Source organism: Parasteatoda tepidariorum, chromosome 6 (assembly GCF_982258835.1).
Source record: "Parasteatoda tepidariorum strain Cologne lab strain chromosome 6, Ptep-v5.0, whole genome shotgun sequence".
Lineage (NCBI taxonomy): Eukaryota > Metazoa > Arthropoda > Arachnida > Araneae > Theridiidae > Parasteatoda > Parasteatoda tepidariorum.
In genome coordinates this window covers 22,947,203-23,019,291 of record NC_141760.1, presented here as the reverse complement: position 1 = coordinate 23,019,291, position 72,089 = coordinate 22,947,203, and the positions used below count along the sequence as shown (strand labels likewise).

Sequence of the window (72,089 nt, the reverse complement as noted above, 5' to 3'; positions counted from 1 at the left end):
TTGTAATTGCAAATATTTTTGCGTCACAGGAAATTTTTAATGTTTGTAAACAATTTAAATATCTACACAGAACAAATCATTTCTGGCACAATAAGGGTTTCATTTAAATTCGATAAACAATTAATTTAAATATCACCTTTCCTAGTATTAATTAATTTAAGTATTACCCTTTTTTACTGATTCTTTATAATCCAAATTTCACATTTTTGAACATGAAATTTAAGATTTGTATATTTATGCTTTTTAAAAAAATAACCCCAAAAAATCAAAATTGAAATTCATATCACAAGACAATGTTTTACTATTATATTTTACTATTTGGTTCTATTTCACTATGTTTTAATATTATATTTTATTGTATTACATTATTATTATTGATTATAAATTAAGACATAAGGCAAAGAAAAATGGTTTAACAACTTTTATCAACAAAATCAAGTTTTTATCGACTTGAAATTTTAAAATTTTGATAAATGTTTTCAATAATGCTTCCTACTCTTGAAGTAAAAAGAAAACCACCGCGATTTTTAACCTTGAGCATCTTACTCCATTCCCTCTTTTAAAATCAATATTTCAAACAAGAAAACTTAAATGAAATCGTATACGCTGAAAAAAAAATTTCTTACCATGTAACAATAAGCTCTTCATAATGTTTGAGTTTACCGTGACCATCACAGGTGCTGCATGTTACTTTTCCACTTCCACTGCACCAAATGCAACTGTAAAGGGAAATTACAACCATTTTCAATTTTATAAGTTTTACAAATTTCGATTAGTTTTACTAAAATATTTCTAACCAAAAGGCAAAATATATCATATAGTTTAGCGGAATAACCCAAACTGTAATAGAAATTGACATTCTCTGGTGAATGTAAACATTTAGATAATCCAATAAATTACTTAAATAAATTTATTTCTCATTTGCAACTCTTCCATTAAAGCTTGCGAAATATCGTCTTTTAAAGGTGTAAATAAGAAGTAAGGATATTATTAGATTAAAAACTTCATTCGCTTCAAAAATATACAAATAGGAAATAACAGTAGACATGTTTCAAATGTTCAAAAACATACTCCCGTATTGAAGACACGCCAGACGTAAATGAAAAAAAACAAAAATGATTGTCCCTCTCGGTAACGGTGGTTTTGCTTGTTCTGCTTTCATCTTTTTTCTCTCTCGGCAACTGTGGTTCTTCTAATTTTATTTCTCACCTTTATTTGTCCATTTTTCGTTGGCAATTTTACATTTTATATTTCAAATCACTTTCGTTTCTTCTCATTTACGTCTGGCAAGTCATAAAAATTTATCCTGTTTTTGAGCATTTGTTAACACCTCAACTTTTATTTCCTACTTGTTGATAAATGAAGCTAGTAATATCTGACAGCTTCAGTTGCTTATGATTGTCTATCTTAAAATGGTGGTAACTACTCTACTTTGCATCAAGAGTTATATAATGGAACAATCTTGAAGTTTAACGATACCATAAACTGCCCTTGATATTTGATTACACCAAGAATTTTATCTGGGGTGTTAATTTATCTAAATTTTTTACCGCCACTTTTGTTGTTAAGACATATTAAAAAATTTTACAGCTTAAATTTGCTGCTGATAGAGTATATTAGATACTTATTGTAAAGTATATAAGATACTTATTATATTAGATTGAAATATGTTTTCAGTTATGCAAAATAGATATTTGTATTTTAATTTTAATATCTCTGAGAACCATATTAAATGATTTCATAATGAATAAATTCTATCCTCTTTTCTGCGTGTGTTTCATTTATAAGCAAATATTTATTATGTAAAATTATAAGCAAATTAGATTATGTATGAAACCTGAATTACTGATTCGTATTTTATATTGTCTGTAAGAGTAAGTTTATTGATTTTTATGAGTATTTTACAGTAATTATAAATATTAGAGTTACAGAATTGAAAATAAATGGCAGCGATTACTTTGCACCAAAAAGTGTAAAAGAACTTTCTAGATAGTTCTTTGCACTAAGAACCTGCCCTTGATTTTGGTGCAGTTGGACACTACTTTGGTATAAAGTAATTGCCACCCTTTGTGTTCGGAAACACGAAATTTGTTCCTAATCTTTTACAAGAATTTTTTCAGCATGACTAACATAAATAATAAGTTCACATTTTTCATTAGTATGAAAAATATTTCCTAAAAATTTTTTCTTTTACAAATATTTAAATAAATATCCTTACGAGCTACTTCCTGAACCACCACAGCTTGAGCATGAATTGTCCTCACTATCTCGCCCACTGCCACTACAAGAGCTGCACGAACTCTAAAAATAGAACAATAGTTTAAAAATCGAACATTTTAAGCACAGCCATTGCGATAAATGAAACGTGTTACGTAGTTCCACGTTAAGTCAATTATTTCCATTTATAAAATTTCGTAAAATTTTTCTAACGAAGTTTTCGTGAAAAGAATTGACGTATCGTAAAATTGATAAAAGACGTTTTTTTTTTTTTTTTTTTTTGGATAAATACTTTTCTGTAAAAATATATAATTGTTAAAACATGTTTTTTTTTCACGTAATTGCTAAAATAAGTTTTTCACGACTTGATTTAATACATTTTTTACGTAGATCTATGACATATTACGATTATGCAGAAGTTCAAGATATTATGTAGTTTTTTAAACTCGTTTTTTAAGTTATCTAACAAGAGACGTTTTCAAAATAAGAACTTTTCTATAAAATTATATAATTCTTAAAACATGTTTTTTCACGTAATTGCTAAAATAAGTTCTTCACGATTTCATGAACTTGATTTAATATATTTTTTTGCGTAAATCTATGACATATTGCGATTATGCAGAAGTTTAACTCGTTTTATAAGTTATTTAACAAGACACGTTTTTAAAATAAAAACTTTTCTGTAAAAATATATAATTCCTGAAACATTTTTTTCACGTAATTGTTAAAATATGTTTTTCACGACATCATAAATTGAAATTAAAAGATTTTTTATATTGAAATATGACATAAAATGATAATGCAGACGTTCAAGGTATTATGTATTTTTTAAAACTCGTTTCTTAAGTAAAGAATTAACTCATGTATCATAAAATTCGAAAAGAAATTTTTTACACTACGAAACTGTCAAAATTCGTTACGAATAAATACTGATTTGTTCTTCTTGTTTTTTCGTTCGAATACATCGCTTTTATTTCCTAAAAATAAATAATTTACTCATAATTGATTTCTTTTTTTCTCAAAAGAATCTATAAAACTGAGCATATGTTTCTTTACAATTTACAAAAGAAATCGCTAAGAGTGGTTTTAGTTTATAAAAATGTTGCTCTGATATTCATCCACAATAATTTATTTAAGTTCTACTTGCCTTAACCTCAAATAAAGTTTTTTGAAGTTTCTAATTTTTTTCCTAATAATTACTAAACTCAGCGCCTCGACAGCCCATAGAGGGCCAAGGCCTATTGTTCCCATCTCAGTTTTCCTGACCTTAGGCTCTGGGGTGCAGAAGCGGATGCTCCGGTCAGGTGGTCAGCCGAACGCGGAACCCCCTTTAGTTTCTAAGCATGCTTGGTACTCATTTATCGACCCACTGAAGATATGAAAGGCTGAGTCAACCGCGCTCGACCCGAGGATCGAACCAGAGACCTCGGTGGCACGTTTCCTAATAATTAGTTCTCCAAATATTCAAGTAATTGTTTCGCTGAAACGTCAAAAAATATCTACCGGAGGGCATTTCTTTCCCATCATTAAACTGAGACTGAACGCAACTATGTTCCTAACATTAACTCTCTTTAGAATCTCACTGTTTTAAGTTGTTGTGTTGTTGTTGTTTCTAATGTCACTAGCTAATAACCGCAAGCTTGATTTTTGATACCACACCAATTTGAGACAGATTGTGCTTCTCTTGTTCTTCAGAGGCTCCAACTAAGGCCAAGAATATGGCATAAGCTGGACATGCGTCGCAGCTCGTTCATACATTCATTCATTCATCCATAGATCGTAATTTCGACCTGAGCCAGAAAACGATCAATCTCCAATTAAGTACTCCTAGAGGTATGATTATTTTTTTTAAATAGAACATAGAGGACTTTGTGACACGATAGATTTAACTTGCACCAGTAACCATTTACTATACCAAAAAACTTAGATGCCTGATTTATTTTTATAAGAGAAATTACTTCTTTATCACTCTAAAATGATATATGTTTGATCGAAAAAGAAAACTCTGCAATTGAAAATAAATAAATCAAATAGCGCTTTATCAAATACTTCGAGAATAATAGGAAAAAAAAGAAACCACCCCCAAATAAAAAAAAATAAAAACTTCACGCAACAATTTTTTAATTGTTTGCTACCTATTTAAATGTAATCGAAAAATATCGTATCTAAACTGTTCGGGGGACTCTTTACCGTCCGTAATTTCATCTCCGTATTATTTCATCTCCGTATGTGGGTTAGTTTTGTATAAACTCTTCCACTACTCTACCTTGGAGTGTCTTGTCTTCTGCGTTGGGTGCACAATTTCAAATCGACGAAGTTAAATAATAAAAATAAAAGAAGTACATCCGCTATGTGGTTTAACGCCCCAAAACTGAAAATTGACAACAAAAAAAAGAGCATATTTTACCGATCCAGACCCTCCACAGGAAGAACAAGTGACTTCACCCCTTCCACTGCAATTCCAACAAGTTTTAACATAAGCTGTATGAGGAATTTCAACATATCTCCTTCCGTCTTCGAACTTCGTGGGAGTGCTGACCCTTATGTTCCAAATAGCTGGTGGCGGGCCATTCTCTGGACCATCAATATCTTGCCCTAAAAAATAAATATCTATTAGTGAGTGATTTTAAATAAGCATGAATAAAATAAATAGGAAACTAATTTTCTTGCTTGAGATTTTCAGGCAATACAATACGGACGTTCGTTATAAACAACTTAAAGAATAATTTGCATTCTTAAAAGTATTATAATTTTATTTTCTGGAACAACCTTTTAATTCAAACTTCGAAAAAAGCGCGGTCTAGGATTATCAGAATGTATTAAAATTTAATTAAATTTCTTTAACGTGTGAGAAATACCAAAACCAATTATTTTTACTATGGTGACCACTAGAATCTGCTCAGGGGATAGAGAGTTCGACAATGAGGTGAACCAGATTCGATGGCCAACGAAAACTAGTCGATAGAAATTCCGCACCCGGCTTGCACCGACTGCAGTGCTGATGTAAAATATCCTCAGTGGTAGATAGATCATGGGTTTGAGTCCCCTAACAATGGGATAGTTTCGTGGTTTTCTTCTCCATGTAACGCAGATTGCTTGTTAGTTCCTGACAAGCCGTCCTCCACAAAGACAATTTTTTCACTATACTTGATCCAAGAGTTCCCTTGTCTTCTAGAATGGGTTCAAAATTACAAGGCTACGTAGTTGTAAACTCAAAAAATTGGGTCGGCTGTTCAACGACGGTCATAAAATAAAATAAAAAATATATTAACCACTAAGCTACCAGAAAATATTATTTCATTTCCACTCTATTATCAAACTACTTCATTATACTATTTTTTATTGTATGATAATAAGTTTAAAAACAACACGCCTGTAAGACAATAAATTTGGTAAATTACTGTTCATTACTATGTGCTGGTAAGCGAAAGAATACTAGAGAACTGGTTACACTGAAAACAATTCCGGATCAAATTGCAGTATAAAGTACCGACACTTTGGGAGCATCAACCATAAAATCCATTTTACCGACGAATATATATTTACCGTAAAGTATACCGTAAGTTTTACAGTAACCTTTATTTAATTGGAGTGATTAAGTTATTTTACGGTAATTATCACTGAAAAAATTACGTTTTGTTCAATAATCTGCTCCGGCAAGAATAGAGTTTATTGTAAAACGTATCGCCAGCCTGAGTGCTAGTACTTTTTACAAATTGTATACAAAATTTTTTACAATGTAGGGGAGAGTGGAGTCAATTGTAACAGGGTACGATTGTAACAGAGCAAAAATTTTGTGTTCGGGCTCTAGATTTGGTTCCTAGGTGGCGCACAAGGTGTATTTAATAAATCCACATGTGCACCCTTGCTGGCAACCATTTTTATGTTGTTTTGAAAGAGTTACATCACAAAAGATATTTTCAAGCTATGTAAGTACTTTTTTTGGTATTAGAATATTATATTGTAACAAAGTAATTTTGTTTAAACAAATAAAACTTATTAACCGAATATGTAAGTGGACACCTTAATTACCATTTCAAAAAAAAAAGATTAGTTTTGTTAATTAACTAGCATTGTTTTTAACAAATGAAGCTGAAATGGCGTCTGGGGGACGATTGTAACAATAAGTAAAGGGACGATTGCAACAGCTGAAAATAAATAATCTTATGTTTACAAACCATTACTTAACTTTTTAAGAGCCACCAATAGTTTCCTATATCATTTATATTATGTTGCATGTGCATTATTTTATTTGTCACCTTTCACAGCATAAATGGAAATGTTTAACCCCTTAAAGTTAAAAGTTTAACCCTTTAGGTCTCTGCTCATTATTATTTTTACTCCTAAAATATCACTACTATTTTGATCAATAAAAAAATATATCCCAACTATGATAATATGTATAATTAACTATGTTTTAGTTGAATTTATGAACAATTCAATTAATCGTGCACTTGTTACAATTGACCCCGTAAGTGGGGACAATTGTAACAAGTGCACGACTGTCAAAAATTGTTAATAACTAATATAATAACATTTAAAATAAGGTATTTCTAGTAGAGGATAGTCTACTTTACTCGTCTGCCAATTAATACTAATAATATTTGGATTTTTTGTTAGTTAAAAATAGTTCAGAAGAAAATTTTACAATTGACCCCACTCTCCCCTACTACATAACTGGTTAACGAGCGAAGCGAACATCGATTGTAAGACGATCCATAATTAATTGCAAATGCTGTTCAGGAATCGACAGGCGATAACGAGAAGGGGGTGTTAACGCCCTAATAATTAAAAATGCTTAATTTATTTATTCTACTTTTTGTTTCTTTTCGAAACCTCGAAACTTAACTTCAAGTATGTATTTTATGACGAATTAACTAGTATTTTAGACGTAAACAAACTTGTCAAATCTAATTTAATGCCTTACGATAAATAGAGTTATATTTCAATTGAATATAGGGAATGCCATATCAAATGTTTTACATCAAACGAATTTAAGTTTTAGTCAAATTCAGTAGTTTTGTTTAAGTTCAATCTTATTTCAAAGAAATAATTTGTGATTTTTGACTATGTACATAATGTATGTATGGATTGTGACTTTGTGAGCAATTTATAACTAATGAATCATGTTTTAAAATATCACATTAAGGTAAAAGTTAAGTTTTTGGGAGAATGAATTTTTTTTTTCAAAAATGAAATAGAATGATTCATTTTACTTACCGTGATATGGTGTTTCTCTGCTAGCCGACTGCCTTTTCTCTGTAAATGATTCTAATTTATACTGGAAAAAAATAAATACAAACTTGTAGAATAAAAAATTTTTTCAATAAAAATAAATTGCAGGTGGTTCAGGATATTCATTCATGGCCCACCTGCAATTCATTTTTTTGAACGCAATTCATTTTGCACCACCTGCAATTGCGTTCAGTATCACAAAGTTATTTACCTTGTAAATAACTTTGTGATACTGAATAGCTTTTAAATATTGAGCAATGTTTAAAAATGTGTTCTTTGGCACAAAAGTCGAGAATTTTTTACAATAAGATGATTTTATGTTATTTAACTGAATTCTGCTACACGTTTCAAATGTAAAAACTCAAATATTTTAAAATAAACTGTTGTTAGAGTCCATGGCCTTCATTAACTATATATTTAAAAGACTGCAGGAATCAAATGTCGCTATGTGGTGTCAAATACAAGATTTAAGTAAAATGCCGTTATGTGCCATTAAATGCAACATTCAAAAATAAATCGAGTTAATTTTTTAAATCATGAATTGCAGGTGGTACATGAAATAATAAATCTTTCTTACGTGTAAAGAACAGGAGCTTGTGATGTTTTGAAAAATCATGTCTCTTATTGCTCGTGTTCCATAACAACAAGTATCATCCACATATTCATAACATGCATTTCTTATTCCCTCATTAGATAGACCGTGAAATCTAAATAAAAAAAATATTTAGCTAAACATCAATGTTTAAAAAACTCTTAATTCTTTAAATTATTGGTATTTATATGTTAAGACTTGCATTATAAATTTACATAAATAATTGGTATTTACACATAGATATTCATTAATAATTTCAATTAAATACGAAACAAAAAGTTTGAAGTTGGCATAAATTAACTTTGGTTTTCAAACTTCTTAAAGTTAAGAAATGAACTTTAAACGAAGCAAATTAAAACCCATCATATTATCAGTTTTTTTTATTTCATTTATTTAAAGAAAAAGTTTATTTTAAAACAGAGAGAAATATATGCGTAAAGTGTTACTTGCAGAACATTCAGTAATAAAATTATTATTCTAAAATATTCAATTTCACTGAAGTTTTAAGTAGCAATTCATCTGTATATTTTAAGAAGAGTAGCTAACATAACATTTAAAAATTGTTTTATAACATAAAATTATAGAATTAAACAAACTTATAAATTATTAAAAAATAACATATTTTTACTTCATTCGAACATTTTTTGAATTGAGCAGCTTTTTACTGATTTTTTGAATTATTTTTAGAATTCAATGTAGTTATTAAGAAAAATTACCGATAAAAATGTATATATATGGGTCATTCTCACGAAAACTGTCATTTTTCAGTTCATAAAATCCCGAAAAAGTAAAGTGAATAAAAAGCTCTGAAACTTTTTATATTAATAGAAATATGTAATGGCATTATAAAGAAAGTATATATACTATAAAATATACTTAATATTTAAATTAATTAATTTTTTAAATAATTAATTTATAATTAATTAATTTATAATAGTTAATAATTAATTAATTAATTTAATAAATAAATTAATTAATTTAATAAATTAATTTATTAATTTTTTAATTTATTTTTCAAATTAATTAATAAGTAAATTAATTATTTTCACTATTTAAAAAGTGAGGGAATGACATTAATAGTGAGGGAATGATATTTTATTTTAATACATGTTTTTATCTAAGTTACATCTACCTAAAGTTTGAAAATGATAACATACTAAGTATATCTAATATTTATTGTAACTTACTCTTATATATTTAATAGTTTTTACAGGTTTGGGAAGTAAAATTGGCTGGCACGATTGAACAAAAAAAAATTTAATAATATACTCATCTTGAATCATTCCCTCACTTCAGCGTCATTCCCTCACTTCATACACTAGTGAGGGAATGACGAATTCAATAAAATTTAAAAATAACAGTTAGGCCTAATTAATTTCTGAAGTCAATCCCATACAATTATATTCATACAAGAAAGCAACATATAATTATCCACTTTCTCGATGAAGTTGTATTTTATTTTACTCTAAAAAATGACATGACGGAATGACAAATGTAAAAAATTTTACCTGGTTTGATTCATTCAAATTTATTCCACAGCAAGGCTTCTTTAAGTTGAAGATGGAAACATACTGCAATTTTGTTCTATGATCTCAGTTGTTAACTTCTGAAGTTTTTATTAAAATATTTTTATTCTAAGAAGATTGCAGGTGATAAGAACATTGTTGTGAGGGAATGACGCGAAGCACTGGGGACAAAGTTTAAAATAGTGCTGTGTTAATATTTTTATCAGAAATTAAATTTAAAATTGATTTTCTGAATTCTATATTTTAGTATTCTGAAATAAAAAACACGAATTTGTAAAAAAAATTTTTTTATTTCAGTAACAATTTTTTTCTTTTTTTAAATCAGCAGTGGGGACAAGTGAGGGAATGACATATTGGTATATTTTAATTACCTAAAATAAATAAAAAATAAAAATTGATAGTTTTATTTTTATTCTTTTGTTAGCTTGCATTCTGAAGGACACTTTCCCTGAATTTTTTTTTTTCGTAAGCTGTAAAACAAACATAAAATATACTGGGGACATGAAAATGACTGTTTTTGTGAGAATGACCCATATAAATAGTTAAAATACATCAATGAAATTTGCAAAAAAGGTAATAAATAGTAAATATTTAAATTTAATTATAAATATTTCAAAGAGCTGCTTTATATTTTATTTATTTAATTTTCTGAATGCATAACTATATTTACAAATATTTTAAAATATTCACTCACTCTGGAAGCACCATCTGGGGTTCTTCCATGTATGTCATAGATGGAGCTGTAGGAGGTAGTGTATTATCTGGAAATATATTCATTTATTTGTAAGATTCATTATGTGAGAAAATACTTATTATAAAATTTTTTCATTCTATATTAATCTATAAATATACTTCACAAAATAATTTAATAATGTCAAACTAACCATGATCTCTCTCAAAACCTTTATTGATGTACGGCATACACTTTGATGGTCCAGCTGAAAAATATATTTTAATAGTAATAAAAAGTAATGCTTAATATGTAATTTTTAAATTTTTTTAATCGTATTTATTTTTCCTCAACTTATAAAATCCTTTTATGCAATCTGCAGTCACGAAACAAACTTGAGTTACAATACCCTTAAGTTTGTTTGATTATAATAGACCATAATAATTACACCATCAGTTTTCACGTTAATTATGAAATAAAAACAAGTTGATTCAAGTTTTTTTAGCATAGGTAACAGTTTTCCACCCTCCACTTTTACTTTCAGTAATAAAGCCCGGATTTTAATGACATTTGCATTTTTTTGCATTTTTTGCATTTTTGGACATTTTTTGTCTTTTAGAGCATTTTTTTTAGATTTATAAGGCATTTTTCTTGAAATTTTGGGGCGTATTTTGCATTTTAATGCTTTTTTTAAAGTTTTCTGTTAATTTTTTGCAATTTTTATTATTTTTTATCAATTTTCATTATTGCACTGGCTTCCAAACACTAAAGAAAATCTATAGGATATTAACAGGTGAAGCAACATCTTTTCAAATTGAAGAAGAATTGTCAGTAAGTAAGACCGTCTTTTTCAAGTACGCACCTATAACATCAGTAGACGTTGAAAGAAGCTTTTGCAGGAATGAAAATTTACTTTCAGACAAGAGACGCTCGTTTACATTTCAAATTATCAAAAAACATTTAATAATCCAATGTAATTTTGATATTTAGTAATATTATGAGATGGAAAATGTTATATCCATTAAAGTTTCTATACAAAATAAAAATATTTTGGTGTCAATATATTTTCCTTTTTTTTGTTATTTTAGGATATAAAACATATTTTTCAAACTTTAATGAGCGTAGAACAATTATTGCATTGCTTTATATCTTTTAAATGACTCATAATAATTTTAAAGAGCAAAGCATTTTTGCGCAATTTTTGCATTTTTAAGGGCATTTTTTGCACTTTTTAAGGGCATTAGTTGAGATTTTTTAGGTCATCAAAATCCGGGCTCTATTCAGTAACTATCTTTTAGAAAATGTCTCATTAAGAAAAATTATTTTTATCAGTATTATATTATTGAATATTATATTTCTTAACTTTCTGGCAATATTTTAAATAATAGTCATTTTACTTAAAACTAAAAAGATGGACAGAAATCTTCCAAAGTTTGAAAATGTTTTTTTTATTCTTGCCATAACTTGATGTTGCTTCTTCAAGGGAGCTTGAAAAAACGATTCCACTGAGCTAAGAGCTAAGCCCTTTATATACTTGCTTTTCTATGGAAAAACTATTTAATTTGAATTGAGTAAACTTCAAAAACAGACATTAAACAATTTTAAATAATCTTCAATTTCTAACAAAGCTTAATTTTTTTATTTATTAAAAAGTTGGAAAAAAGTTTCTGATGAGATTGGAACAGAACAAATTTATATATGACTTTTCTTAGTAGAAAGTTAGTTGTTGAACTGAAATTGCATTAATCAGTCTTGTTATGTGAGAATATATCTCCAATTTGATTAAAAAGAGTCCTTTATTTTTACTAAAAGATTCTATTTGCAATATATGGATCTTGCGGGTTTCTTGAGGAGCAGTGAAAGTTTTTCTATTGTCATGAAAGAAGTATAAATTTTCTGTCTATGCTTTGATTTAAAAAAACCATCTTTACACTGACAACTTGTACTATCACTTGATGTCTAACCTTCAATAAAAACAAATTCAACTGTCCTTATTTTACATTCTGAGTAGCATTTTAGTATCATCATTCAAATTGTAACTCTTATAAGAAATTAATTTTTTATACAGGATATAAATTAATTTATAAAACATTTTGAGGTGTTCTAAACATAAAAAGAGTACTAATGTTTATTAAAACGGAGCTTTTAAAAAAATTGCTTCATCATTTTGCTTAAAACAAAATAATATATATATTTCTTACGTGTGCTAACTAAACTGCATAAGAACAAAAAAGCTTAAATGTTAAATGAAATACTTTAACGATGTAAACAATACCTGCTAAAGCATCTTCATAACATGGAGGCTGATTTACAGACATTGTATAACGTTTTTATAGTTGCAAGAATAACACCTATAGAAATTAAATTATTGAAATTAGTATAAGTATTTTTAAATTTATATTTATAAATGAAATATATATTTTGAAACGGATTTTAAGAAAATAAATAATTGCCTTTATTTACTTTGTTTTAAAATTCGTACCTTGATCATTAGGTTATATTTATTTTCTTCATATTTAATTCTACTAATTTTTATTTCAGTTTAATTAATTCCCGCATTAAGTCATTTTCCATTGCAATTTTCTTACTTTCTTTTCTGTACTTTTTTTCTATATATAATGTATAAGTCTGATTTAAGTCTTATAACTAATTGTTTATATTAAAAGCTATAAAAGTGTTTATAGAACCACTGTGTAAAAAAATCCGCAATAAGTCACGGTAAAACGTACCAGCACTCAGAGTAGCAGTGCTTTTTATTCTAAAATCTATTTTTAATGTAGAATATTGTGGAACAAAAAATCTAATGTACCGTAATTTTAAAGTAATATTTACTCTAAAATCACTGTAATTAAGTAAAAATTGGTGTAAAAATTACGATGTAAAATTTTACGGCAAAAAAAGATTTTAGGGTAAAATGGATTTTAAAAACTTTTTGCGGTAATTGTTTCCAGAATTTTTTACAATGCATGAATAATTATCTAACTTAAAAAGTCATTTGCCTCTATACATAGGTTTAATAAAGATTAAGGCTTGTTTTAACCAAATCTACATTTTGAAAATTGAAAATTAAATATTATCATAGCCATAACAATAAAGACGGAGTACTTGAAACTATTTATAAATAATATATTATGATATTTTCGGAGCTTCTTACACTAGATTATAATTTATCACTGAATTAACGGGAATAAAATTAAGTATTTTAAGATGGGTTAGTTAAATAAAAATCTTCATTTTTGAAACATACCATTACATTGCAGAAAAATTATGGATAAAAAAACACGGTAAAAAGTACCGGCACACAGGAAGCCGGTATTCTTTTTACCAAAAACCCATATTTAACGGGACATGTTACGAAACAAAAAATATGATATACTTTAATTTTTACAGTAAAATCACTCAAAAAGTTTCGTAAAAGCACTTAATCTCTTTAATTAAATCAATATTACAGTAAAAATTACGGTACAATATTTTACGGTAAAAAATATATTTTACGTATGAAAGTTCCATAATTTGATACGGAATTTTTTACAGTGAATCTGAGCGATGTAAACAAATTCTATTTTATATTTCTTCCTTTCATGTAAATGAGTATCTGTATGAAAAATACAATGGATGTCTAATGACACTATGAGATCCCTCCCCTTTATATTTTGCAAATAAATTATATGAACGTTTATAATAACATAAACATAAACACGCAATGAAACATAATAAGAGCATCAACAAAAATCAACAAGTTGTATAGTAATAAAAAATCTCTCTAACAAATAATGTAAGAATCAATTCATATCTTACCTTTAGTTTATCCTGAGTCCTGTTTTATCAAATTGATAAATAATCTTTCCGAGAATTCTGTTAAATAATATTTCAAATGTAAAGATAAGTCATAAAGAAATATTTGATAAAACAATTTCTATGTCGCATGCCCGATAAAAATTATGTGTAGGGGGAGTTACAGTATGTTCTGAAAGTATTTTTAATTAATAAAGTTTTGATTTTTTGATGGCAACCTGCAAGAGTAACCGATATCAATGGCAACCGATAAGATATTTTTTATTTATGTGATACTGTTTTACTTTCTGATAAACTTGAGTGGGTGACATTCTGTGCTTAAAAAAAAAAAGAATTTGAAGTTTATTATTTTTTTTTTTATTTCTGAAACGCAAAAAAAATCTGCAACTATCATTCAAAATCATGCAATTCCCTTTCATAAAATTTTCGACTAATGATAAAAAGTAATGAAACTTTTGCACTAATGACCCATGCATGGTCTTATGCTAGGACAGTGTAAAGAATATCTTTTGCACTTAACATTGTGCAGCATTTTGACTTTATTTAATTTTTTAAAAGCAACCAACAAATCACCGCCTCTATCTCAAAAGTGGTTAAGTATTAACGAAAGCTTTTCGTGAATCTTAACGCTGTTGACGAATTTATTAACGAAGTTATTAAACGACGTTTTGCTAGAAATACCAATGCTTTAATCATTAGTAATAACGTTTCAATAATAAGAAAAAGAAACTTTAAGAAATTTTCTTACGCAAAATTTATTATGCAAAATCTCTAATAAACCTTATAAAAATCTTTTTTCTGAAACAACAAAAATTTATTAATATCCATATTATAGTTATGAGCGTAATTTAAAGGTTTTTGAGATTATTTTTGTTAACTTTTAGTAGTTTTTTTTTTGAAAAAAAGTAAAGGTCTATATAAAATACTCTCAAATTTATTAATTAGTGAAAAGTTTCAAAATTTCTTTATATCGTGAGATATAAACATTTTAAAACACGTTTGAGGCCAAATGTCTTCCATTAAATATCATGACTTCGGGAGTTTTAAGTTTGCATTTGAGCAATTTGAATTACAAGTTCCTGTCAGAAAATGATTAAAAACCATTACATATAACTCTTATTTAAAAGAATTGAAACAAAATTTCTCGTGATGATTACAGAATAAATAAATTATAGAAGTGTATGCTCAATTATTCTGTGATCTGAAATTTCAATTTCGTTGTAAGTGTTTTAAATCTCAAGTATGTCATGTTGTACTTATGCTACTTACGAGCAAACCTGCTATTAGAAACCATAGCGATTTTTTAAGACAGAGGGTGGGTTTCTTGTTTTGCTGTGGCGCCATCTATGATCAAGAATACGATTTCAAGACACGAGTCAGAGACCGTTTTACATGGAGGAGCCGTTCATACTTCATTATTCATTCATCCACGGATCGTAATTTTGACCTGAACTTTGAAATATATATATATATAAATCAAAGTACAGCGCTGCGATCGGCAACGCGCATATAAGACAACGAGTGTCCAGCACAGTTCTTAGATCGGTTACTGCTGCTACAATGCCAGGTTACACAAATTTAAGTGAGTTTGAACGTGATATTATAGTCGGAGCACGGGACATGAGACATAGCATCTCCGAGATAGCAATGGAATTTGGATCTTCACGTACGACCATTTCACGAGTATACCGTGAGAATCGGAAATCCAGTAAAATATCAAATCTGCGACATCGCTGCGGTCGGAAAAAGATCATGCAAGAACGGGATCAACTACGATTGATGAGAATCATTAAACGTGACAGACGTGCAACCCTTCCACAAATTGCAGCAGATTTCAATGCTGGGCCATCAACAAGTGTCAGCGTGCGAACCATTCAACGAAACATCATCGATATGGGCTTTCGATACGGGTTTCCCTACACGATATTAGGCAGGTATATCAATTTTTTTGGCTCTTCAGTATATATATATATATATATATATATATATATATATATATATATATATATATATATATATATATATATATATATATATATATATATATATATATATATATATATATATATATATATATATATATATATATATATATATGGTGGCCAAAAGTGTGGGCACTCTTTAAAGTTTCATGTTTCTCAACTTTGTGTGCTTGTAGAATATATTAATTTTCACTTAAATAGAAACGTTTGTATATCAAATTGAAGGTAATTTAATGTAGAATTTAATAATAAATACAGTATTACAATATCTGTATTACAAAAAAAAATTATGCGACTAATAGTAAGATCTATCTTAGATTTGCATTTTTTTAAAGTAGTGCTTACACAATCAATACTTAGTAGGATAACCCTTATTTTTTAAGACAGCTACACAGCGTCTTTTCATCGAGTGAACGAGTGTTTGGAGTTCATCTTTCCTAATCACATGGTGCCAAGAATCAATTATAGCTGCAATAAGTTGTCTTTTATTGGATGGGCGTCTTTTTCGTACAAGAATTTTCAAGCGTCGCCACAAATTTTTAATTAGATTGAGATCAGGGCAGTTTCCTGGCCATGGTAACATATCTATGCCTTTATTTTGAAACCATGCTTTGCATACTTTTGCTGTGTGGCATGGAGCTGAATCTGGCTTAAAAATAAATGGTGCGTTGTTGGGGAAGAGATCCCTGATGGAAGGTATCAATTTTGGTTTCAGGACAGTTTCGATGTATTTTTTGGCATTCAGGATGCCATCAATCACTTGAATTCAGCCCACACCATCTGCAGACATACATGCCCAAATGATAACATTTGTTGGGTTTTTTGTAGTTGCTTCAATGCAATCAGGATGAAGTGCTTCATCTACTCTACGTCTCACGTATTTTCTACCATCACTACCAAATAGCGATATTTTACTCTCATCGCTCCAGATTACTTGCTTCCATTGATATCCTGACCATTTAAAGTGTTCCTTTGCCCACTTAACTCGTTTTTCGCGTTGCTTTTGATTTAAATATGGTTTTTTCCTTGGAGTTCTAGCTTGTAGTCTAAATCCTGATAACCTTCTTCTTATTGTTCTTGAACTTACTGCAGTACCCGCTGCATTCATTTCACATCTAATGGCATCTGATGAAATTTTTCTATCTTGAAGGCATAGCCGTTTAATTTTTCTATCGGCAGTAGCACTTGTGCATTTTTTTCGGCCTGATTTGGCTTTATTTTCCACTGATTTCATTTTTTCATAACGTAAACAGAACTTTCGTACTCCAGAACGAGTCACTGAACTAATAACTTGGCCTGCAATTTCAGCATAAGAGAGGCCATTTTCTCTCAATATGACAATTCGGCTTCTTTTTGTAGATGTCCAATTAGTTCTTCTTGTTGATGACATTGTTTAAAATTAGTTTAATTAAAAAAAAGGACTTTTAAATATTCAAAAACAGCAATACTCTACTTAATTGTACTAGTATTCATCATTCCACAAAATATTTCCACTACAATAACTCTTTTACCATGCATATAACCTAAACTATAGTTACAGACATTTGATTGGTATTAAGAACAGTGTTTGTGATTGGCTAATACGCTTTTATTACAAAATACGTCCCTATTCAAAACGATTTGTGTCTGTTTGTTCTACTAAAATGAGCATAACTTTTTTCCTAATACAGTTATTTTAATTTTGTTTCTGCTATCAAATTCTACATTAAATTACCTTCAATTTGATATATAAACGTTTGTTTATATATCAAAGCACACAAAGTTGAAAAACATGAAACTTTCAAAAAGTGTCCAGACTTTTGGCCACCACTGTATATATATATATATATATATGTGTGTGTGTGTGTGTGTGTGTGTGTGTGTGTGTGTGTGTGTGTGTGTGTGTGTGTGTGTGTGTGTGTGTGTGTGTGTGTGTGTGTGTGTGTGTGTGTGTGTGTTACGGTGAAACACCGAAATCTGGAGAATGTCGACATTCACGTAGTCGCTTGGTGTATATCCGAAATATTTGCTAAATACCCTTAGTTCTGACTCTCACCAGTGAATGTCTGAAATATTTGTTACATCCAATTTTATATTAATTTATTCGTTAATATCATTATATTTATTTGATATATTTATTTTTATTCTATATTTTAATACTTACTGACGATAGATTAGAAGAAACATCAGTGTTTGGAGTATCGGGCAACAATGAACCAGGCAATGGCATTTAACCTTAAAAAAACATCAGTGTAGGGTATACCTGGCAAATGTATACCGGGCAGTGGCACTTAACCTTAAAAAAACATCAGTGTAGGGTTAAAATATCGAATAAATGTAATTATATCCACGAATAAATTCATATCAAGTCGAATGTAATAAATATTTCGGACATTCACTAAAGCATATCTGTGATTGTCGACATACTCCGGTGAGGGTCCGAATGTACAAGAATGTAATGAAATATTCGATCTTTCACCGACGTATTTGGTGTTTGTCGACATTCACCGGTGAAAGTCAACAACCACTGATTTCGGTCTTTCGCCGTGACATATATATATATATATATATATATATATATATATAAATATATATATATATATATACAGTAAGAAAATTAACTACACGATCACGTGAGCAGTCAGTGAGCTGTTGGTAATGGCTTTTTCGTCTTTCTTGACTAACAAAACCTCGCTATGTCAAAATTTAACGAAAAATGAAAAATAACGAACTATACAGAACACGTATTTAAAGAAACCTTGATTTGCATGTTCACAGTGGCACTACTAGCGCCAAACTTATACGAGAAGCGCGAAATTTAGATAGACATCATCTCTTAGTTGTATAAACAAGCCTACCAAAATATATATATATATATATGTTACCGTTAAAGTATGAAATCCGTTATTTTATAGAATACCTAATTATTCCATGAAATAACTGATCGTGTCCGTTAAAGTGTAAAACTCTCTTGTATTTCATGGTTTAACTAGTTATTTCATAGAATAACGATCTGCAGCCCGTTAAAGTGTAAAGTAATCTATTAAGGGATTTAAAATCTATACAGGGATTTAAAAAATGTTCGTGTAAAACCCAGTGTGTCAACAAAAAATGTTTTTTTTTAGAAATAATGTTCTTTGTAATTCCAAGTGTCATTTTAGTAATCCTTGTTGTAACAAATGATTTTATGGTACGTTTCCATAAATACCATTTATACGCAGCATAATTAGATAAATTGCTTCTCTTTCATTTTAATTGTCTATCATTAGTTTATTTACAGAATACCCAGTTATTTCATTTTAGATCAATTGTTTATTTTACACTTTAACTGTCTCTCATTAATTAATTTATAGAATACCTAGTTATTTCATAGAATAACTAGTTAAAGTGTCAAATTAATAACATATTACACACTTTAACGGTCACGATCAGTTATTTCATGGAATAACTAGGTATTCTATGAAATAACTGCATTATATACTTTAACTGTAGCATATATATAATATGGCATAGTCCCGTGCCAAGTATAATGTTATTTTTTGTGGATATAGTGAACTAAAAAAGTGAGACAGTTGGATATTATGAACTTTTTTCTGTCTAAGACTGATTTCTTTTTTTTAATAATTTTAAAATGTCTACTTCAAAATGAATACTTGTAATGATTTTTAAAATCATCTATTGGGTGGAATCTAGACAAAAGCCTTTTTTCTTGTTTGCTTCTTTTATATCACTTTTCCATCCCTAAACAAAAGCCAACCCAGACAGATGCATGGACAAATTTTTCCCTGCATCAGCAAAGATAACTAATCTATTATTTTTTGCACACAAGACGAAGAGTAATAAGAAATAAAAGCAAGTTAACACATTTTTTGTTACTACGTATTATTTTTCAGTCAATTTCGCATTTCATTTTATTGGTCATTTATTTAAATAATGTAAAATAAAAAGAAGCAGTTTGTTTGGAACCATTAGTTAAAATTGTTTGCGGAATGGATATAGTGAACTCCTGGTTATAAAATATAGAGGAAACTATTTCAAATCAGTATGAAATCTAATTACCATAAAAGAAAATGAACCCCCCGTCACAACCGTTTATATTGTGTACCCACACATTTATCGGAATTCGTGCACAGATCGTAATTTCGACCTTAACCAGCGAACGATCAATGTACAATTCAGTACCTTCAGAAGTATTAATTTGTTATAGGAACATAGAGGACTTTATAACCCGGCAGATTTAAAGTGCACCAGTCACCATTTACTACACAAATCTTCAGCTGGCTGGATTCGAACTTCCGTTCTCACAAATGTGAGTCCAGCTCCCTGCCAGCCAGGCTATAATGGCCAAACTTTTCTTGTAAAACACTTAAATAATAACTGAGGTAAGCAATTTGAAATGCTTAAGCTTACATCAGAAAAAAAATTTGGTTTAAGAAAAAAAAAACTTGAAATATGTTTAATGCCGCCTAAGTCAAATATTATTAAATTTTTGGGACTTATAGGAGAAACTGTTTAAAGGTAAAAGTATATAATATGAGATTCAATATGCAAGTAAGGCATAAAAGAAGAACTCAAGGATTTAAAATAAATCTTCAGGTGATTGCCCAACATAATCTTTAATTTCCGTCTCACATTATCATAAATTTTTATTTTCATATTAGCCTCAATTTTCGTCTCTTATTAACGATAAAACGAACAGTAAGTTACCTTTCCTTGAATTTTTCACGTACCTTGCTTAGAAATCACTTTAAAAAAAATAAAAGAATTTGTAATTATTTTCTTACACAGAGAAGAATAGCAGTGATATTTCTGATTTAAAAAAAACATAATACTGATAAAAAAAATCGAAAATATACGGTATTTGAACCATTTATTTTGTAAAGAATTTAATAATATGGTAACGAAATTCCGAGTTTAAAAATTATAATTCTTAATAACAGACATTTAGTTTAAAATATAAAATTGAAAATTAAATTTAATCAAATAAATGGATTTCATGTTATGCTCTAACGTATCATGAAAAATTGCCAAATTTTACCACATTAACCTAATTTTATCACTTATTATTAAACCATATTTTATAATTAATTTTACCAGAAACATAGCCAAAGTGCATCATTAAAAATTACTTCACTTTTTGTTGATAACAATGGGCCAGAAACACGATAAATTTTACCATACACCTTTAGTTCTGTCTATACTTTTTTTTCTCTTGAAGATAGTGCTGTACGTTTCTGTTTTTTTTTCGTAATTTTTACTTATTATTTTTTTTAAAAAAATGTTAGGCAAGAGCAATTTTAATTTTCAAGCATTTTAAAAATGTAGCTTTACGAAGCGCAATTATGGAAATATTCTTTTAGACCCTTAATACATATTTATGGACTAGAGAGAATATATTTATTAAAGTTAATTTTCAGAATTACTCCAGCGATATTACAAAATATTTCTTTTAAAAAAAAAGGTTAAAAAAAAATCTGAAAATTACCACTTCTCAAAGTTTCTCAAAGTTTTATTCTTATAATCATTAAAAAGAATAATAACATTTTAACTTAAACCCGTAAGTGGATAACACACTTTTATATTAGTGTCATTTGTGAAGGCAAATATAAGACATAGCAATGTATCAACTAGCAGAGGTCGCCAAAGTGGTCTATATAGACCCCCAGGGGTCTATTTAACAAAAGTGGGGGTCCATCTGAGCCAGGGGGTCGAAGAAAAAACAGTTCTTAATACGTAAATCCCAAATATCTAATTGAGTATGTAAAATTTGCGATTTTTTTTTATAATTGACTCAATATCAGTTTCTTTATGGAACATAAATTAATAAACGCATCATCAAAAACGTGGACATCAACCTGCAAGATGAGTTTGCTGAATTATTATCGGATCTTGAATCAAAGACGCTTTTTAAAAGTTTAACAATAAGTAAATTTTGAACAAATATAAATATAATGCAAAAATTCGTAGAATTTTATGAAATAGCTCAGCCTTTTTATGCTAGCTTTTCCAAGTTCCTATATGGTTGAAGCCGGTTTCAGTCACATAAATTCAATCTTAACTAAGTACAGAAATAAATTTAATGTGGAGTTACGAGGGGATTTAAAATTAAAATTGACCAATTTTGAACCCAATATAGCGAACCTTGCAAAAAAAAATCAGGCACACTCATCTCATTGGTCAAGAAGCAATAAATCTGTAGTTACTTTACTTATTATTTCTATTTACTTATTATTTAATAAATATTAAGGTATTTAAATTTCAACATTAATATATTTTTCATAAAACTATTGTTACACTATGTACAATTACTTTAATAAATGTTTAAATCATAAAATAAATGTACAAACACAGTATCTAATAGAGTTTTATCTTAATTAACGGAGAACTACTTTTATGGGGGTCGATGGAGACTTCGAAAAATTATATAGGGGTCGATGATGAAAAAAGTTTGGCGACCCATGAACTAGAGGAATCCATTCATCGAATTCTATCACAAATAAAATTCTGGTTAGATGAGTTACACAGCTTGGTTACCACTACAACTATTAAATTTTAATTCACTTGTATATAAGTCATGTCAACCCGATTCTGTTTTGAGATTCCTTCGGATAGAAGATATTAAGAAACGATTTTTGAAAACTACCTGCATCGTAACTGCTCCATGAATTCATATATATTTCAGGATTTTTTTTACGGTGTAAACTCTCTTTTACTTTGATATGTTTTTGTTCAAGGACACCAATTGCCGATTAAGGACATGCATTGTCATGATGGGCCCCGAGTCCTCTAAGATTCACATCTAAAAGAAATTTTGTAAAACAGTGTTGAACCTAACTATTGTGTATTGAACCTAACTATCTTCTTTCCCTCTAGGTCGATGTCTTTGGATTCAATATTCAATATACTCGATTCAATATTTTTCTCTCGGTATGTATTCTTTTCACCAATATGAACGCCGAGCAATGTCTTCAAAAACCCTAACCTTCTCTTCTTGTTGTGTTTAAATGGTATGGTGTGTTTCATGAGCAGTTAGAGTTTCAGAAATAATGGCGCTAGTCCCTACCTTTAAATAATTTCTCCTTCTGATACTCTTCCTTTTAGTGATGAGTCATATGATAAATTTTGAGGAACCTAAAAGCAAATTATTTTTCTCTCCATTTGCAATTTTTCAGGAACCGTAACCTTCATAGACCTCTCACATAATTGAGAATAATTCCATGAATTAAATAGTTATTTTTTTTAAAAGAGCACAAATTAAAGTGATATACCACACCACGTAATGACAATAATCAAAGCATTTTTTTATTAAGTAATAAAATATAGAACTTATTAAATAAATACATACACTGTTCTATATTCAGTAAGAAAGATGCAATAAAATTACATTTTGAGTAAAATCATCAATTTTCATAAATTCACTCAAATACTTTTAAAAAAAGCACCGATCAGTTTGCTCTTTAGCTGATGCAACAACTCGATGATTTCGATAAACTATTTATAAAATACACGCTATTTTCCAAGCCGAACACATAAAATTCTAATTCTTCATCCTTGTATTCACAGTTCACTCTTGTAATGGGAACAGCCCGTAAAGTGTGCCTCTGAAACAAAACAGATTTTTAATAAATAAATTGTAAGTAAAATGAGAATTTTTTAAAAGAAATAAATTTAATTCGCTTGTTTTTGAGTTAAATATACATCACGAACATTATCAAAAAAATATTTTTTTACTCAATATAATAATGCGATTAATCAAAGACTCAACCTGATACTTTGATATTTATTATGCTTGGTACGCAAGTTGTACCGTAGCCACCACCCTTAATATTATGCTCCGAAAAACCTTCTCAAAAACCTTCGCAAAAATTCTCAACCCTTCACGAGTCAAAAACTGTATTCACAAGGGTCGCAAATTAAAAATAACGATTCCTTATCGGAACTATCACTATTAAAGATGGCGGAACTAAAGCATCAAAACCAGTTCGATTTTTGGAAAATATTGATTGTGTTTTTCACCTTCTCTTCATGAACAGTCTTAAAGAAAAATTTAAATAAAAAAAATTTGCCTCCCTCGCTACTGATACGACAGAATTTGAAAACGTTTTCGTTTCTTCCTCGTTTATAATGTTAATTTGAAATCTTGAAGATTCCAAATTATAATTGAGAGTCGCGATGGCTCAGGGGAAAGAGCGTTTGCCTTCAAATAACCGGGTTCAAGTCCCAGCAACGGCTAGTCGATACGAATCCGCATCCGACTTGCACCTACCACAGTGCTGACGTGAAATATACTCAGTGGTAGACGGATCATGGGTTGAAGTCCCCTTACCGACAGGCTGACAGTGAGTGATTTTCGTGGTTTTCCTCTCCATGTAAGGCAGATGAGGTTTTTTTTCCATCAAAAAGTCAAAATTACAAGGATACTGAGTTGCACATTTGTAGTCGTAAACCCAAAAATTGGGTTGGCTGTTCAACGCCGGTTATAAAATTATGAAATAAAATTATAATTTAATGCGACAATAATGGTCATTTTCTTATTTCATGTTTAGCAAAGTTGCAATAAATTTATATTATGAATGATGATTATAAAGCAAACAGTATGCGGTGGATTGTCTTTCAGGAATCGCACAAATCGATATCCTGTATGAAATATAGTAAACATACTAAAAAAAAATTTAAACTACATAGAAATAGTACAAAAAGGAAACGCGAAGTAGTCTAAATGCTATTTTATTATATAAAGCAATGATGCCTTTATTGTGAAAAAACCGATGAAATTTTCTTTTTCAATTTTGCAACAACCGACTGAAATATCAAGAGGATGAACAATCATAAATATGAACTCTTAAACATACATGATTACAAATTAGTAAATAAAAATTGTTTTCTAGCGTTGGCGATAAAAAGCTAAAACAGACTAAGCTATTAAAAATTGCGCAGAAATGAGAGGTAAAATGCGAAGAATTCATTTTAGCAAGCTAACTGCTCCATAGTTTTGCATTATCTATACTTCATAATTAGCGCAGGAGAAAGATGTGTCTTATCAAGTAATTTTTTTAATTTTCTTACATATTTCTTTGTTTCTTATATGAGTTTATAAGGGAATAAACTACTTTAAATTGTGGTGACACCAAATACTGAAATAATATATTGCATGAATTAAAATTTTCATAATTATATGGAATTCAAGATTCTTTGAAGTATTTGATTCAAACGTTATCCCTACTCTGAAAAAATAAAAAGGATGTTTAAAACTACCAGAGCAAGGTAAAATTTATCGTTCTTCTGACTCTTCGGGAACACCAAAAATTATCGATAATTTTAACCGAAGTGCTTAAGTAATGATTTTGGAAAAACCAACAATAAGATATAATTTCTTAATCTGGGATAAACTTTGGTAATTTCATTATGATACCTAAATGCATCGCATAAAAACCATTTGGTCAGTTATATTTACCTTAAAGTTTTGTATTTTTACTAAACGTAAGGTAATTAAAACTATTATTTTCAAAACCAGAATTTCTGGGAAACCGTTACCATATGAACGGAAAAAGTACTAAATGAATGGTTTAAATACCGTATACTTTGGTTTTCAATACCAGAATTATAATTTATTTTTTTCCATTAATTTCATTATCTTAGCCCCTTTATCCCCTTATTTCATGCAAATAATTAAATATAAAGTATATTAATTTTTCATAAAAAAATAAATCTACAGAGTGTGAAAAATAATCATCACGGAAAATTTGTGAACTAGAAGTTGCTACTTTTTTTATTAACAAAAACTATAAAAGCATGAAGTATTTCATTAGTATCGCGAGTTCTGAAAATAATACAGAACGAAATAATAGTGAATAAAAATTTTGACACGCAATAACGAGTAGGACAAATAGAATAGATAAAGCAAGCTGCTTTTACATGTAATAACTGCACATTAATATTTATTTAATGCTCATTTATATTAGTTATATTATATAGTGGGCCGGGATAGCCTGGTCGGTAGGGCGGTGAACCCATGTCCAAGAATTCATGGGTTCGAACCCGGCCTGCCGAAGACTCCCCGTGTAGTAAATGGTGACTGATGCATGTTAAATCTGTCGAGTCTCAAAGTCCTCCATGTTCCCATAACATATCAATACCTCTGGCTGTACTGGATTGGAGATTGATCGTTTTCTGATCCAGATCAAAAATTTCGATCTGTGGATGAATGAATGAATGTATGAATGGGTCCGCTCTATAAACGGGTGTGACGTGTGTGTGGCTGAAAACGAATTCTTGGCCATAGATGGAATCACTGAAAAGCAAGAAACGCACCCTCTGCCATAAATTTGCTCGGTTTCACCAAGCAAGTGCTAGTGCGGCAAGTGCCATTAGAAACAACAACAACATATTATATAGTTATATTTATTAATATATAGTTATATTTATTAATATATAGTTATATTTATTTTAATATATTTCTGCGAATATTTTCTTTCGCAAAATTTAATATTTTTCATGCAATGTTGCAAAGTTTCGTTATGTTCCAGAGTTGTTGTTATCTCTTTCCTGTGATATAAACGGCTAGTTTTCTTTCTGTTAGGATAAGCTGTGTAAATAATAATGCAAACAGAATTAAAACTAATATAAACTGTGTAATGCAAACAACATAACTTTACTTATTTCTTTTTTCATGTGTTATTGTGTATCAAAATCAAATTCATGTCAGGCTAGAAATGAAATGTTTGTGTATTTTTTTTCTCAAGTAATTTTAGTATCTAACCATCTTGTATATAGTATGCAGAAAAATAATGCTTACCTGCAGGCGGATGACCTCTCCTTTCGATAAAATCTTTTTGTGCTTTTCAATAAGTTGAAGAGAAGCTTCCTTGATTATGAATGGGAAATTTTCTACTGGAGGAACCTGGTAGTTCAAATAAAGAATAGTTAATTTTTACAAAGCAATTTTCTATTGCTCTTAAATTAAATTTAAAAAATTAGTAAAAAATACAAATATTTTTTTTCTACAGTGAGGACAAAACCATCTTTGAACAAACAAGTTTTAAAATTGCCGGGAGTATCATTTTCTGAATATGTTGATGTGAAGATTGAAGTTTTATTTTGAGGGTGAAAAATTCCAAATTGAAGATAAAGAAAAGTTATATTTATTAAAGAAGATATTTTTTCTGATGCACTTATTTATTAACAAATTTAAGGTATGTTTTTCGAACTATTAATATTGTATTTTAGTACTTGAAAATCAGATCACCTGATCAAAAGTAGGCCATGTTTTCTTTTTTTTTATTTTGTGCATTGTATGTACACAAGGTACATTTCAAGAAAACCACTAATGCTTCTCAACTTTACATTTAGTGTTTTCCCCCATACATTGTACTTTTAACAAAATCGAGTAACTAAACCGTTTTTAACTGCTAGATATGGCCAAAGAATACACATAGGGGAAGAAGGCTAGCATCCATAGGCATAGTGTAAATCAATCCTCTAAGATCTGGTGTGATCCGTATGTAAAAAAGAAAAAAACAGCATCTAGGAATTATTTCTTGGGACGGATTTTCGCCCTCCCCTCCCTAAACCAGTACTGGGGTTGGGGAGAAGGAGAAAGGTTTTCTCTTTTTAGTTATTGCTGGTTTGCTCTGCCTTTTTGCACTATTTATTAACAGTACGATACTATTAATTAAGATATTTCTTTGAAGATACATTTATATCATCCATGTTGATTAAATCTGCTAACACATTTTGACATCGAAAGAAAGAATAAAATGGTGGTGTGGGAGGTAGTGTACCCAACCGTATATGTAGAGCTGTCCAACAACTGGTTCACAGGTAACGTACCTCATGGCTGTCACTTATCTTCTTATGCGTTGGATCTTAGTACAAATAATGTTTTGCTAAGTCTGAGTATGTTGCTCACTCTGTAAGTTGTTTTCCTGGTATAGCATAAAGCCCAGTACAGTTTCCCGCGTCAGTTACGTATTCGAAGAGCTGGACTTTTTCCCCTTTCTATCTTCTTTGAAATGGCTTTAATTGAAAATATTCAATGATAAGTAGCATTGAAATACTCGGCTCTTCTTTAGAAGACGATTTCGTCTCAATGTATAATTGTTCTGAAGTATCGTTATCAATGTGACCAAGATCTGGCCATAAATCGCCTTCTTACGTTCGACGAATTATAGATCTTTGTTCGACGCTATATGAATATCGCGAATTATAGATCTTAATTTGACTCTTTAACCAAATTTTAAACGACTTTGATACTCTATGCTGTATGTTTCATAAGGAGAGTTAGTGTGCCTTGAAAAAATTTTATTACATAATCTGAAACAATACAATATACATAGAATAAAAATCAAACGATATATTAAATTTTAATTATTTAACCAACTAAAGATAAATTGTTAAATTTTTATACATTTTTTCGTCCAGAATGCGACTAAGATTAAGTAAGAAAACGAATGCGTGTTACTTAGCCTATCGTGAATTATTGTGCTAACTACCGAAAGTATGCCAAATCACTTTGGTAATGATTTTGGTAAATTTTACAGTAAAACATGGTTTTTCAATGCGTGATGAAATTTGATAAATGTAGTAAAATTTGTAATTTTTATGATAATACTTTAGAGCAAGGCATAGAAACCATTTATTTGGAAAAATTTGCTTATCAGTTTTTTATTTTTGAATAAAATATGTGGCAATAAGAACTATGATTTTTAAAACCATAATTTCCACTAAACTATTACCAAATGAAGGGTTAAAATACCATATATTTTCGGTTTTATTACCAGAATAAGAATGTTGTTATTGTTTTTTTTTTGGAAAAGTCATTGCCATATATGCAGTAATTTTACCTGAGTTTTTCTCGGTGTACCTTTAAGCACTACTTTCCTTTCAATTATTTTCTCATTCATAAAATTGAACCATTTCACGGATTTTGAAATGAAATAAAATGTTTCTCGATAATTTTACATTTTAGAAGGTTGGCATTTGTATAAAAAGCTAACTTTTATTAGTAGGGCGACAAAAAGATATTTTTAATATTACGACAAAACAACATTTAGTTAGTGTTTCCGTAAACAAACAGGCAATTGGGGTTTCTAATGAAAATTTTTTGTTCTAGAATTGCCAAAACAAATTTCAAACCATAATTTCTTCAATAAATCAGAATAAAATCTCAGTTTAAAAACAAACAAATAAACAATCAACAACTAGAAAGAATATCATCAAATACATCAAAATTACAATGTTTTGTTGTAAGATTTAAAGTGAATTACAAAGAAAAATTAGATTCGGTCAAGCAGAAATAAAACTTGCAAAGTAGATATTAATATTACTTCAATTCATAACAATTTCAACATTATTTTTTTTAAAAAAGAACCTTTTTTTATGTTTAACTGTTGCTTAAATTTATTTAAAACTGCTCACTTTATCTACACTAATTAAAGGAGTTTATTTGAACAAACCGTTGGTCGTTCTTCACGGAATATTTCTTTACAAGCTGAGTTTTGTAATAGATCAACTGGTATTTTAGTCGAATTCTGTACGAAGTGATCAATATGTGTTTGCCTAAAATAAAAACGTAAATAGTTATTTTGATCTGTTAATAATTATATATAGTTATATAGCTTGCAATAAATTTAGTTGCATTAAATAAAAACACAAATATAGTGCAAATATTTTAACTTCATATAAAAATTCACAGAATTTATTTTATATCATACTCAAAAGATTATTTTCTTATAAAGTCATTTTAAGGAAAGTTTTCTAAAAGTAAAGAATGCTTACGAACTGGAAATTTTGTGAAAACAATAAGTACAGTGTTAAAAAAATAAATTCTGATGATTATAATGTGGCAATTATTGCTATGATTTCACTACATTGCTATACTTGACAAGTAACTATATTAGAGCAGTGATGGCTCCGGGGACAGAGCGTTCGCCTTCCAATGATGTGGACCCAGTTCGAATCCCAGCGATGGCTGATCGACACGAATTCCGCATCCGGCTTGCGCAGACCACAGTGCTGACGTAAAATATCCTCAGTAGTAGACGGATCATGGGTTAGAGTATCCTTGCCGCTAGGCTATCCGTGGGAGGTTTTCATTGTTTTCCTATCCATGTAACGCAAAGGCGGGTTAGTTCCTTCCAAAAGTCCCCCACGAAGGCAAATTTTTCCCAATACTTAATCCAGGCGTTCCCTGGTCTTCTGGATTGTGTTCAAAATTACAAGGCTACGGAGTTGAACGTTAGTAGTCGTAAACCCAAAAAATTGGGTCGGCTGTTCAACGACTGTTATGAAATAAAATAAAAGTAACTATATTGATCATAATGCGCACAAATAACAAAAAAAAATTGCCTCTTATAAAACTTTCAAGTAATCCCAAAACAAATTTATTACATTTTTATGATTAATAATATTTAAAACGTAAACTATCGCTAAAATAATTTAAACTTTATATGAATATAACAGAATTTTAGGTTTAATCGAGCAATACTCTTTAAGAGAGTTCTAATTGTATAAAAAAACGAATAATTAAAAGAAAAACCTTAAATAAAAGAGCTGACAACTTACAAGAGATCGAGGCAAAAAAATATAGCGAGAAAGTAGAAAAGTTCTTTACATATTTAAATGAGCGATATTAAAAAAAGTATAAAACACTTTCAGAATAAAAATAATACTGTATCAGAACTATGCCTTAGTATTTTTAATATAAAATTAAATTAAAAAATGTGAGTTTTAATAAAAGAAGATGAAAAAAAAACCTTTAACAATTTGATTATGAAATCGTTTGTTCACATTTTTCGTTTATATCAAATCGCGGGGTAGGTACTTGTACCAAAAATAATAATCTTCTGTACTTATATACTGAAAATAAATTACATTAATACAGTTTTTGCCAGCAACTAATTGGGTGAGCAAAATCTTATTTAAAAGGTCTTGCGCATGATAACGTTTATACTGAATATATGTTTGATATCAATAATATTCACTTTATTTCATCAAACAATTTTTTACCCATGCGTTATTATGCCTAAAAGATTTTTACCTTGCATTAGATCGGATGAGCATTTCCACAATTTGAACAAAAGCTAGTTACTTTATTAAAAATATAATAATTTTATTTTCATACATTATTTTCAAAAACTATTTAAAATGCTTGTTCTTTTATTTATTTTCTTTATTTGGAGCTTTATTAATGAATATTTTCTAAACTGAAATAATTTTAAATCTTACCAAGAGACTTTTAGTTCTTTGTAATGCTTTAGTTTCTTATATCCTTCACAAGTACGACATTTAATTCTTCCTGTTTTATTACAAGGATCACAACTGCAATAAAAAGAGAACTACTAAACACACAGCTTATGCTTCATTAGTAAACTTTTATAAATTTATAATTAAATAATAAATATTTTTAACCATTTTTAAAAGACAATCGTCAAAAATAAAGAAAAGTATAAGGATTAGGTAAAAAGAATTATTTTGATTAACTGAAACCATTGCTTTTCTAAAAATACAGTAAATAAAATATCTTTTTCCTATAAAAATTTGGTTTACGAGACCAGAGGTCACTTTCAAAATATTGACATAAATCGTACATAAAATTTCTATACTCAAGAACTATGAATGCAAATGAAGTGTTAGTAGATCTTTTATACATTTACAAGTTTTAGCAAATTACTTAACTCTTAAATGTGATATATTTTAAAATTCTGTTATCTTCATTTATAGCCAAAAATGCTGTATTTTTGTGTCATTTTTACTATTATTATTACCAATATCTTGAATACTCAAGAATAAAATCATGAATTACTAGACGTAAAATATTACAAGCCGTAATCCTTCACACAAATTTTGATAAACCTAAAAATTAATATTAAGAATAAATTTAAAAATTAAACATTTATCTAAAAGCATTTCTTGTAAGACATCTCCTGCGCATGAAACACTTAAATTGAAAACTAACTTAGATATATGAAATAATAATACTGACCTCACGCGACCAGATCTGCAATACGTGCATCTGTTTTCTGTAGTAGGAGAGCATATTTTGCAATAACTCTAAATAAATAAAATATAGAAATATTTCATTTTATTAAATTTGTCTTATCAGCAAAAGGCTTCCTAGCATAAGCAACTAAGGTCATTTTCGTCCTATCATTGTCTGTTCTGTAAGTTTTATTAACCCCTTAACGATCAGTTAATTTTTAAGAAAACGGTCATAAAAGTGCCTATTTTGCCAAATACATGTATTTGATAAGTGCTGACATCTAGTTTAAAATAAACTAACTGTCTAAAATTACCTTAAAAATATCCTAGTACTGCCATCTGGTGTGTAAAATGAGAGATAAAATGTTTTCCGGGCAAAAGAAATGAATTAGTTTTATTCTTATTGGCACGTTACTACTGAACACTCCAGCCCGGAAATTTCACGGGAGCGAGAAATAAAGGGCGAAACCTCATCCCGTCATTTTCACGGGAGCGAGAAGGAAGGGGCTAAAAAAATTTCCGTTTTCATGCAAATATGCTAAAAATTTCCTAAATCTATCTCAAATGAAGTAACCTCATTGAACTTATGGTGACGTTTTTTCAGTTATTTAAGCGTATATGCTTTCGGGCCTTAATTTCGTGCATAATTAATCAACTCAAAATAATTTTAAGACATTAAACTTAAATTTAAGATAATTAAACTTGAATTCGAACTTGAATTTTGTTAAACTTTTTTTTCTAATATTATAATAATAATTTCATTAAATATACTTTGCAAATCAAGCTTTAAAAGCATTCAATGAAAAGATTATTTTTAATTTAATATATGTTAAAATTATTAAGCTTTGTGGTAAAAATTAAGTAACTCATTTCTCTTTTTTTTTAAAAGTTTATTTCTTTCCGTCTATTATAATTTCAAAAGATTTCATAACCTCCTTTGCAGTAAAAATATTAAAATTCTTTGCGAACTTTAAAAAAATAATTATTCTTGATTACATACTTTATCACTTTAAGGAAATATACTATCTGAAATTTGAAAAGTTCACAAGAGATTTTTACAGTGAAACATAAAAGTTATTCTCGCATAATCATTGTCATGCATTTTTAAATGTTTGTAGCATGTTTATATTGCACTGAGCACAAAAGAAACCTAATACTGAATCTTGCCTTCGTCATGAAAAATATATATAAACTCACAGTTTATAGATGTCTATTTGAAATTTTAATACCTTTTTAAAGATATCGAGACCAAATATGTTCAAAAAACTTTTAACTTACAGGGATAGATAACCACAGAAAAGCAAATATATCTGAAAAATTTCCTACTCCAAATTCTAAAATAAGTGTTAAAAATCTGGTTTATATTTTGCGTGACAGATTTTAGTTACTACGTGATATTTTTCAGCAAATTTTTGATTGATAACCTATTGTAATATAAATACAGCCAATCCTGGATAAGCTCCAAGTATATTTTTATAGGCTATATTAGCAACATGGTGAGCAACTGAATCAGTTTATTTTCGGATACCCTCCAAATATTAGCGAAAAACAGGTTAAGCATTTATAAGATATATTCCAAATAATTCTGTTACAAGTGTTCTGACTCCCTGAAACGACTCTACTAAACTGTTAGAAATTTCCTGGAAAAAATGGTTAAATAACAATTTATTTACTTGTTATTTTACCATATTCAAATAAAACAGTCAAATAATCATAAATAAGACTTTATTCGAACTTTTTTTTTCTTTCCTCCAAGCCCTGAGCATGTACCTAGGTTGTGAAAACCCTTTACCATATAGCCCAGGACTTGGCCGCTGGTCCAGCTCCACTCCAGCCTAAATAACATAATACTTAAAAAAAAAAATTTTAGAAATTAAAAAAAAGAACACTGAAAGTGTGGAATACTCTATTCGAACTGTGAGAAAAATCTCTATTAACTGCTTTCACCAAATAAGGTTAAGCAACCAGAATTTTATCTCACTAACTAGGCTCACCTAAGGAAGCCATTTAAATCTTTGCAAATGGGTATACACTATCTACCAATAAGTATTTGGACACGTGTGATTGAAAAGGAAAACAAACTATATTCATAATCAAAAGTTGGTAGAGCCTCCACGAGAAGCAATTACAGCGTGAACCCTCTGGGGCCATGCTTTCCACAAGTTCTTGAGTGACGGCTAGTGGTATTTTTTTCCACTCGACTTGGAGAAGACATTTAAGTTCCTTTACCATTTTCGGACGGGTAGTACACCCCTTAATTCGGCGATCCAACTCATCCCAGAGGTTCTCGATAGAGTTCAGGTCTGATCTCTGGGCAGGCCAGTCCATTCGATTAACCCCTACAACCATACCAAACCTTGGTGACCCTCGCAGCATGACAGCCGGCATTGTCGTCCTGGAAGTAACAGGGGTCCACCCCGTAAAACTGACACAACGTAAGAAGCAAATTGTCATCCAAAATAGTGCAGTAGGCATCTTCGTTGAGCTTACCATGAATGGGGACCGTGGGTCCCAATCCATACTAAGAGGGCGTGGCATATCTCAGGATCGCAGATATAGTCATTTGCATGGGTGTCCAAATACTTATTAGTAAATAGTGTATTTTATAGCCGGAAGGGCTAATCTGTCAACAGAACTTGGCTTAGAGTCCCAGTGTGGACACCATAATATTTTATTGTTTATTTGTTTAATTACTTTTATTGTTTAATAATTTTTATTGTTTAATTAACTTTTTATAGCTGTGGATTATTTTCGATATGAGTTTCTTTTTTTTTTTTTCAAATAAAAGTAAATCCAAGCAAGGAAAAGTTAGTGCTCCCAAGTGCGATATTTCGAAATCTTACGTCGAACATGCCTGCTTGGAGAAAGAAAATTTCAGAAAACTCTGGACTGCAAGAAACTACAGTATTGGGGAAGAAAAAAAGATCGCAATAATGCCAAAATATAGCCGATATCGCGAGACTAAGTAAAATAAAACAAGCATGCTTTAAATTTGCATTTATTGTTAAAACGCTTTAACAAACATGAATATGTTATAGAATGTAAAGGACACGAAAAAACACTTACCCATCCAGCTCCTTCACAAATCAAACAGTCTTCTTTTCCCCGACCATCACATTGATGACATGTTTTAACCTGTTCTGTATGAGGTATTATTATTGGCTCATTGTAATCCTGGAAGTGACTTGGAGGTTCAGCTGTTATACACCAAATATCAGGCTCTGGTCCATTTTTAGGTCCATCTATGGTCTGTTCTGCACACAAAATAAGCAAAATACGTGTTATATGCAATAGTTACAATCTAGAAGAGGAGGTGAGGCACACCATAAGGTCTGAAAATTGCGTAGCAACTAGCAACTTATTTCCGGAAATTGTCCTTACGCGCCCCCTAGGAGCAAACTTCTGAATATAAATTGACTAAATTATTTTAATTTTTATGATAATTTTGTGTTTTCTTACTATTATTGTCAGAATCTGCATTCAAATAGGCCAAGAAATGTCATTTTTATCGTAATTTAATAATTTGATGTTCAACATGGCGAACTAGACAAGTTAGTCTGTAGCGTGTCTACTACTACAATTATTTCATTCAAATTCACTAGTATATAAGACATATTAACTCGATTCTAGCTCGGTGAACCTTTTTTTAGATTAAGGTTTACATTGTTGATAGCACTTGCCTCACATTGGTGACCTGCCAACGTGATTTGAACGCGCTTTCCTCGGCTGAAACGCCCACCTCGAATTGAATACGCTTTCAGCAACAGAAACTCCCACTTCAATTTGAACACGCCTACTACGATGGATGATCCACATTGAACAGTTGACTATTTGTGACTGCGACATTTTCCTCATTATGCTGTTTTTACTGAGTCTCGATCACCCTCTACGACGGCCTGCAAACTCTGAACTGCTAATGGCAACATAAGAGCGACCGTGAACTTAATACAGCTCTCCCAATCAGCACTCAAACTTCGGTGATCTTAATACAGATCCCGACTTCTCACAAAAACGGCTATGAATTAACTAGTGGTATCTGTTCTTCTAATTCTATCACAGATAAATACCTGGTGGGGGAATTCTGCAGCGTGTCTACCACTACAATTCCAACTTACTAGTATATAAGATATGTTAACTCGATTCTATGTTGGAGAACCTTTTCATAGATTAAGATTCACATTGTCGACTCCACACACCAAATCATTAAATTATGAAAAATAGCTTGCTTTTGTTCAACTTGAATGAAATCATTGACAATAATTACAAGAAAACGTTAAACTTAGATAAAACGTTAAACTTACTTACATACATTAAGATAATTTAGGTAAGTAAATGTTTTATTATAAATGCGTATGAAAAGCCAGTTCATATTCGGGAGGTGCCTCAAATAGAAGAAGGTGTCATTCCCGGATACGGGTTGTTAGGTAATTCTCAATCTTTAGATATGCCCTATCCATGTTTGTAACTGTAATAAATTAACCCTGTCGTTATGTCAGCATTTAAGCCACTAAAAACTTTAAAAAAATCTTATTCTCGATCAAAATAGAAGTGCTAAGTAATATCGAAAAACTGACTGAGATCTAAATAAAAGGACATTTTAGAAATTTGAGTATTGAGAATGAATAAATTTAGTACTGCATAAAAGATGTGAATATGCTGCATCAAAATAAACTTGCGATGTTATACACGCAAGAAAAATGTCAACAGTTGCTAGAAACTACATCACAGAAAGAAGAATATGACTGAGAAACAATAAAAAAAGAAGAAAAACCTGAATTTAACGAGTGAATAAAAACACCCTAAAAGAATCTATAATATTAAATATGCTTAAAATTAATGCCTATGATAAAAGACATAACAATAAACTCATTAATAAATTTTTTTACATGAACTAAAAAATAAAATACAAGAACAGCAAAACATAACTTTTTCACATACACCGTGTTTGGAGAGAAACAGCAGCGCTGAAAATACCAGTTAAATACATACTGGTCAATGGCACTTGACCTTAAAAACACATTGTAGTGCATACCGGACAAATATAAATATTGGGCAGTGGCTCTGAACCTTAAAAAAACATTGAGGTAGGGCATACCGGACAGTGGCCCTTAACTAGACCTATTACGCATTTCGGACATTTACCAAAGCGACAATGTGATTGTCAACATTCACCGGTGGAAGTCAGCACAACTACCAATTTCGGCCATTCACAGTAACATAAATATGCTCTTGCACCTTTTTTACTCAGAATTTCTACAGCAATCTTTGAAAGCATCGGGAAAAAAATTAAATAATTTTCGCAACTAAGTTTTAATTACCATAAAAATACAAAATTATTCTAAATACATACTTAATAAAATTAACTATTCAACAGTACTCAAGCTATTAATTAAGTCAATCTAAACAAATGAATTAAAATAAATATACTTAATTTTTTAACACTATTTAAATCACCACTTAAAACAGCCTAACAAAAAGAATTAAAACTATAGTGTTGCAATAGATGGAGAAATACCCGAGCATGTACCACATAAGAGAAATATAAAGATTAAAGGTTTGCCTTGTGCCTGCGTGTAATTAACCCCTTAACGATCGGTTAATTTTCAAGAAAACGGTCATAAAAGTGCCTATTTTTTTGGCTCTTGTATTTGATTAGTGCTAACATCTAGTTTTGAAATAAACTAACTAGCTCTATCTACAATGGCCTTAAAAATATCCTGGTACTGCCATCTGGTGAGTAAAATGAGAAGAAGAAAAAATTTTCCGGGCAAGAAAAATGAATTAGTTTTATTCTTATTGGTGCGTTACTACTGAACACTCCAGCCCATCAATATCACGGGAGCGAGAAATAGAGGGCGAAACCTCACCCCGTCATTTTCACGGGAGCGAGAAGGAAAGGGTTAAAAGATCTATTTCAATTATAGTCAAATTTAAAAAAATAATCTTTACTGTGGCTTCAATCAATCTGAGATATCTAAAATAATTATCAAAATTTCAATTACGAGGCAAAATTTGTTTTCTTTTGTCATTAAATATAGTGTTTTTTATTTAACTTACTGTAATAATGCGAATGTCCTGTCGCAACTTGTCTCTTTTCAGTAAATGTTTCTAGCTTGTACTAGAATAAAAAGGAATAAAAAGTGATTCTTGAAATATTTTCAGAAGTTTATTGATGCAAAAAAAATAACCTTTATAATAAACTTACATGAAATGAGCAAGTGCGGTATACGTTCTTTATTTTCATTTCTTTAGCTGCACTGGCTCCTTTCTTGCCAAAATTTTTTTCTGCATACCTAAAACATACTTCTCTAATTTCTTCATCAGTCAGTTCACTGAATCTAATAGAGCAAAAGCAACACGACAGTGTGATTGAATTAACTTTATTTTCTTAGAATCTAACTTTTATCATTTAAATATAAAGATAGATGACAATCATCTGAGAAAAATGCTGGTACAGTTTAAAATAAATATTTTGAAATTTAGCTTACACTATTTTCATAAAATATTTCTTTGTATTTAAACGTCAAAAGCCTTTAAATAACATAATCTGAAAGCCTTTAAATAAATTTCGAATAGTTTCGACAACTTTTTTTTTTCAATATTAATATAAAATTTCAAAAAACTAGTTTATTTTAATTCAGTATAGGGTAAACCAACCAGTGAAGAAACACTATCCAGAGGAACAATTCATATATATTGATTAAAAATAAGAATTTGAAAGTTTTTCTTTAAATTGATTAGTAACAATAGCTTACTGCCAAACAATAGGAAGTCATCTAGCAATGTTTTGAATTACCTGGTCACATAGACTTCACTGGAAGCAATTTTGAATTTGTTATTATCTCTGCAACACCTTGTTTCTTTGAAAAAATTATAAGGTGAGTGTCTGTATTTATATGTTTGAAGTGAATTAATTGCATGTTATAGTTTTATTTTTCTCACTGTGAAAAGGAAAATTCAAAATATAGTTATTGAAGTTACGTTTTATTTTTTTAAGCATCATAGCATAATAAAGTACTGAGATAAGGGGGTGTTTATTCACTGGATAACCAAACGATGAAAAACCAGTGAAGGAACAAGTGAAGGAACAAGTGTTCCGTTACTGGGTGTTTTTCTAAGTTAAAGAAAATAAAAGATAAACTTTAATTTTCTTGTACCTTTAGTGATGTTCCGCATCAAAAGTATGTTGAAAATGCGAAAAACAACTTCTAACCAGTGAGGGAACAGGCATGTTCCTTTACTGGGCATAGATTTCCCAGTGAATGAACAGTATGAGTTAATATGTTGACACTTTAATTTTCAATTCATGTTTACAAAAAAAAGTTAACATTTTCCAAGTATTTACATGTTATAATTTCAAGAATAGGCTTGTTTTTAAATATTTGTATGGCTTAAAAATTCATAAAAAGCATTAAAAAATAACCAAAATTAAGTGTTCCTTTACTGGGTGTTCATTCACTGGTAAGAGCTGTTCCTTCACTGGGTCTTCTTACTACTTGTTATTTGAACCTCCAAAACTTTAAAACAATATTATGTAAGTTCTCTACAATTTTTTTACATAATTTGCAATTAGTAACAAATATGTTGACACTGTCATTTAACTAAAATTAAGAATTTTGAATTTTATATGATTTTTTGAAAGGCAAGAGAAGCTTAAGTGTTCCTTCACTGGTTAGTTTACCCTAGAATTTTATAAAATTAGCAACAAAAAAATACCATTATTATTATTTTCTTTTTATATGGCCATTTCTAGGTAAAAATAAGTCATTATTTGGCATATACGCGAAACACTGTAAAACAACTTATATTGCCTAAAACAAAAAAAATTCTTTGATTGGAAGGCTATCAATTATGTTTTGAACTTTTATTCTAAAAGCAAGTGGATATACTACTGAGTTAGGGACTAATGTAGTTAAAAAAGCAAATTTTTAAAAAATTCCGCACTTCTTATTTCGAAAAAACATGCAAAAAAAAATCTAATTCTACTTTTTTTTTTATCTTAGTCTGTAGTTTAAAACGTGTGTGTTATAATCATAAACACTCATGACAAATTGTTGGCAATTATTTTAAAAACAGCATGAGATATTGTGTTTAAGGTGGTGTGAAATGTGAAAAAATCTGACTTTGAGATAAACGCATTTAAAGACTCAAAATCATTAATCCACTGTTATCACCTTGCACAAAAACTTTTATAACTTTGTATATAATTAGAGTACAAACAAAGTATTTTTAGAAAACTAAGAGTACGGGGATTAAAATTTTATAATGTACTCAATTTCGAAAATTTTGTCCAAGATCATGTTTTTGCATTAGTCAGATACCTTAATTCTTGCCTCATGTCCAGAAATGAGAGCAATGTTTTTTTTTTTTTTTTAGACTGCGTGCTCAACATGTTTTAACAAATATTCACAAATGTCAAACAAATCTTTTAGATTCAAAGGAAACGAGTTTTTATTTTAATAATATATTACAGCTTCGAGAAATATTTTAATAACTTTGAGATAAAATTACCAAGAGATTCAAATATTACAATCAAATTTCAATCTATGCACAATATAAAACTTCAAACGTTCGTACTTTATATAAATAACTGAAAACTTTAGAAATAAATGCTTGGACTTACACATTTTCAGGTTCTTCTTCAATTGGCAATGGAGGAGCTGACGGGGTTGTAAAAGAATCTGAAAGTATAAATATAGATATAATTACTTATTTACACTATCTTTCCTTTCCTTCCAGACGCGGATACGTACTACATAGGTTAGTAAAACCCTTACCCGTATAATCCGCGTCTGGCAACTACTTCCAGCCAACCTCAATCAACTATTTAGAGTTTCAAAAGAAAGGAGGTTAAAATTTTGTTTACAAATGTACAGAAATATTAATTTGTTTGCAAATAGACATAAATATTAATTATAGTTTAAACAATATATATATGACATATAGAAAGTGACAATAAATGAATTTTGGAAAGTAAATTAATATAAAGGGAGGAAAAAAAAGGGTAATAATATATATATATATATATATATTTAGTTCTCCATTAAAATTTTGATTTATGGGTATTAAATAATAAAAGAAAGTAATTAAAATGTTATAATAATAAATAAAAGTTAAATAGAAAAGATATGTACAGTATTTACAACATATAGGTAGGCATTCCGAAATATATAATAATTTTTTTTTATTTAAAATTTTGGAATATTATCATTATCAGAAAGAAAATTCATTACCAATAATAATTTGGTTTTAAGTGTATTGTTAGTTATGAATTGTTTTTGCCAAGTTGGTAGATTAGTGATATTCGATGCACGAGTATGCCATGAAGCTGTATAGATGCATTCCGTAAGATAGTGTTCCGGAGTGCCCAGAAGGCCGCTCGTGCAGTGATCATTTACACTACATAAAATTCGAAATTCAAAGGCCAGGATAGCCTGGTCGATAAAGCGCTGGGTCCGTCCTAGAGTTCGTGAGTTTGAAGCCAGCCGGTCGAAGACTACCCGTGTAGTAAAGTGACTGATGCACGTTAAATCTGTCGAGTCGCAGAAGTCCTCCATGTTCCCATAACAAATCACAACCTCTAGGGGTACTGGGTTGGAGATCAATCGTTCTCTGATTCAGGTCAAAAGTTACGATCTGCGGATGAATGAATGTATGTATGAATGGGTCCGCCTTATAACTAGGTGGGACGTATGGTGTGGCGAAGTCGAATTCTTGGCCATAGATGGCGCCACTGAAAAACAAGAATCGCACACTCTGCCTTAAATTTGCTCGGTTTCACCAAGCAGGCTTGCCAGTGTGGCAAGTGACATTAGAACCAACCAACCAACGTAAAATAAACTTTAGAATAGAAAAAAATTATTTTATTTTTAAAATAATAATTTAATGGAACTGACAATTACACTGAAATAATTACACTAGAGTGTATTACACTGAATTCAACTTGATATTAAAAAACGTGCAAGTAAAATAATACTAATACTAATTTAAATTCTGGGCATGAGTAATTTATTGTATGGGAAGTCAAAGGTAAAATGAATTGTTCGAAGCACACAATTGGTGCATAACTCTCTAAGCAAATCATAAAAATCATAAAAATTTAAACTTGTGTAGTTGTTGCTGTAGTTCATTTACATCGTACTAGAGCTGCACAATGGGCCATTGGCGACGATCTGGGAAACATCCCTGAGGATGATCCGAAGACATGCCATCTCAATTTTGATCTTCTGCAGAGGGGATGCCCCCCCCACTTCGGTAACCCGACGACCTGCACGCGAAATCGAGCACTTTACGGTAGAACAGTTTAACAAGGACCCATACCGCACACCCTCGGCCCCTACGCAGACTGATCCAAGTGGTCACCCCCCCGCACACTGACCGTAACCAGTGATGCTGGATTTCGGTGATCTGCTGGTAACCGTGTCTTAACGATCAGTCCACTGCGGAACTAAACTTGTGTAACTTTAGCCATATCCGCAGTGCTTTATTTGAATGGTAAAGCAGATGATCAACTATATTGTAAAAAAAAAGTTTCCCAAAATTGAACAAAAATGTGTCTAGCTCAGAAACAAATAATAGTCGAATTTGAAAACCCCATGTATTCAAAACTGATACAGCATATACTCGTTTTGGGGCAAATTGCAAGTGGAGGAAGAAATGAGAAAGAGAGATGGTCATTGGCTGCGAAGAACCTCCGGGTTCGTATTAGAATATTCGAACCACTATAGTTTTACAACCCAATCCAGGGGTTTTAGAGAGCTTTATATAGTGCCCAATGCAATGAACCATCATGACATACATTCCATTCGCTTAAAAATTTCAATATATAGCGAAATAATCAACGAGTAAAATTATCGATCTCTTATCTAAGCTAAGAGATTCTAGCCATATTTTCCGAATTGCAACCCTTTGAACAATTGAAATTAGAAATTGGCATGGATGATGTATCAGGCACTATATAAAGCTTCCTGACTCCTACGACAATAGAGGCTAGAGCATCCAACTGTGAACTCGGAGGTATGCCAGCAACAAGTGAACAGAAGCATTCTCCCGCCGGATGAATATGAATAATATATGCAATGTTAATTTTGAATGCATGAGTTATTCAAATTCGACAATTAGTTTTTTTCGGAACTATTTTAAAGCAGTTTTGCAACATTTTGAGAGTAAATCAGTCGATATTGACCAGTGCCATTGGTTTATAAGCCTTCATAGCATTGTGCTAACCATTTAATTATTTTTTTTCCTTATTAGGTGATTGAGTAAAGGAGAAAATTGACGTGTGGTCCATTTCAAAAGAGAGGCTATTTAAATATTTTTGGTTCATCTAAAATATTTATAATATTTTCGGTCCAAAATTTTTTTTTAAAATTAGCTTTGGTAATTCTGTGCCTGATTAAAGAGATTCATCTTAAACAAGTGGTCAATTCTTAATGAAGCGATTAAATTATATTTGCCTGTATGATGTTAAATCAGCAATCTGAATGTCACTTAAATGAATTCATGAACGTTTGAATGATTAAAATTTAATATTCACACAGCTGTTATTGTTGTGATTTTTTGAGAAACACACTGAACTTCGTATTCATCAAATGAAAGCAAATAACTCTAGTGATAACGTGTTTCTGATAACTAATTTTTTAACGTATGATTTCAGTTTTTACAAGTGTTTTACGCTTCAAGAGCATTTCTGACATTTCTTTAAAACAATATGACATTTCTATAACTTACCAGAATCGAATTCACATGCTTTATCTTCACAAGCTTTCTGTTCATTTTGTTCGACTATGAGAAAAAGGAGAACTTCAAGCAAATAAAAATTTTCGCACCATTAAATGCTTTTAAATATTAAAAAAATAAAAACGATTATTTTGATTTACTTAGGATTTTTCATACATATTCTTGCGTAACTTACTTTTACATAAAAAAAAGTTGTTAATTTATAAAAAATGGATAAAATTCAAAGCGGCTTTCATTGCTGCTTGAGCGTTTATTTACATCAACCAATTGAAACAAATTAGCAGATTTTATGCACAAATAAATGTAATATATCCTAAAATAAATAAAAGAAAGTTGGAAAAATGACGTAATAAAAGTATTTTATTTCAAGTTATCGAAATATTTTGGAGAATATCAAAATAATTTAGATGAAATAATAGTATATGTCCGGTATTCATAGAAGTTGCCTTTAAGGACCATTATGGCGAATAAAATCATATTACTGATCTTGTTAATGGAGGGAAAATTTATAGCATTATTATTAACATCGCATCGAAAAAAATTAAAGGAATAATTTTATAAAAAAGAATATGATTAGTAATGGCAATTAAAGAAAGTTTTCATACAATAAAAAAATATTTTTTTAAAAAAAGTATGAAATAAACCATATTATGTTTTAAGCTTTTTATATAGCAAAGCATTAAAGAAAAACAAAAAATTTATAAATTATTTACAAATTGTTCAATGCTGAATCTTATTCAGAGTTGAAGTTGAAAGGATATTTTTTTCCTGTAAATACAAAACTATAAATTACCTGCTATTGCAGCTTCGTAACTAGGAAGCTCACTATCATCCATTGTATAATTTTCTAAAAAGCAAAAACAAGAATGAACATTTGATACATTTTAATTCGAATATTTTTATTTTATATTATAACCGTCATTTACCAGCCGACCCAATTTTGTGTTTACGACTACCTATGTTCAGCTCTGTAACCTTGTAATTTGAACTTAATCTGGAAGACGAGGAAACTCCTGGATTACGTAATAGGAGAGATTTGCCCTCGTGGAGGGCTTTTTGATAGAACTGACCCACATTTATGTTACAAAGAGAGAAAAACCACGAAAACCTTCTGCGGTTAGCCTGATGTGAAGAGGACTCTAAAACCCACTGAGGATATTTTAGGTCAGGACTGTGGTTGATGCTAGCCGGGTGCGGAATTCGTATGTATCAACCATCATTGAGATACGAACCCGGGTCACCTCATAGGGAAACGAGTGCTCTATCCTCTGAGCCATCTCGGCTGCGAGAGCGAATACTGAAAGAACTGCTAGAATGGAAATCTGGCCTAGGCATGACATAGTGCATTGGCTTGAAATGATTAAACATTAAACATTGCATAGATATTGCACATAATTCCAAATGGCAAGCCGGTAATGTATGAAACATGATTATTTTACTTTTTGAATCAAATTAATCATCAATCAATTGGATTCATTGTTAAGAAGTTATAAATATTTCATGTACAAAAATGTTCAACTTGGTACTTGTACCTATTTGCACATCTAATAAACCATCTAACCAAGTGAGGCATTGTTTCCTATGTATTATTTTATGATACATCGAGTGAAACTAAACATGAGTCCACAAAATTTATAGATCAGAAGTTAAGAGTGTTTTTATGCATAAAAAGTATTTTTTTGACAATGTACACATTTTATATTACTATCTAAGAGCTATCTGAACATACGAGTTACATTTACCTGTGAAAAATTTTATAAGTAATTGAATGAGATAAAATTCAAGTTGATGGAATTAATAGTTTTGAAGTTATAAAAAAAATTTCTTAATAAATGCAATTCAAAAGTTATGTATTTTATACAAATTAAATCATTTCAACTTTTAAAATATTAGTCTTTTTGTGTCTTGTTTCGTCTCACTCGATTTAACAATAGAAATACACTTGTTAATAAAACTACGTAAGATTTGTTAATAGGTGCTGGTACATAATGGTACTTTTTGTATATAAAACGCTTATAACTTCAAAATTATTAGTCTTATCGTCTCGAAATTGGCTTCGTTCAATTTAAGTTTTAAAAACTACATCTTAAACAATACCTTACATATTCAAATAGTTTCTAAATAGTAATGTTAAGTGTAGACATAAATACATGTCAGATGAAGTACTTTTTTAACATGTAAACTCTTGCGACTTCTGAACAATTTATTATATTCACTGGCGTATAAATGAGTTTATATAACGAATAGACAATAGAATATATACTATACACTCGTGTGCTTTGCTTGTGCATAATACATTTGATTTAGCGCGAAAAAATACATAGTAAACAATGCCACACGTGTTTAGATAGTAATATCAAATGCATAAATAGGAATACAATTTTTAAAAATAAAATGATTAATTAAATATGCAATAAGTAATAAAATAAAAAAGCATTACATTTTTTGTTCATAAAACCCTAATAACTGTTAAGCTATTGGTACAATCGTCTTGTGATTGATCTGAGGTCTCACTCGAATCAGCGTAAAGAAATACATCAAAAGCAATACTTCAGTTACTGTGACATTAAGTCACAGCCTAATTTCTAAATATCCCGTTTTATTTAATCAAAATACTAATTTTTCGGCTTAATTTATAATTTTTGATTCAGTTTTTATTGTCTTCATCTTTTTTCTTCTCGCCCCTTAACGCGTTAGCGCAATGAGGACATTTTCCCCAGGAAGCTCCTTGCACATTCCTCAGACACTCCTTTTCGTGGAAAAAAAGCTGTCGGCGACCTTTGATGTCAACACATGTTTTTCGTTACTGTACGGTCGCCGTTAGTATTTAATTCTGCTTAAATTTAAGGGGTTAGTTAACTCAGTTCAGTTCGCTCCTTAAGCTAGATTCTTTTGGCTTTTTAGGAAGTTTAACTTCCACTTCTAGCTATTTCTTTAAATACCGCCCATTTCTGGGAGCAAAAAGCATTCGAGGTTTTGTCAACACCATCTTACGATCCCTTAACAGGGGTTTTTCATTTTCACCCCCTCCTCTCTTTGGAGAGACGGAGTTTTATTTTTGTTTAAATATATGGCGGTCATATTTCTCCGACCCTCTGCGGTTGCCTTCTGCGGGCTGTGATTGTTTTGTTTTTTTTCCTCGCCATGAACATTTAAGTGATTATTCGATACTCTGATTTTTCTCAGTCACCTCGCTCGCGTACTGAGCGTTTATTTTGCTTCGGTTTTCTCTCTGTTTGAGGGAAGGAACTTCACTCCTTTCTTAATGGCGTAATACCTGCCCGCCGACTCCCCAAGGATGCGGTTTTTTTCGACAAGAACGAAAATCAATCTATCACCATCGTAATTTTTTTGGATCGCCCTTCCAGAAGCGAAATGTTTATGTGTCGACTGCGACAACTGCCAGCCGCCACTGATGCTACTAGGAGATGAAAAGATGATCAATGTTGAAACATATGCCTTGTGACCCCTGACTGGACATACTTGTGATTCTGATGCCCCAACGATTTTTATTGATAAGAAGTGATCTGCAGTAATAAACTACAACAAAAAAAATGAACTCTGGACTTTTCCTTGTGTTTTTTTAAATTATTGCAGCTAAGCCAAATTGTGTGACGTCTCCCACCTGCAACAGGTATGTGAAAAATCATTACAAAGACATCTTGATTTCTAGTGTGTTTTCTTCTATGTTTTTTTATCTCTAAGGGTTATTGCATGATCGCATAAAAAATTTAATTGTATTTTTTAGTTTCGGCCAATCTTTAAATTTTAACAACCCAGCAACGAGCCAGTTTATATATTATAACATTTGGCGCCGTTGACCAGCCACATTGCTGTGGTACTTGTTTATCAAAATTTTTTTGTTTTCTAAAAATGATTTAAGGTTTAATTATAATTAATATATATAATTTTAATTTTGTTTAATATAATAATTCTTTTGATTAACGGTAATTGAAGATTTAAGAAATTAATTCCTGGCATTTTGTTGTTTTAATCTTTAAATGATTGAAGATTTTGATTTTTGACCAAAATTTCTAGCTACCTACATGTTTTTTTTTTTTCTAAATTTTTTTAAAAGTAATCAGTACTGTAATGCTTTATGTAAAAAGTAGGTTTTCATTTATTACCTACATTGTTGGGCTCAATTGCTGCAAATAATAAAAAAAAAAAAAAAAAAAAATTTATGATTAATTTTGATTTAAAGCTTGTGTTTACATATTAAGTTAAGTTATGATTTTTGAGTTGATTTAAAATAATAATAATTACTATATGCTGTAGTTGATTCATGCAATTGTTTTGTGATATGGATCATGATAACTATTTTAATTAATAGTATAACTTTAAATGAGAAAATGCAGTTAACTATTTCTTCATAAATCATCTAAAATAGGATTTGATTTTAGTATTTAAAATTGATGTTCAATGTTATTGATGTTTACACAAATGCCATATTGGTTGAGTAAGAATCGCACAGCTCTTATGTATTTGAATGATTATAATTTTAATTTTTTTAATTTAAACTTAAGGTTCACTTATTGAATAATTTCATTTTGAATAGCAGTAATGCGTATATTAATTTTAGAGGTCATTGTCATTTGTTGAAGTTAATCATTAGTAATAATAAGTAATTTGTATTTATATCAGTCTTTAAAATGTTGTTTTTTTTTCAATATTTAACTAGTTCACATAAATTCATGATAAAATTCATGGTCACAGGTTAAAATGAGTCAGGTTTATGAATGTTTTATTTCTAATGCTTCTTTAAATATTTAATTGTCAGTATTATTTAGTACTTGTTTTTCAAGATATTTCATATGGTTAGATAATTCAATGTAATCATTTGAGTCATATCATAATTCCTTTTGACTATGGCAATTTTTAATTGTGGTTTGTTGTATACAATTTTTCTTATAATATTTAATTTTTAAAATATATGGTATTGTTGTAGTAATGGTAATTTTATACCATATTTTTATGTAAAGGGTTTTTTTTCAATGATGCTAATCAATATAAAATATTTTCGGTAGATGCCCCCAATTCAAACCCGCAGGACTAATGTTAATTTGGCAATTATGCCTGATAATTTTAACAATATCACTATCCCTAAGGTTTATCCTTATGGTTTAACAAATAATTTTTTGATAATAATTTTTGTAATTAACTTATTGATATATGTGTGACAGGTGTTATTTGGGCATCGTTGTGTGTGATGCTGGTCATTACATATCCATGGTACAGCGGGGTCTTGTAGCAGATGTTATACAATATCAATGACTTTTGCATTTTATACATTTATTTCTTGTAATTTTTTTATGTTTCTAATTTCACTAACTTGCTTTAATTGAATGATGTATTCAAAAATGATGGGTTTTTCTAATGATGGAGGGTGAGCAGTTTCTTTTAGATTTTCTTTTGGTCAATTTTTATCATTTTTAAAAAAAAAGTTCTCTTTCCAATTTTTTTATTTACCCAGGTAGCAAAAGGATATGATCTAATATTAGAATGATGCAATATAATACTGCCCTGCTAGAAAACGCAACGCTCTTGAATCCTATCTTCTAATTTTAGAACTAATATTATATAAAATTAAATAGTATTCGATCTAACATTCGAACTTTCAAAATAATCATCTATTTCATTACTTTTGGTACAGCGTCACATTTTTGCGAAAGGTTATCCCATATTATTAATAAATAAACATTTATTTATGAAAGAAAACAATAAATTAAATATTACTTAAAATGTCATTTTTAGCCAATGTAAGGAAAGCGAAAAATAATATTAGCGAACGATTGAACTCAAAAAACTTTTTCAACTGTTGAATCTTGTCCCCCTTCTTCCTCGTTGGATTCTTCTGTTCGTTTGTTTACGGCGCCATTGTTAGAACTTAGCTGCTTTCTTTTCAATTACATAAGGTATTTATAATTTAGTAATTATTTGAAAACTTTATACATTTCAATGATAGTTACATGAAACGTTAAAGAAGTATTGTAAGTAATGTTTTTGCTTTAGTTAAAAATCATGTATCAAATAAAGTCAGTTTATATTATGAATTGTGATCATTATTGTTCGCATATAGTAGTTGACTTCTGTGTTAAGTTATTGTTTAGCTATAAATAATAAGTAATGTAATTAGTTCAAAATATGCTTGTAAAAGAACGTTTACTAAGTAATTCGACTGTAACAAAGTTTTTCTGCAACAGTGGAAAAGATAAAAATAATTGTCTGTAAACAAATTAGCCAAGTTAAAACAATTAGAAAATTAATGATCTGCTACTTTTAGCTCAGTTTAAACCATTACATTCTAGAATGTTTAACGTTCAATACAAACAATATTGTAACCGTATTAAAATTTCATGTCTAAAATATTGTAAAACAAAGAATTAAACATTTTTATTTAAATTTCTTGGGGATATTTCAGTGATCTGTGATCTGTCCCGCCAAGTGCAATCACCAAATAGATTTTAAACTTGTAACTTTTTAAACAAAAATATGTATATGTTTGCCTGGGGTTGTACCTTTCGAGTTTGTCCTATTCTGTAATGTTTCTTTTAGTTTAATAAATATTTATTAAATAATTATTATGATAATTAGTCTAATAAATAATTATTGTTTAATAAAGTTTTTAAATAAATTTCTATTACATATAATCTGAGACTAAAAATTTAATTAAGCAATAAAAAAATAAGTGTTATGCATACTGACTTTTAAATGTAATGTAAATATATTTGGGGGGAGGGACAATATATATATTACAACTTTGAAATATGTGAATTGTTAAAGAATTCTCCGAAATGGTTTTTTCAACCATAAATTGATGAATTTGAATTCTTATTGTATCTTTTTATATTGATGTACTTATACGAATTTTAAAATAAGCATTTGTTTATTTAATATTTTTCGGCACTCTTTTTGTTGATTTGCCACATAGCGAGTAGTTATTTTTTGGTATAATAAAAGAAGTTAAAAGGTTTTGCAATTTGATTTTATTTTTAAATATCTGAGAGTTTACTTGGGAGTGCTTATGAGCTAAATTCTTTTAGTTGATCTTCTTCCCTCTGTGTTATTTTTTGTGTGACACTAACGAAATTTTTTTTACGCTGGTATCGATACCGAAATTTATCATTTAATTTCATTGTAAAGGATATTTCAATTTCTTAAAATCATTTTCAAATTAAATAATTAAAGTTTCTAATAAATATTAAATGTTAAATAGTTTTGAATGTGTTTTTTTTTTTTCATTTCAAAATCTAATTTCTTTTCTTTTTAAATTTCAGTATATATAGCTTTTAATCTTCAAGAAAATCTACTATTTTTAAAATAAGCAATGGACAAAAGTAAGCAATTGTTTATTTCACACTTTTTTTGTTGATAGCTTGCCACATAGTGAGTATTTATTTTCAGGTCTAATAATAGGGATTAAAGAGTTTTGTAGTTTGAAATTTTTTTTTTTTTTTAAACATATGATAGTTTGCTTGAGAGTGTTTATGAGCTAAACTCTTTTGTTAATCTCCTTCCCACTATGTTACTTTTTGCTTTTCGTGTGGCTCTACCAAGATTTTTTGATGCAAGTATTGATACTGCAATTTACTCATTGAATTTCATTGTAAAAGATATTAAAAATTTTTAAAAACATTTTCAAATTGCGTAATTTAAGTTTAAAATAAATATTCATTGTTTAAGAATTTTAAATTTGGTTTTTCCATTGTAAATTTAATTTTCCTTTACAATTTCAGATATAGCTCTTCATCTTCAAGAAATTTTAATTAAAATTTCATGTTTGAAATATTGTACAACAATGAATTAAACATTTTTATTTAAATATAGACTGATTTTTATTTGAATGTTTTTGATGCATCATTATTTATATTAATTTGTAAATGATTAAAAAATAAACAATAATATGGTCTATTCAAAATGGTGATTATGGTGAATGTAGAGCTTTGATTAAATTGTATTTTTTAAATAAATTCCAATTAGAAATAATCTAATGCTGTAAAAATTTGTTAAACTATAAGAAAAAAGATATTTGACAAATGTTGGGTATGCATACTGACTTTTAAAGAATGCTATGTCAAAATATTTGGGGGAAGGGGCGAACTATATTTAATATATATTTACAACTTTGAAATATGTGAATTGTTAGAGAATTCTCCTTCTATATGATTTTTTCATCCATGAATTGATGATTTTAAATTCTCATAGTATCTTTTTACATTGATGTTCTTTTACATTAATCAAATTTTAAAATAAGCAATGGAAAAAATTAGCAATTGTTTATTTAACACTTTTCGCCACTTTTTTTGTTGGCTTGTCACAAAAGAGTTTTGCAGTTTGCATTTTTTTTCATTGCAATGATAAAGATAAAAATAAATTTTTTGTAGACAAGTTTGCCATGTTTAAATAATTATTAATTAATCAATTACTTTTTAGTTAAAACCATTGCATTTTAGAATGTTTGAAATTTTATTCACAAGTTGAACACTGTTGTTACATTTTTTGAATTTCCTGTTTAATATATTGTAAAATGGTGAGTTAAATATCTTTATTTTCATTTCATGAATTAGACAGATGTTTTTGATATATGATTAATTATTTTAATTTATAAATGATAGCAAATAGTTAAAAAATAAGCAACAATATGGTCTATTCAAAGTATGTTAACGTTAAATGAAGAACAGTGCTTAAAAGGTGTTAAATTTTTTATTTATGAAGTTCTTTAAAAAAATTTGAACATTTCCTATTGGCTCTATGAGCTTATACAATGTACAAAAATATTTTAACACTTAAGTGTCATTGTACTTAATCTTTAAAAAAAATTAAAAAGTATTAAATTTGATATATTTTTGTATCTGTATATATATACTTGAATATTCACTTCAATTGAAAAGAGCTTAAGCGTTTTGACCTATAATTTCTTCTTTTTTACAAAAATAATAATTAAGAAAAAATAAAATTATTATTTGAAGGCCTTTATAAGTGAAATAATTTTCTATTCTTGCTTGGTGATACTGAGATTTTTTGATGCAGGTATTGTTACGGAAATCTACCTATTAAATTGTAAACATTTTCAAATAAAATGATTTAAGTTTTAAAGAAATATTCAATGCTTAATAGTTTTAAATTTACTTTAACTAATTTAATGTTTTCAATATAAAGTAATATAGAGGTTTAAGTTTAGTGTTTTCAATGTAAAGTTAACTTTTTTCTCTTATAATTTTAGCTTCGTCTGCTGGATAAACAAGCTTATCTACCAGGAAGGAGCCATTCATTTTTGAGCTTGGGTGCTGTACAATGCAAATGGAAATTAATTTCTGGTAGAAAACTAGGAGCCATACGTTCGATCCTGACAGAAAACAAAACGACTGGAGGCTCTCTTTAAATCTGCCGGAGCTGAAAGTTTGAAGAAAGGTGCATCCCTGTGCGATTCGTTTGTGTGATATGCAAAGATGCTGCTGACCAATTTATAAAATCTTTCAGTAAAGCAAAGATTTTCAGTTTATTGCTCTGAAATATAGTTCAGTAGCACAAAAACAAAAAATTGAATTGAAGAAAAACTTTAAACTGTATGAAATGACTGTAAAGTTTTGAAATTTTTTTTAATTTAAAAATAATAATAATTAAAATGATAACACATGGTCCTACTGTTGCTTTTAGAAAAAAAAATTATTTTATTTAATTACAAATACATGTTCTTAACTTATATTTTAACAAAAGAATATTGATAAGCTTATATTAAACAATGATGGTAAGAATGTATTGCTTTTATAGTTTAGTGAAGTTATATTTATATTGTGTTTTGTTTTAAAATAAAGTAATTAAGTAGTGAAATGTTTGTCATGATTTGATTTGATTTATTTTTTTATTCTTAACTACTGCATTGTGTAATTTATTCTAGTCATTATAGTTATGTTTAAGTATTATGAAAATTCGAGAAATTTTGAAGATATCAGAAGCAATTTTATTTTAACATCATTGTTAAACATTAACTCTAACTTATGAGCAATTATACTACTAGTATTGTATTTATTAACTTCAATTTTGCAGTTCAAATTTGAGATAAGAAGTGTATATAGATTTTTATGATTTTATAGATTTTTGCAAAGATTTAAATTAATGTAATTGTAAAATAATGATAATAGTAAAAATTTCTTAGGCTTAATATTTAAAATTTAGCAGAACATTTATTTACATTATTGTAAAAACAGAAAATTTAAATCAACTTAAAGAAGAATCTTGTTTAAATTTTTATACATAAAATTCTTTGCAAAAGCAACTTTTTTAAATGCATAATATATGTTTTTTTAAGGCTAATTCTTCATAACGCATACTATATAATCAGAGAAAAACGATTTTGATCACTAATACTAAAGGCAACTTTTAAAAGATAATGTAAAAAAATTTATTATTTTTTCGTCTCATTCTTGTATGCAATTATATGTTTGTGCAAATTTAATTTAGATAACATGATATTTACTGACAGTTTTGAAATTAAAATGTTATGTTAATTTTTTGCAAAGATTGTTAGTTTAATAGAACATAACACCTTTAAATAATTATCGAATTGATGAAAATTCCTGAAGTTATTCTAACATTATTAAAAAAAAATATTAGCAATTTTCATGATATTAGTTGCTTTCCTGGTTTCATTCCCTGGAAAAATTTCTACCTTGCGTTTGAGTTTTGTTTTTAGGTGTTTTGCTAAATAAAATTTCAAATACTAAAAGAATAAAGTTACGTAAGTATTTCTCCATTTAGCAATTCCAGTGAAAAAAGAAGGGGAAAAAATATGTGTAAATTTGTTGAAGTAAGTAATTTGAATATTTTTAAATTTTTTTCTTTATTGTGCCAATTATTACAAGAAATGTCCACTTAAAAATTGAACAATTGTAAGGGGAAAAATTTTAAGTTAAAATTTCCACTCAGTTCAAATGTAAATATATAACTTTATAATTATATAGTGTGGTTTTTATTATATAATTTCAGAATATAAATAATGAATGATAATTGTGAAACCATTTAAAAAAAATATATATTACAAACTAACAAATTAAGCTAAGATTTTAATAAAATAAACCCAGTTTTTTAAAAAAAAATTAAGAGTACATTTTAAAATTAAAGACTTGAAAATTATTAATGATATAAAATTTGTCAGAAAACCCATTGTATGAATAAAAGAAAAAAATATCAATAAAAGTTGCAATAAAATATTTCCTAATTTAAATATTCGAAAAAATCAGCTGAACATAAGATATACTTTGGAGTAAGGAGGAGAAAAATGGAAGGTAGCAGAATTCGCTAATATAATTTTATTTAGTATTTCTGTATTGCTAAGTAAATAATGCATGGAATGACATAAAACTACTGTTCTATGTTTTACTGCTTCACAACAATACAGAAAATTTAGTAAAATAGTATCGTCGAATTATTCTACTACCATCCATATTTTCCTCTTGTTTACTCCAAAAAAATAAAAAGCAGAATAATATCAGAAAATAAAAAATCTAATATTATATAGCATCAAAACTAACGCAAAAGAATATTATGGCGAACGCTAGATAATATTAGTTTGCATTGAATCTAATATTATAAAAGGCTGAGCAAACAGCGACCTTTTATATCTTTCTAATATTACAAGTTGTGTAATATAACGTTAGATTTTGCCGCTTTTCTGATATTATCTAATGTTATGTGCTACTTGGGTATCTAATGTTCTCAAATTTGGCTCTTTCCCAATTTTTTATTTTGTCATGTTCTCAATTTTAGTGAATCAATGTTTTGATATAAGATTTGCCAGGCTTCTATGTTTGAATACGTTACGATTTTCTTACTGGGGTATCTGAAAATTTAATATTTACTTGAATTATTACAAAAAAAAATATTTGGGATAAATCTATTTTCCTGAATCGTGTCTGGTAATACAGATGCATCAAAATTTTTTGGGATTAATTTATTTAACTAATTGGGAAAAATATGTCCCGATTGCTCTGGGTAATACCTGAGCTCAACGATTTTTGCTGGTAAATTAAACCAGAATTTTTTCTTTTACTTTTCCCTGGCCATAATAGAGCCAGAAGTTAATTATTAATTTTAGTTTCCTGATCAAAAATGAATCAGAAGGTATTCCTGGTCAAAGAAACCAGAAGATCAATTATGATTCCCTGGTCAAAGAACCAGATGATATATATGACATATATATATATAATAATAATTTAAAATAAATAAAAAAAAAAGATATATAATAATTCGGGTCAATTATTAAATAATTGAATTGTTTTGATGCTCTTTGAAGAAAGTCTTTTGCGTAACCTTTGAATATCCATATGTTAATAATTACTAAAGTACATAACTTTTACAATGTTACCTTCATTGTTAATGTTAAACTAATAATTAAGTCTCTTTTGAGGTTAAACATTTTTTTGCTTTGTTTGAGAACATTCTTTCATTTGTGTTGGAATAATATGTAATAATCATCAAATCTTTCATTATCAATAATACATTGATTAAGTAATCACTAATTTTATAAACGAACAAGTGATACAAAGTTGGTTCTTGTCTAACTTTTACAATTTTTTTCTAATGATTGTTAGGTCATGTTTTAGACATTTTTAACATTAGTAAACACGTAATTAAACTTTGAGGATGACACAAAAATTTCGAATGCCAATTTTTTTTCATTTTTTTTGATCCTTGCTCCTGTACAGTATTTTTTTTTCTTTTCTTATGTAATGAATAATGTTTTATTACATAACTTTTGGATTCTCAGAATGTAGTAAACGGCTACAGCTCTGTGTTTTAGATACAAAATTTTTTTGTATCTGTAGTGTTGATGATTTTAATTTTGTTTATGTCTGCTTGCAAGCACTTTTTGTTATTTTATGTTCATCAAACTGGTTTTATTCTTATGTTCATCAATTTTTTATTTTTTATGTTCATCAAGCATTTTTATATTTGTTCATAATATGTGAATTTATGAATTTTCATTTTTAAGCATACTTTATAGGCATTGTTTATGGACATTTTAAGTAATCATTAGTTACCAGTATTGGTAAGCAGCGTTTTTGATCCTTGTTTATAAATTTTGTCTATAGATAAATTTTGTTTTTGGTGTGTGTTTGTTATACATAGTTGTGTGTAGACTATGATTTCAACATACTTAGGTGATCAATTTTTTTAGTGAGAAAAATGTCTGTGATTTTTTTAAGGTGTAATTTCTAACTTAGTTTTTGCAGGTGTTAAGTTCAATGTTTTTGCCTAGGCGTTTCTATTAATTTAAGTCTTTTTTTTTTTTTTTTAATCTCTCTAAGTTTTAACTTGTTAATTTTTGTGCACTTAATTGATCTCACTAATGACTTTGATTTCTGAACCCATGCATAATTCATAGGTTGTATACTAATTTTTTTGTCGTTTTAACTCGGAATACTAAATTATCAGTCGTATTTGATTGGTTTTAATTTTTTTCAATAATTGAATTGTACAAAACTTTGTTGTACAAATTTTTTTTCATTCGTTTAAACTCGGAATACCATCAGTCTACAATGTGAGCCTGATTTGTTTTCATTTGTTTGCAATTCTCAATTTTTTTAATAAGCATAATTCAGCAAACAAAATCAATTTTTTTTCATTCCTTTTTATAAGGAACCATTTGAGTTAATGAATTACCTCATATTTTTTTTCACATTTATTGAGTGAGTTATCTATATACTCATTGAGTCACATTTTATCTCTGTAATTTTATTTTCTGTGGAGATAATTTTTTTAATGTCGAGTGCACTTTATTTTGACTATCGGGTAGGTCAAAAGTTTTTTTAGCAAAAGTTTTTAGCAAACAATTAAGATTGTTTTTGTTGTTGTTGTTTTTGTAAACAATTAAGATTTGTTGTTGTTTTTTTCAAACAATGAACATTGTGTTTTTTTACTTTTTAGCAAACAATTAACATTGTTTTCACTGTTTAGCAAACAATTAAGATTGTTTACTTTGAAATATTCAAGATCAGCTATGTACAGCTGTTACTGTCCGTTTTTGTGTTGTGATTGCTATTGTAACTATGTTGGGGCACAGCATTTCTACTTGAGACCAATTTACTGTCAAAATTTTTGAGATCGAATGTTATGTAACATCTGAATGTTCTGTTTAGGCTGATGTGGTGGACTGGAGCGGCAGGTTGTTAAATTATTAATTTTATTATTTTTAGTGGCAGGTTGTTAAATTGTTAATTTTAATGCTTTTCGGTTACGAATACTTTAGGCCTTTCTGCTAATTTTTTAATTTTAATTTAAAAAAAAAAAAAAAAAAAAAAAATTTCATTTCTTCAAAATTTTTTTTTCACCGGCTGTGGGTATAATGTGACATTAAGTCACAGCCTAATTTCTAAATATCCCGTTTTATTTAATCAAAATACTAATTTTTCGGCTTAATTTATAATTTTTGATTCAGTTTTTATTGTCTTCATCTTTTTTCTTCTCGCCCCTTAACGCGTTAGCGCAATGAGGACATTTTCCCCAGGAAGCTCCTTGCACATTCCTCAGACACTCCTTTTCGTGGAAAAAAAGCTGTCGGCGACCTTTGATGTCAACACATGTTTTTCGTTACTGTACGGTCGCCGTTAGTATTTAATTCTGCTTAAATTTAAGGGGTTAGTTAACTCAGTTCAGTTCGCTCCTTAAGCTAGATTCTTTTGGCTTTTTAGGAAGTTTAACTTCCACTTCTAGCTATTTCTTTAAATACCGCCCATTTCTGGGAGCAAAAAGCATTCGAGGTTTTGTCAACACCATCTTACGATCCCTTAACAGGGGTTTTTCATTTTCACCCCCTCCTCTCTTTGGAGAGACGGAGTTTTATTTTTGTTTAAATATATGGCGGTCATATTTCTCCGACCCTCTGCGGTTGCCTTCTGCGGGCTGTGATTGTTTTGTTTTTTTTCCTCGCCATGAACATTTAAGTGATTATTCGATACTCTGATTTTTCTCAGTCACCTCGCTCGCGTACTGAGCGTTTATTTTGCTTCGGTTTTCTCTCTGTTTGAGGGAAGGAACTTCACTCCTTTCTTAATGGCGTAATACCTGCCCGCCGACTCCCCAAGGATGCGGTTTTTTTCGACAAGAACGAAAATCAATCTATCACCATCGTAATTTTTTTGGATCGCCCTTCCAGAAGCGAAATGTTTATGTGTCGACTGCGACAACTGCCAGCCGCCACTGATGCTACTAGGAGATGAAAAGATGATCAATGTTGAAACATATGCCTTGTGACCCCTGACTGGACATACTTGTGATTCTGATGCCCCAACGATTTTTATTGATAAGAAGTGATCTGCAGTAATAAACTACAACAAAAAAAATGAACTCTGGACTTTTCCTTGTGTTTTTTTAAATTATTGCAGCTAAGCCAAATTGTGTGACGTCTCCCACCTGCAACAGGTATGTGAAAAATCATTACAAAGACATCTTGATTTCTAGTGTGTTTTCTTCTATGTTTTTTTATCTCTAAGGGTTATTGCATGATCGCATAAAAAATTTAATTGTATTTTTTAGTTTCGGCCAATCTTTAAATTTTAACAACCCAGCAACGAGCCAGTATATATTTTATGACAGTTACCTTTATAAGATATATGCAATACTCCCCCCTAATCACCCTACTTCCCTGCAAAAAAGAGTGAAGCGTACAGGGGAGTTTTTTGCTATTGTTTATAATGACATAACAAAGCTTCTTGCGAAAAAAAATCCTGTGTATTAATTCTTCCAAAGAAACACCTTCACTTTTTCTGTAATTCTTGGACAATTAGTAATAATTGAAAGTTATTTTTTGGCATAACAAGCAGGTCCAATTTTTATTTCGTTTTCTTTAATATTTAATAATCACCATGTATTATTAATAATAATTGGATTAACCGGCATAATAATTCCCTATACTAAGTTTTTTTAAGAGAAAAAAAATTATCCGGTGTTCACTGTGTACTGAAGCTTTTTTTTAACGTATGGGAAATTGTTCGATATTCCTTTCACTAATAAACAAAAAAAATTTTTATCAATCTTATTTTATTCATATCATTACTTCAAGTTTTTCTCAATTCTGCTTTATTTTAATCACACTGTTTAAAAGAAAAATAATGTAAGTTGCATATTAATAATAGTAGTTTTCTCCTAAATCCATTATAAGTTGCTAAATGAAGCATTTTCCGTAAAAACAATTTATTTTTGAATAATAAATAAATAGTTAATGATTACATTTAGAAAATTGAAAATTTACATCAAATATATACCGATAATTACATTATGAAATGCACATTTTTAATCTTATGCAAATGTGTATTTGATTTATAATTGCTTTACAAGTTGTATCAAGATGGATTAGAGCAAAGAATTTATAAATCTTAAATAAATAATCACTTTAAGTTATTTCAATGAATAATAAATATGCTTAGAAATGAAACAAAATCTTACTTCAAAGTGATCTTTTCATAACAAAGAAAAACCTTTTTTTTCTAAACATGCATTTACGTTGTTTTAAACTTATTTTCTAGAGGAATTGATAACTGACTAAAACAGAGATAAGTTATTTCCTTTGTCAAATATAGATAAGAAATCATGAGTGGGCAGCAAATTACACTAAATAAAAGAAATGCATTTAAATCAACAAACTGAATGATTTTCAACAATAAACAGAAATAATTCAATGCGCCAAAACATTTCAAACATTCAATGCTTTAAATGAAACGAATAAATTCCATGAAAACTGTAACGAAAAATTTATTTGAAAAGTTTAGATCTGTTTTTGATAGATAATTGACTTAGAAACGCCAACACGTTTCGAGTACGACGTCTATCGTCGATCTGACGCATGATATTTCAAATTCATACGCGTGGGTGGGTATGATGTTTTTAGGTAAAATAGATTTAGCAGAGTATAATAGACAAAAAATGCATACATTTTCTTTTCTTTTTTTTTAAAGAAATATTACTGAGTTGATCACTCACGAAAAATAATATTTCTTCATCAGCAAATCAATTTTTTTATGAAAAACAAATTCTATATTAACCGGCTCAATTGGACTTTATAAGTAATATCATAATAATAAAAATATCAGTTCATAGAATACCTTGTAAGTGCATACCAAACATTGGCCTAGCTGTAAGAAATTTTAGTGTATGTGAACGCCAAAAATGGTGCAACTACTTTACTCCAAAGTACGGTATAGTTTATCAACATACATAACTCGCGGATCTAGTGTTTCATTATCGAGTTAGAACTAGCTCAAATTCGATATCGGCCGTTATGCATAGTTCGATAGTTAAGCCTAGTTCGTTAAGCCTAAATTCGATACCGGTCATTAAGCCTAGTTCGAATTCGTGTTACGATAGTAAGAAAGAGGATAGAATTCATACATAATATAATCAGTTAATACAGTTCTCAGAGATTTTTAAATTAAAATATAATTATTCTTATTACACAAATAAAAGCATGCATACATATTTAAAGGTGATTTTTCATTTCAGTTTCAGGAATAATACACAATTTCCCAGGTTGTAAACCGACTATTCTCGATATTAAACATCTGATTTGTTTAATTCCTTCTAATTTAAGGAGGGCAATTTGCGTTTTCGGAAGTGAAAGGAATTCTGGTTCTTGTGCAAGAAAAAATGGTTTGGTGTAAAATAATTCAATGTTAAGTGTTTAGATTTAAATTATTACGCCCTTAAAATCGTATAGGAACTCTCGATTTGGTGTTCACGCACGCATTGTTGTGGGTTGCACCATAAACATTGTAACAGTCCATAAATATAACGTTTGAAGCACGCATAAGTAAGGAAAACAGATGAAGCTTTTTGTTTGAGCTTTACTTCTGAGTCTTTAGCACATACAATTTGAAATCTCAGATTGTGTCGGAATATATATTCGTATGTATGACAATTAGTTAATACTTAAGGAATAGTTAATACTTAAATATAAGGATTATGGAAGAAAAGCTCAAAGAATCGCAAATTTCAAATCCACGCTTATCGCTTTCAAAAACAGTAATTCCTGTAAAATTGGACCAATCTATTAGTGAAAAACTTATACGGAAAAGAACTGTTGCTGATAAACTCGATGAACAACAGGAAATCCTTCGTTCTAAATATAGGGACAAAGTTAAAAGCATTCAGATTATCAAAGACAGATTTCAGAAAAAAGAGGAAGAATTGCTGTATTCAATTCAACTAGTTGAAACTTATATACGAGAAATTCAATTGCTAAAACAAAACGCTGACGATATGTATGAAAATTTGGATTTAGAAAATCAGGAAATTAATCTCGAATTCTTCAAACTGGAGCGAGAAGTTAAAGGCATACTAGAACGAAATAGCATTACTCAGAAACAAATGGAAATATTTCGGTGTTATAAGGAACATCTGCAAAGCATAGCTTCAAGTATGATATAGCTTTAAACATTTGGCTTAATTCTTGTATACGCTACATGGGTGGATTTGGCGATATTTGAGGACAAAAAAGTTAGGCATCTGTTGTTACAGAATTGAAAAAATTCTGTGGGTTATTCTCTTTTTTTGGTGGGTTATGCATTTTTCTGTCACCAAAAAATTTAGACCCCATCAACTTTTTTATATTTTTACTTTATTTATTTTTTAAATACATAAAAATAAATAAAATAAAATAATTAAAATAAATAAAAATTAAATTCTATAAAAATTAGATAAAATAAAAATTAAATGTAATGCTTTTTTTTTTTAATACATGAATTTCTATGCATCCGTCTAACCAAAAAGCATTATTTTTTATATATATGCTTTTTTACGGTACGTTAATGTATTTGTCATTTTCTGGTTACGATTTTCTGTTTTTGCCTCCGCACTAATTTTTGGCGACCATCGTAAGAACTTCATTTCAACGGCGGCAACAGTTTAGCGAGAAGAATTTGGCATTGACGACATTTTTCGAAATTACGCCAAGCGTGTAACGTGTATTATGATTTTATCAAACTTTTTTTTTAAAAAAGAGACATTTCCTAAGTTATTTTTCTAGTATCGTAATTTTATTTTATAAATTGCATTTTGACGTTATTATTATTAAGTAATATTTAAAATGTCTATATCAGAAGGCGAAAGTAAAATAAGCAGATGTTTTTTCCGACAAAATGCTAATATATTACTGTATGGCTTCGCCCCGATATTAAAAAGAAATTCCAAAAACAAGTAAGGAAAGCGAGTTTAAAAAAAATATTTAACGTGGACTAATAATAAAAAGAAAAATTGTATAATGCTAAACAATGTACTAAATTATATTAGATGAAGAAAAAACAAGATTCTACGATTAGGCTAGTAATATGAATATATTTACAAGCCAAATTCAATAAAGCAAACTCTCTTTGTACAGAATGATACGGATTTGTTTGACGAAAAATCGAACGAATCTAATTAGTTACAAATACTTAGTGAAAAGGTGTGTAAACTTAGTTACAAAAAATTATTGTAAGACTTTATAATTTTATTAAACCTTTTTGGTTTTGTTAAAAATCACCAAGCCCAATAATATCATTTTATGAATTCCTGTTGTAACTACTTTAGCGAGAAACAAGCTATAATAAACCAATCAGCTATAACAACAGTTAACAGCTTTAAAAATCGGGGTCCGGCCGATTACTTTCTGTAAAAAGCAACAGTTCGAAAACAACAGCTGTAACCTTTCGTATAATTCTTACTTTATACTATTTTTCAGAAGTTTCTCAGTTTAATTGCAATGATGTAAGGAATTCTGAGTCAGCAAATTAAGTAAAATAAAATAAAATGTGCAAATGTAAACAAATAAAATGTACAAAGAAATATGAAAAGAAATCCTTTAACACATTTTTCTGAAATATTTTTTTAAACTGAGTAGTAGCAATACGTTGCTTATGTATAACTAAAGCTGCACTGTGGGCTATAGCACTATGCACTATGGGCTTCATCCTAATTTTGTTCCTCTGTAGAGGGGATTGTTCCCCACCTTTGTAGCCCGGTGACTTGAGCGCGTGGTCGAATACTGTACAATAGAATTTATTTAGCAAAAACTGATTCCGTGCACCTTAGTTCCCTTCGCGGGCTGATCAAATTAGTCACCCACCCGCATTAGTAAGTACATTTCGAATTAGTAAGGGTAATCAGTTTTTTTTTAAACTTAAAAATCCAACAAAGAAGTTGCAATGAAATTTGCGAGGGATAACTAGTGTGTTGCGTTCATTTTTTTTTATTTCCGAACGCGTATTTCAGGTATATGTCTTTCAGTGATCGTTGCTTGAATTAACGAAACGAATGGATATTTGAATTAACGAATCGTAGCTCGAATTCAAATTTTGCACTCAAAAAAGGTTTAAAAAGTTATTCCAAATATTGATGAAAAGTGACGAAAACTGGTTTATTCCTAGGTCTCTTGATCTTTATTGGTTTATTGCTGGGTAACATGCTACTTATATTTTAGTAGTTATTTAAATTTTGTTCTATAGTTTACCAGGTATTCCTGTACATGTTAATTTTTGAGCATATATGTAGCAGAATATTAAATATGTCAGAAATATACCTATTTATTATTACATCTTAGTTATCGAAATTAGACTTTTTAACGTATTTCCAAATAAAAGCTTCCTTTTTTTTTTTCCTTTTTTTTAATCTTTTAGATTTTTGACACTTAAAATAAGAAGAATATGCGCAGTTAGGAAAATATAATCTAACAATTTAGGCATGTGAGCGATCAGAATTTTGATTTTTAGCTATATCGCACCATTAAATTTACGCACATCAAAATATTTTTTTACACACAATTATAAAATTCATTTATTTTTTATTAATTTATCCACTACAATATTTTTAGGGATTCCAAATTTCATTAAGATAATGTTAAAAAAAATCGCTTGAAAATTTCTTATGTGTAATTAAAAGTTTTAATTAATACTATGCAAAGTTTGATTAATATATAAGTTTGCATTAAATTTTTTTTTTATTTAATGAAGTTTAATGATTTAGCTACACTGCTCTTTTCCTAAAAGAATTTTTGCAGTCATTACTTATAAAATTATAATTTGATTTAGCGTAGAATTAGTTCTTTATTATTCCGGTCTAATTTACATTTATTGATAGGGAATTAATAGTTTTAAACATAAATAAAGATTATCATTAAATATTTTCATCGATGATTTTATAAAACACGATAAAATATACGGAAAGCTTCTTAATTAATATTATAGATGGCAGCACCTACATTGACATCTAATTTAAAAAATAAACGCAAATCTCACCCCTTCCAAAATTCAGTTTATTAATACAAAACAAACATTAAAAAATAAAATGAAAAAATCTACACGTGCATTGCATCGATATTTTAAAAATTTCTGCACGTGCATTGCATCTAATATCTGAAAATTTCGTGACATTTTTTTTTATAAACATTCGGAATGATAAGTTTTTCCTATCAGCTTTTGAAATTTCCTCTTGAAAATGAATTATTCTGGGTCCCAAATTTTTGACAAGATATTAATTGAAATAAATATGTTTTTGTTTTACTTTTCCTAATTTCATTAATTAAAATTAGCAAATTAATGTTTTTTTTTTTCTTTCTGTTTTTTCCTTTTAAATTTTTATTGTTCCTATTATTTCATTGTAAATTATTTTTTCATTTCTATATTTTATATGTGTTATAGGCAATGTAATTATTTAGGTCAGTATTCACAATGCTTAGTTATTATGAATAATGACCACTAAAATTGGGCAATTTGATAAATTTGAATTACTTTACGATAATTTCTCACATTGCCCGGTCATTATAAATACCGCTTTTATTTCTTTGGGCACTTTGATTAATTGACAGCAATGGGACAACCACGTGCGTGTGGTGTGATTCTGGCTAGCCAATGTCCACCGGTGAATGTTGACAATCAAATTAGTTTAATTGTCAACATTGGTGAATGTCCGAAATATTTATTACATCCAATTTGATACTAATTTATTCGTGGATATAATTACATTTATTCGATACTTTAATACTTACTGACGATAGATTAGAACAAACATCAGTGATTGGAGTAGCGGGCAAATATATACCGGGCAATGGCACTTGACTTTAAAAAAAATATCAGTGTAGGGTATACCGGGCAGTGGCACTTGCCCTTAAAAAAACATCAGTGTAGGGTATACCGGGCAAATGTATACCGGGCAGAGGCACTTGACCTTAAAAAAATATCAGTGTAGGGTATAGCGGGCAAATGTATACCGGTCAGTGGCACTTGACCTTAAAAAAACATCAGTGTAGGGTATACCGGGCAGTGGCACTTGACCTTAAAAAAACATCAGTGTAGGGTATACCGGGCAAATGTATACCGGGCAGTGGCACTGAACCTTAAAAAACATCAATGTATGGTATACCGGGCAAATGTATACCGGGCAATGGCACTTGACCTTAAAAAAACATCAGTGTAGGATATACCGGGCAAATGTATACCGGGCAATGGCACTTAACCAGACCTAGTATGACTAGACCTTTGGTAAATGTCCGAAATATATACTAGGTCTAGTGCCACTTTTGCTATAGCTTAAATATTTAAAAAAAATTAAACAAAGCGTTTGAATCAATTTTAAACTGATATCGAAATTATTGCCTTAAAATTAAAAAAAAATAATAATAAAAACTGCGCCAGATAAGAGTAATTGAAGTAGTTGCTTCATACAGCGCATGTGCGGAGAAAAATTTTTAAAAAAAATTATCCAGGTGCATCTAAAAGTGGATGAATATCCCAAGACACCCTGTGGCTGTGTGTGACACAAATTGCTCACTTGACTTTTAACATTATACATAATGACCGGGCAATGTAATAATTGCAACATAATTTATCATTTTGTCATATCCTTTTGGTCACTTTTTAAATTGCCCGGGCATTATAAACAATGCCCAATTATTTGCATTGCCCGTGACATATGCACTACATTTGTGGTCCTTAAAAACGAAAAATTTTGCATTTAAAAACCACGACCATTTAAAGATGTTTGAATAAGCTTTTAATATTTTGATTTATTTGACGTTTTTTTTGTTGTTTTTTTTTTTGTTTGTGTGTGTGCTATCCCCCAAAAATGTTATTTTGAAGATTTTATTTCATTTTTTTTTTCAGAAAAGTGTTAAAAAGTTACAATATAATGTTTTTTTTTCGGGAGGAAGGAATAAATACACGAAAGAGATTTGTGTGAAACCTTTTTAAAAAATGACACCCTGTTTTTACAACATTTATATTCAAAAACGATCATTAAAATAACAAGCAAAGTCTGTGAATCAGTTTCGGAAAAGGAGTTGCTTTTTCCGAAAACAAACTTCCCATAACCACTGCCACTGTTTTTACACAACCTATAACATTATTATAATATTTTTATTTCTTATTTATTTTAACAATTAACTATTCACTATTATCAGTATCATATAACAATAACCATATATCGATAACCAATGCAATCTATTTGCTATAATTAACTATTTGCTTTAGTGATTAACTATTTGCTATTATCAGTAAAAATATGCTTTCAAAATGATTGCTTATTTGGTGGTGACTCTGTGTAGCTAATATTCTAAAAATACTACATTCTAAAAATACAGAGTGTTTTATGAAAACTGCTCTTAATGTGTATTTTTAGAATTCTCATAACGCATTTATAAATAATCTCTATAGAGGGACGAAACGGCCTGTACGCGGTCTGTGCTTAGAGACATTTGTATATATCTTGACATTTATATTCATGAAGTGAACATCTGTAATAAAAATATGCGTTTGTATGTTTTGTTTGTTAGTTTGTTTTGTTTGTATGTTTGGTTTATTTGTTTGTTTGCTTGTTTTGTTTTGTTTCACTTTGTTTTGTTTTGTTTGTTTGCTTGTTTTGTTTTGTGTCACTTTGCTTTGTTTTGTTTGTTTGTTTGTTTGTTTGTTTGTTTGTTTGTTTGTTTGTTTGTTTGTTTGTTTGTTTGTTTGTTTGTTTGTTTGTTTGTTTGCTTGCTTGCTTGCTTGCTTTGCTGGCTTTGCTTGCTTGCTTGCTTGCTTGCTTGCTGGCTCGCTCGCTCGTTCGTTCGTTCGTACGTTCGTATGTCTGTCTGTCTGTCTGTCTGTCTGCCTGCCTGCCTGCCTGCCTGCCTGCCTGCCTGCCTGCTTGCTTGCTTGTTTGTTTGTTTGTTTGTTTGTTTGTTTGTTTGTTTGCTTGCTTGCTTGCTTGCTTGCTTGCTTGCTTGCTTGCTTGCTTGCTTGCTTGCTTGCTTGCTTGCTTGCTTGCTTGCTTGCTTGTTTGTTTATTGGTTTGTTTGTTTGTTTGTTTGTTTGTTTATTGGTTTGCGTGTTTGTTTGTTTTAATTATTGACTGATTTTTCTAAATGCAGTATATTGTGATTCAGATCTTCCTGGGTATAAAAATGCCAAAGAGTTAGTGAATTATTATCTAGTCTTGAAGATGCTTCGAAATGATTTGCTGGAGAAAGAGAAAAATTACCACGACGAAGAAAAGAAGCTTGTCACTGATCGGGAGAGGTTGGCCGAAGAAGCTAAACTCTATCCCTTGAAGATTTTAGAAAAAGAGAATGTCATGTATGATCTCCGCACAACGATCAAAGATATTAATGACAAATCAATTGATTTGGAGCAAGAGGTCAGTAAACAAAGAACGATTTTTTTTTGACGTAGTTAACTTTTAAAATCGTGCGTAAGGTACGATACAATTACCAAATTTTACTACATCTACCAAATTTTATCACACATTATAAAATTATATTTTATCGTTAATTCTTTTAAAATCATTACTAAAGCACTTCGGTAAAAATTAACGAAATTTTTGGTGCTCCATACAGCCAGAATCACGATATATTTTTTATCCAATTCTTTTGACCATACTTTAAGTTTTTACCATACTTTTCTCAGTGTACCCTTTAAGGATGCCAAACATTTATTTATGTTTTTAGTTGGATCAGATTCTGGCAGAAAACGTGAAGGATGATATAGAATGGCATGATACAGATAGATGGATTGAGAAAATGTACAGAATGATTCAACAACGAATCCCATTTATAGCTGATGATACAAAAGAGCCTGATTATGCATTAGAGCAACTCGATAAAATAAAAGAGTTTGTTTCAATGGCTACAGAAATTATTAACAGATTGAAACTGAAAAAACAGATATGATTAGTTATCTATTAACTCGTTTTAAATATTCCTTTGTATTATCCATTTGAATAACACTGACAGAAAATTCCTTTTCTGGGAAATGATTGAGCTAATAGATAAGTATTTTTTTAATTAAAAAATTCTTGACATATGCTTTAACTTCTGTGGTTTAAAATAAATTATTTTGAATTAAACACAGTTTTATTTTACTTTTACAGACCTGTTCTCTTCTATGTTTATTTCAATATCCGTTCGATTTCGGTTTAAATCATACTTAAATCATATTTAAATCATACTTCCTGAGCAACTGAATTTTATATATACGAATTTTTCCGAAATTCGATTTCTGACAAACTATTCGACCGCGTATTCGCTCAAATTTTGTATTTCGCCATGTACAATTACATTCTTTAAAATTATGTAAAAAATTCTATGGCCTACAATTTAAATTTTTTTCTACTATTATTAAATAAAATAATTGTAAATATTTGTTAAAATGTATCCTTTGCTTGTAATTATCTTTGAAAAACGAATTTTATAATTGTGTGTAATTTTTTTTTAATTCGCTGAAGAAGTTCTCGAGATATGGTGAATTACGCAAAAAGCAAAATTAATATTAAGGATTCCAAGCTTTGGATCGCTCTCCTGACTGAACTATGGGGACATAATTTCCCAGGTACCCCTTTATTTTGGCAGTCAGAAACCTAATTCAGTCGTCGAAAAAAAGGTAGGTTTATTCAGGGAAAATACGTTTTTGTGTCCGATTTCGTAATTTAAAATATCGTCTGCACCAATTAATTAACATATTTGAGGTCAACCCTTCGAACCAATAAGAATGAGTTCAAAAACGTGAAGATCGATCATTATATCAAAAGTTATTCAGGGTGGTTCGTTTTTTTTAGCGCACTGTGCTACAAGTACTGATTGTTTCGGTTATCTGCTGAAATATATGCCATCACCAACTGTAAGTTTAACTGTCGAATTATTTCAGAAAATTAAGTAACTAAAGTTATAAAGAATACGCATCGTTTTTTTTTAATTTTTGGTTGCTATATATTTTATTTCGATAAGCATTAAACATTTTGTATATATATATGAAAATAAAACCACCTTCAGACAGATATGTAAGGAACTTTCAGGATTTTGAAAACAATTGTAACCAAAAGCATTAATAGAATGCATTAGCAATATTTCAGTTATCATAATATAAACATGAGATATGGTATGTAAATACGAGAGTAATAGGAAAAAATATTATTTTAAAAGTAATTTAAGAAGGCGGGGAACATTATTGATTTCACTGATCAATTCTATCAGTAGTCATAAAAGTAATCTTTCAGTCAGTTTAAAAAAGAAGAAAAACCTATTTGATCGAAATGAAATAAAGTTCCATAACAAGTTGTATAAATAAAAATAAAAAAAAATTGCAATTTTGTTTCAATTCCACGTCCAATTATCTGACATGTTTAAAGCTCGTAGAATTGAGAATAAATAATTATTATATTTTCAATTACAGAAACTAGTTGATTATTCCCAACTAGTAATTATTTATACACATATGTTATGATAGAAAAAGAGAGAATATTAAAAGAAAAAAGTTTTTCTGAAATGACTTTTACAACGGTTGATATATTTTCTTAACAAAACAATGTATATTATTGGATCGATTTACACAATGCATCTACAATCATTGGCTTTATTGTTTATTCTAGTTCGTTCGGTATCCTTTCATTGTTGACCTGAAAAAATGTTCTAATCCAGGGTTTAAATCTTAATAAATAATGACTTTTTCCATTATTGACTGAAAAGTAAATATTTTCGAAAAAAAAGTTGCAAGTGAAATATACATCCAGTAGCGTTCTTAACTTGGAAATAAAAAAGTTTTTCATACTTATGTAACTAACAATGCACAATGCACAAGAAAAAAAACCATTATGATTAAAAAATTTTATCTTTGTTATGCGAAACAAATGAAAAACATTTTTTATTCATAATAAAAATCTGTAACTTTGACGAAGACATTGAACATGAAATATGTTGTGACCACTGAAGAATACAAAAATGAATGCTTAATTTAGTTTAATGAAATTTAATTTTTAAATGATAGGAAATTGTGTTATGAATTTATATGATCCACGAATGTAAAGCATCAAAGATTTGACAAAGTAAGTTTACCCTCAATTTATGAAATTTTAAATTTTTTAAAACTATAATTCAAAACATTTATCTCGAATTAAACATTAAGACATACTTCAAATGCTCAGATAAAAGAATAAAGTAGAATAAGTAGATTCTTTATCACGAAGGAAGTGATCCTTAAACATTTAGACGCACTTCAAATGCCCAGATAAAAAGAATAAAGTAGAATAAGTAGATTCCTTAACATGAAGGAAGTGATCCTTAAACATTTAGACGCACTTCAAATGCCCAGATAAAGGAATAAAGTAGAATAAGTAGATTCTTTATAATGAAGGATGTGTTCCTTAAACATTTAGACGCATTTCAAATGCTCGGATAAAAGAATAAAGTTGAATAAGTAGATTCTTTATCACGAAGAAAGTGGTCCTTAAACATCTAGACGCACTTCAAATGCCCAGATAAAAAGAATAAAGTAGAATAAGTAGATTCTTTAACATGAAGGAAGTGATCCTTAAACATTTAGACGCACTTCAAATGCCCAGATAAAGGAATAAAGTAGAATAAGTAGATTCTTTATAATGAAGGAAGTGTTCCTTAAACATTTAGACGCATTTCAAATGCTCGGATAAAAGAATAAAGTTGAATAAGTAGATTCTTTATCACGAAGAAAGTGGTCCTTAAACATTCAGACGCACTTCAAATGCTCAGATAAAAGAATAAAGTAGAATCTTTATCACGAAGGAAGTGATCCATAAACATCTAGACGCACTTCAAATGCCCAGATAAAGGAATAAAGTAGAATAAGTAGATTCTTTATAATGAAGGAAGTGTTCCTTAAACATTTAGACGCATTTCAAATGCTCGGATAAAAGAATAAAGTTGAATAAGTATATTCTTTATGACAAAGGAAATGATTCTTAAAAATTTAGACTCATTTCAAATGTTCAGATAAAAGAATAAAGTAGAATAAGTAGATTCTTTATCACGAAGGAAGTGATCCTTAAACATTTAGACGCACTTCAAATGCCCAGATAAAAAGACTAAAGTAGAATAAGTAGATTCCTTATGACAAAGGAACTGGTCCTTA

General features: G+C 29.3%; 3 protein-coding genes and 2 long non-coding RNA genes across 7 annotated transcripts in view; 3 read left to right on the top strand and 2 right to left on the bottom strand.

Annotated features, from left to right (window-relative positions):
- LOC147807691 (protein SSUH2 homolog) overlaps positions 1–14,179 on the bottom strand; it is a 19,089-nt gene extending 4,910 nt beyond the window's left edge. Inside the window, exons 1-9 of the mRNA XM_087165545.1 lie at positions 14,039–14,179; positions 12,516–12,591; positions 10,455–10,508; positions 10,265–10,331; positions 8,030–8,159; positions 7,438–7,498; positions 4,625–4,812; positions 2,219–2,301; positions 627–719 (exon numbers count right to left, since the gene is read on the bottom strand). Of these exons, the coding sequence (XP_087021671.1) occupies positions 627–719; positions 2,219–2,301; positions 4,625–4,812; positions 7,438–7,498; positions 8,030–8,159; positions 10,265–10,331; positions 10,455–10,508; positions 12,516–12,558 (719 nt within the window). The 5' untranslated portion in view covers positions 12,559–12,591; positions 14,039–14,179. The remainder of the gene's footprint in view (positions 1–626; positions 720–2,218; positions 2,302–4,624; positions 4,813–7,437; positions 7,499–8,029; positions 8,160–10,264; positions 10,332–10,454; positions 10,509–12,515; positions 12,592–14,038) is intronic.
- Positions 14,180–23,276: 9,097 nt separating this feature from the next.
- LOC107456036 (protein SSUH2 homolog) lies at positions 23,277–60,451 on the bottom strand. Of its 2 annotated transcripts, XM_087165546.1 has the most exons (12): positions 60,157–60,293; positions 44,507–44,560; positions 43,705–43,758; positions 40,598–40,655; positions 38,180–38,312; positions 38,032–38,092; positions 35,041–35,228; positions 31,979–32,046; positions 31,222–31,314; positions 29,451–29,553; positions 26,792–26,896; positions 23,277–23,597 (listed from the first exon to the last, which is right to left on the bottom strand). In XM_087165546.1, exons 2-12 carry the CDS (start codon positions 44,547–44,549, stop codon positions 23,454–23,456), a joined length of 1,050 nt encoding a protein of 349 aa, XP_087021672.1. In that variant the 5' UTR covers positions 44,550–44,560; positions 60,157–60,293; the 3' UTR covers positions 23,277–23,453. The 2 variants fall into 2 exon arrangements, with proteins under 2 accessions (XP_087021672.1, XP_087021673.1); XM_087165547.1 differs by lacking the exon at positions 43,705–43,758 and having other exon boundaries at positions 60,157–60,451.
- On the top strand, positions 48,647–53,208 carry LOC147807690 (uncharacterized). Its single transcript, XR_015434552.1, has 3 exons — positions 48,647–49,628; positions 50,991–51,050; positions 52,937–53,208. It is a non-coding gene; the product is annotated as an uncharacterized LOC147807690 (long non-coding RNA).
- LOC147807689 (uncharacterized) lies at positions 55,446–59,058 on the top strand. The gene is made up of 2 exons (XR_015434553.1): positions 55,446–57,877; positions 57,915–59,058. It is a non-coding gene; the product is annotated as an uncharacterized LOC147807689 (long non-coding RNA).
- Positions 60,452–61,467: 1,016 nt separating the features above from the next.
- Positions 61,468–69,053, top strand: LOC107456044 (uncharacterized). Of its 2 annotated transcripts, none has more exons than XM_071179313.2 (3): positions 61,468–62,122; positions 68,099–68,349; positions 68,660–69,053. In XM_071179313.2, exons 1-3 carry the CDS (start codon positions 61,669–61,671, stop codon positions 68,879–68,881), a joined length of 927 nt encoding a protein of 308 aa, XP_071035414.2. In that variant the 5' UTR covers positions 61,468–61,668; the 3' UTR covers positions 68,882–69,053. The 2 variants fall into 2 exon arrangements, with proteins under 2 accessions (XP_071035414.2, XP_071035413.2); XM_071179312.2 differs by having other exon boundaries at positions 68,084–68,349; positions 68,660–69,022.
- The last annotated feature ends 3,036 nt before the right edge of the window (positions 69,054–72,089 follow it).

Coding starts and splice junctions, on each gene's coding strand:
- LOC107456036 (XM_087165546.1), bottom strand. CDS start 44,549: ATGGATGATAGTGAGCTTCCTAGTTACGAAGCTGCAATAGCAG. Junction 43,759..44,506: donor TTACGAAGCTGCAATAGCAG/GTAATTTATAGT, acceptor TTTTTCTCATAG/TCGAACAAAATGAACAGAAA. Junction 35,229..38,031: donor AGGACATTCGCATTATTACA/GTAAGTTAAATA, acceptor TTTTGTGTGCAG/AACAGACCATAGATGGACCT.
- LOC107456044 (XM_071179312.2), top strand. CDS start 61,669: ATGGAAGAAAAGCTCAAAGAATCGCAAATTTCAAATCCACGCTTATCG. Junction 62,123..68,083: donor TCTGCAAAGCATAGCTTCAA/GTATGATATAGC, acceptor TTCTAAATGCAG/TATATTGTGATTCAGATCTT. Junction 68,350..68,659: donor CAATTGATTTGGAGCAAGAG/GTCAGTAAACAA, acceptor TTATGTTTTTAG/TTGGATCAGATTCTGGCAGA.